Source organism: Nicotiana sylvestris, chromosome 11, assembly GCF_000393655.2.
Source record: "Nicotiana sylvestris chromosome 11, ASM39365v2, whole genome shotgun sequence".
Classification (NCBI taxonomy): domain Eukaryota; kingdom Viridiplantae; phylum Streptophyta; class Magnoliopsida; order Solanales; family Solanaceae; genus Nicotiana; species Nicotiana sylvestris.
Window position 1 is genome coordinate 22,014,023 of NC_091067.1, and position 72,089 is coordinate 22,086,111.

Sequence of the window (72,089 nt, forward strand, 5' to 3'; positions counted from 1 at the left end):
CTGAACTTGAATGTATTCCCTGCTCTCTAGGTGGGCTCCTGACTGCTGACTTGAAATGTATTCCCTGCTCTCCAGGCGGGCTCCTGACTTCAACTTGAAATGTATTCCTTGTTCTCCAGGCGGGCTCCTGACTTCAGAATAGACAAAACAAAGGATGTGAAAGCTAAATTTAAATTGTACTCCCTTGTTCTCCAGGCGTGCTCCTGACTGCTGCGCTTGAAAGTATTCCCTGATCTTCAGGCGGGCTCCTGACTTCAACTTGAAATGTATTCCCTGATCTCCAGGCGGGCTCCTGACTTCAACTTGAAATGTATTCCCTGCTCTCCAGGTGGGCTCCTGACTTCAATTTGAAATGTATTCCCTGCTCTCCAGGCGGGCTCCTGACTTTAACTTGAAATGTATTCCTTGTTCTCCAGGCGGGTTTCTGACTTCAAAATAGACAAAACAAAGAATTTGAAAGCTAAATTTAAATTGTACTCCCTTTTTCTCCAGGCGGGCTCCTGATTGCTGCGCTTGAAAGTATTCCCTGCTCTTCAGGCGGGCTCCTAACTTCAACTTGAAATGTATTCCCTGCTCTCCAGGCGGGCTCCTGACTTCAACTTGAAATGTATTCCCTTGTTCTCCAGGTGGGCTCCTGACTGCTGAACTTGAATGTCTTCTCCCTGTTCTCCAAGCGGGTACCTGATTTCAACAAAATAGACAAAAACAAAGAAAATTTTCCTGCACCGATTTGGCAGCTGGGGACAGATGTGATTGTAAAACTAAATCATATTACCAAGTATTACTAAGGATTTGAAAGCTAGGTTCCATTATTCAGGGGGTTTCTGACAACTCTTAACTAAACGACAATTTAAAACCTAAGTTATATCTTCTACCGGTGTGACTTCTGCTAACTCTTGCTATCTAAGAGGACCTTTAAACTACTCCCCATTATCCAGGAGGGTCCTGAAAATCAAAGGTCAGATTTTATCTTAAGGGTGACAGCTTTCATGTCTGAATTATACTACCCTACAACAGAGTTTATGCTAAATGTTGTTATCTAAAAGCTAAGTCCCATTATTCAGGGGGTCCTGGAAACTCCTAATTGAATCCGATCTCGAACATGCAAACTTCTAAGTTGACTTATATTCTTTTGGGAAAAATTTATGCTAGATTATGTTATTTCTAAACTTTAAACTAGGTCCCATTTTCCAGGAGGGTCCTGAAAATAAAAAATCAAACCTGTTTGGTGACTGCCTTTCTCCACGGAGAGTTCCTCTAAAACAAACGAACTTTTCTGCCCTTGTTTCAATCAAAGAAACTTTGTCAGTTTAAAATGGTGGTTAGCCGATGGCATTCTTGCTGAAGATCTTTCTGCTGCATTGTTTTGTTCTGATTGGCTTCCCCAAACTGGCCCTGAACCACTTTGACTTTTGACTGAATTTCAAACCCCATGACCTTTGACGAGCCGAGTGTTCTATATCCCCGCTGTTGTTTTACCTCTGACCTTTTTATCTGAGACTTTGCATCTCCCATGACATTACCAATCCATTCCACCGATGAAACTTTCGGTGATTCCTTGTACCCCTCTCTTACATCATGTTATCCTTAGTATTCTTTGGCCACTCCGTGCTTTGCAATTTTTGAAGTTGGTAGTGAGCTTTGAAATCCTTTCCTTTGATTTGAACAAGAGTGACATTGAAACATCTTTAGATAAATACCCAAAAGAAAATGAAATGCAATGACTTTGCGGGTTAAGGATAAGAAGAATCCAAAACCAGATGACTGCTACAAAAGGAAAAAGAAAAGGAAACTTATATGAGTGGAACAACTAGTAATAATGATCATGACATGCATTTCGGATTAATCGGCCCAATCTGTCCAACCAATCAACTTTCAGTTGCCGTACTTTGTTGCCTCATGATTTCCATAACCTGATTACTTTACCCAACCCTTGACCTTGTTCATCCTGCGGCGCCTTGAAAGGTTTTCACCAGCAGACCTCTTTCATTCGTTCATCTCTCAACTCACTTTCGCCTTACGGTGCCCGTGAGGGTTTTCACCAATAAGTCTCTCTCATTTTTCTCTCAACTCTCGTCGCCTTATGGTGCCTGTGAAAGTTTTCACCAATAAGACTCTATCATTTTTTATTTCTCTCAACTCTCGTCGCCTTATGGTGCCTGTGAAGGTTTTCACCAATAAGACTCTCTCATTTTTATTTTTCCTGCTTGAACCAGAGTGTTGCCCTTGACATGAATTACATTTACCTACTCGACTTGGCATTTCTCAAAGACTGATCAGAAGGTCTTTCTTTGGACCGTAATGCGGGCTTTTGGACAGGGTTAGAAGGAAAGGGATAAAAGGCTCAAAATAATTCAAATGGGTTAAAGTTACAACTTTCGGAATCGGGTTTCTCACAACAAACACAACTTCTGCCCCAGTTTCTTGCATGGGGGACTTTTGGATTTTTGTTTTGATGAGACCGAACTATGAGGTTGCCTACGTATCCATAAAAGGAATCAGGTCGAACGTAGTTCATGACATATGAATTACTTTGTTCTTGTGATTTTCTCTTTTCTCCTTCTTTTCTTTATCTTTTTTTTCTTCTTTTCTTCTTTTTTTTTCTTTTTTTCTTTTTTTCTCTTTTACTTTCCTCTTTTTCTTTCCTTTTCTTTCTCTTTTCCTTTCTTCCTTTTCTTATCTTTCATGCTTGTGTTTCTGATATTCACTCTGATTCCGAAAGAAGGGTAAGAAAGAAAATAAATAAGGCTCAAAAGGGGTGACGAGAGATCAAGTGTTTAGATAGCAGAACAAAACGCCTTCATCATTTCAATCTTCAAAATATGCCAAATACAACCAAGTACAATCAAACAAAGAAATCATACATAGTATCTCTTGACCGCATCAGAATTGATAGCCATTTCTATACATTTCCCTTCTACATTTGTCAAATATAGCGCGCCATTGGACAACACCCTAGTTACGACAAATGGCCCCTGCCAGTTTGGGGCAAACTTTCCTTTTGCTTCAGCTTGATGAGGCAAGATACGTCTCAACACTAACTAACCCACTTCGAACTTCCGTGGACGTACCTTCTTGTTATATGCTCTCGCCATTCTCTGTTGGTGTAGTTGACCATGACATACTGCTGCCAATCTCTTTTCATCAATCAGACTTAATTGCTCCAAGCGGGTTTTGACCCATTCAACGTCATCAATTTCTGCCTCAGCGACAATCCAAAGGGATGGGATTTCAATTTCTGCGGGTATTACTGCCTCCGTGCCATACACCAACAAATAAGGAGTTGCCCTTACTGAAGTGCGAACAGTAGTGCGATAACCCAATAATGCGAAAGGTAACTTCTCATGCCACTGTCTAGAACCTTCCACCATTTTTCGAAGTATCTTCTTTATATTCTTGTTGGCTGCCTCGACTGCTCCATTCGCCTTAGGGCGGTATGGGGTGGAATTGTGATGTATAATCTTAAACTGCTGACATGTCTCTGTCATCAGATGACTGTTGATATTAGCGCCATTGTCCGTGATGATTACCTTTGGAATCCCAAACCTACAGATGATATTTGAATGCACAAAATCAATCACTGCTTTCTTGGTCACAGATTTGAAAGTTTTCGCTTCAACCCACTTGGTGAAGTAATCAATGGCTACCAGAATAAACCTGTGTCCGTTTGACGCTGCTGGCTCGATTGGCCCAATGACATCCATGCCCCAAGCAACAAAAGACCATGGTGCAAACATTGTATGTAATTCAGATGGTGGAGAATGAATCAAATCTCCATGCACTTGGCACTGATGACATTTGCGCACAAAATTGATGCAATCCCGCTCCATAGTGAGCCAGTAATAACCTGCTCATGTGAACGATATCTGCACAAGCAACAGCCCAAACTTACATGATTTCAGAATAGCTCCTTTATAATCGAGGCGTGCCTTCTTAAATAGCATTAATAGTTTAAGACCTACATAGTGTCAAATAAAGAATTTATACGTTTGGAAGCGAGGCGTGCCATATTGAAACAGAATATAGTTTATGGCCCTCTGAAGTTTAGTTCGAATTCCCTTTCAAAATCGGAATTGAGGGGCTGTGTTAGATAAAATCTTGAGATGCATTGCCCTCGCTTAGTTAATATTTAAATACTTAGAATTCGAGGCGCGCCATATAGCAAGTTTCCATGGCCCTCGTAAAGCTAAAAATGTGTAGTTGCTCTAGGCGCGTTGTTTTAATAATTTTACCTTTTTAAACTCGGGTGCGCATTTCATGTGACCCAAATCCAAATCCTAAAACGTTGAATAAAATGTGTTCCGTATTGCGGGCGCATTTCATGTGGCACAATCCAAAGACATGTTTTAAACGACGTTCAATCTGCTTCAAATAGTATAAAAGCGGTTAACGGCTAAAATTGCATATAGGTTCATAATTGTTTAAAATCAGATAATTAAGCCGATTATAATAGTTGAATGACCGTGCTAGAACCACGGAACTCGGGAATGCCTAACACCTTCTCCCGGGTTAACAGAATTCCTTACTCAGATTTCTGGTTTGCGGACTGTTAAAACAGAGTCAACCTTTTCCTCGATTCGGAATTTCAATTGGTGACTTGGGACACCATAAATCTCCCAAGTGGCGACTCTGAATCTGTTAACAATAATATGATCCCGTTTCGATTGTCCTTTAATTAGAAAAACTCCCTTATACTATTGCCCTTTACGGGATGTAGGTAAAAAAGGGAGGTGTGACATACAGCTGCCCCTGTTTGACTAGAAATGCCAAGGATTTTCAAACAAAGAACGACTAGACAGTTTTTTTGACCCAACCCTTATTTGGAGAGACTAAAACTAAGAGGAAAAAGAAATGTGACCGAGCTCTGGTATCTGAGTTGCCTACATATCCTTGGATATAAAGGAATCAGGGCACGTGTAGTTCAGAAGTGAGTGAGATGATGGAGTATGCCGAGGAGGAGAGCCGGTCGAGGTGCCGTTCCGTCGAGGTTCCGGTCCGCGGTCCTGTTATTACATCAAAATCAAAAAATGAAAAAGACTAACTAAGCCTATCAACTATGAGTTACAAGATTCCTATCCATAAGTCTTCTGAAGCTTGATCTGGAGTCTTGAATGGTTCTTCATGCAAACTTTAGATTTGAACCTCGGCACTTGTTAGCTGCAGGTGCTAGCTCGTTCTTCTTTAGTTTTTTGGATCAAGATCGGACATGCAGTGCTTGTGACCTCAGTCATGTCTTGAGCAATCCGCCTCTTGTTTTAGCTTCTGCATTTTGGCTTCACTCCCTTTTTTCCTTTTTTTTTCTTTTCTTATTTTTTTTTAATTGTGGACTGAGATTACTTCCATTGATCATCTCGTCTGTTGACTCGCCTTCTTGCCGCGAGCTTCTGCTACTTCTAACTTGAACTGTTTTCCTTTGAGACTTGAACTGTTTTCCCTTGAAACTCAAACGATTTTCCCTTGTTCTCGAGGTGGGCGCCTGATTCTATAACAAAACAGACAAAACAAAAGAAATTTTTCTGTCCCAGTTTGCACTAGGAAGATTTGTGAGTTGTTAGCAAAACTATAAATCACCTACGCTGCTGATGGAGGATGCAATGATGAGAATAAAATTAATGACTCAACTAGGATGTGCGTCTCCTAAACGTGATTGAGCTTGCGAAAAACTATAAACTAAGCTTGACTAAAGTAAAAACTGACCCTATTCTCCAGGCGGCCCCCCCTGATTTCACGAAAACTAAACATTGATAATCTTAAGAAAATTAAGAAAATGACTCCCCTTTTTTTTCAAATTCAGACTTTTTTTTTTTTTTGGTATCTTAGGAGAAAGATTCATCAGACTAAGATTTTTATCCTAGGAAAAAGTTCATCAGACTAGGTCTTTTATATTAGGAGAAAAATTCATCAGACTAAGATTTTTTTTGTATCTTAGGAGAAAGATTCATCAGACTAAGATGTTTATCCTAGGAGAAAGTTCATCAGACTAGGTTTTCTATCTTAGGAGAAAGGTTCATTAGACTAAGACATTTATTTTTTGTATCTTAGGAGAAAGATTCATCAGACTAAGATGTTTATCCTAGGAGAAAGTTCATCAGACCAGGACACTTTTTTTTGTATCTTAGGAGAAAGATTCATCAGACTAAGATTTTGATCCTCGGAGAAGGTTCATCAGACTAGGTCTTCTATCTTAGGAGAAAAATTCATCAGACTAAGATTTTGATCCTAGAAGAAAGTTCATTAGACTAAGTCATTTTTTTTGGTATCTTAGGAGAAAGATTCATCAGACTAAGATTTTGATCCTAGAAGAAAGTTCATCAGACTAGGTCCCCTTTTTTTTGTTATCTCAGGAGAAAGATTCATCAGACTAAGATTTCTATCCTAGGAGAAAATTCATCAGACTAGGTCCATTTTTGTTATCTTAGGAGAAAGATTCATCAGACTAAGATTTTTATCCTAGGAAAAAGTTCATCAGACTAGGTCTTCTATCTTAGGAGAAAAATTCATCAGACTAAGATTTTTTTTTGTATCTTAGGAGAAAGATTCATCAGACTAAGATGTTTATCCTAGGAGAAAGTTCACCAGACTAGGTTTTCTATCTTAGGAGAAAGGTTCATTAGACTAAGACATTTATTTTTTGTATCTTAGGAGAAAGATTCATCAGACTAAGATGTTTATCCTAGGAGAAAGTTCATCAGACCAGGACACTTTTTTTTGTATCTTAGGAGAAAGATTCATCAGACTAAGATTTTGATCCTCGGATAAGGTTCATCAGACTAGGTCTTCTATCTTAGGAGAAAAATTCACAGACTAAGATTTTGATCCTAGAAGAAAGTTCATTAGACTAAGTCATTTTTTTTGGTATCTTAGGAGAAAGATTCATCAGACTAAGATTTTGATCCTAGAAGAAAGTTCATCAGACTAGGTCCCCTTTTTTTTTGTTATCTCAGGAGAAAGATTCATAAGACTAAGATTTCTATCCTAGGAGAAAATTCATCAGACTAGGTCCATTTTTGTTATCTTAGGAGAAAGATTTATCAGACTAAAATTTCTACCCTAGGAGAAAGTTCATCATACTAGGTCTTCTATCTTAGGAGAAAGATTCATCAGACTAAGATTTTGATCCTAGGAGAAAGATTCATCCGACTAGGTCTTCTATCTTAGGAGAAAGATTCATCAGACTAAGATTTTGATCCTAGGAGAATGTTCATCAGACTAGGTCTTCTATCTTAGGAGAAATTCATCAGACTAAGATTTATTGGGAGGAAAATCCATCAGACTAGGACTTTTTATCCTAGGAGGAAAAATGTGACGACAAAATGGCAAAATTTTATGCATATGAGCAAGATAAAAAAAGGCAAAAATTTGAGAAACTTTCCTTTCTCAACTCTTCTCTTCTTTTCTTTTTCTTCTATTTTTTAATTTATTTTTATTTTTTTGAACCACTATTCTTGCACTGCTTTGTTCCTGTTTTACACAAAGAAAAATTTGTCATTTTTTGAAAATGGTGGTCGGTTTGTGGCCTTGAGTCCTTGGGAAGCTTTGACTTTTGCTATATCAGCTTGAGTAGGTTTCAAGAGACTTTTACTCTGCATCAACCCTAATTGTTTCACACTCAGTACCATTTGTATTTGTGGCTCAATCAGCCTTATCCCAACTGGGGATCTTTTCTTAAGTGCCTTTTCTGATATCTTGGATGACTTCTTGCTTTTTGAGCAATTTTTCTGTCCAAGAGAATCACCAGTTATCTTTGCTTGCGCCAAGTAGGCTGACAAGAGTCTTTTGGGGAAGCCTTTGCATAAATTCTCAAGGCACGTTGACAGTAACAACTGAGTGTGCTGGCCAAATTTACTTTGTGCAATTGAAAAGCTGGTAGCAGATTTTGAAATCTTTTCTTGCTTGTTTTGAGAAGGACTGACTCAAAGTGAAGGACACAATGATGCAAAGAAACAAGTATTAACAAGAAATGCCCATGTCGGAAGGACAGAAGGAAGAGTTCTTTTTTCTTTTTTTTTTCTTTTTCAATAACTAGCTTTAATGATCATGACATGCATTTTGGACTTAACGACCGATCTACCAAACTAATTCAATCTTCCCTTTTACCATTCTTATGACCTTTGAAGTCAGACTTGTTTATGCCAATTCTTCACATCGGCTTCACGACTCACTTTCGACAAGTAGTGCCCGAGGGGTTTTCACCAACATTCTCTCTCATTTATTCATCTCTACTTACCGTCACCTTACAGTGCCCGTGAGGGTTTTCACTAGTAAGACTCTCTCATTTTTCATTTTCTTTTACTTTCTTGTGCGACCAACTTGACAGTGTTCTATGTCGCGTGACAGCCATTTCTCATTGCATGCTTCTCTTGGCATTCTTGAAGGCATACTAGGAGGTCTTTATTTGGACGGTTTTGGATAGGGTTGGACAGAAGGGTCGGCATGAAGCTCAAAACAGACTAAAGATGATGGGGTTGTATACTTACAACTTTTGGAATCGACTCTTTTAAAAATGAAATAAAATCTTTGCCCCAGTTTCAGCTATTGGGGAATTTTTTTTGAATTTTTTTTCTTTTAAATTCTTATTTGGTTGGACCGAACCGTGAGGCTGCCTACGTATCCTTTTTTTTAAGGAAACAGGTCGAACGTAGTTCAAACATCTGACCTAACTAATTTTTTTCATTTTTCTTTCTGGTGTTTTCTTTTCTTGTTTTTTTTCTTTCAAAACAGGTTACCTCAATTTCTATTTTCTGGGGGCATGGATCTCTGCCAATTCTTTTCTTCTTCATTTTTTTTCACTTGAAAATTGTCCCAGTTTGTACTCTTGGGACATGGAGTTTTCTCTTTTTTCATTTTTTTTGATTCTTGACTCTAAACTTGATTCCAAAAGAGGGTAGTCAAAGAAAATAACACAGGCTCAAAAGGGGTAGCGAAGGATATAAAGTGTTTGGATAACAGAAAGAGGGTCTTCCAGTCTCGAGAATGCCAAACATAGTATCTTTCGCGATCACAACATTGACGAACATGTCTGTCTTCTTGGTGTGCCATGGTCACAAGACATTTTTTCATCCCTTAGTGACAAACTTTTCAACAAACTTCAATTGATTAAACATCCTCAAGCCCGATCTTCACAATGATTTGAAGGTGAATTCTACTCGACCTTAGTTCCAAAGTATTCCATTTCTTTATTTATCCTCAAATGTATTTTTTTTAGTTATCCAATTTCAGATTAAATCAGTTCCTAAGATCTGGCCAAAATTTCCGCATGCATGTCATGTCATTAGAACTAGTGACAAAAGAACTAGGAACAGAATGACACAAAAGGACAAACTGTATTTTATTGAGTAAAGGATGAAAGAGTTTTACAACTAAACAAGCAACTCAAAATACGAGTTACAACCCTAAAATAACCCGAATAATGAAAATAGCAACAGAACAGACAGACAAGACTCACACAAATAGAATGGAGGGATAGAAGGGTTTGACTCAATAAAACAAATAAAATCTGGATCACAACCCTGAAATAACCCATATAATAGAAAAAAATATCAAAACAAGCTACCAAGATTCCTTCCTAATAAGGAGAGAATGACTTTTCAACTGCTAAGCTTGACATCTAGCCACAGACTTGCACATTAGCATTACTACAGTATTCGACCATTTTTTATTTCTATAGATTCAACACTCAAATTCTGACTATCATCCCAAGCAGCTTATGTTCTATTGCTCAAATCTGGTAAAGTTAACCACACATTTTCTATCTTAGGAGAAGGATTCATCAGACTAAGATTTTAATCCTAGGAGAATGTTCATCAGACTAGGTCTTCTATCTTAGGAGAAATTCATCAGACTGAGATTTATTGGGAGGAAAATCCATCAGACTAGGACTTTTTATCCTAGGAGGAAAAATATGACGACAAAATGGCAAAATTTTATGCATATGAGCAAGATAAAAAAAGGCAAAAAATTGAGAAACTTTCCTTTCTCAACTCTTCTCTTCTTTTCTTTTTCTTCTATTTTTTATTTTTTTTTTATTTTTTTTTGAACCACTATTCTTGCACTGCTTTGTTCCTGTTTTACACAAAGAAAAATTTGTCATTTTTTGAAAATGGTGGTCGGTTTGTGGCCTTGAGTCCTTGGGAAGCTTTGACTTTTGCTATATCAGCTTGAGTAGGTTTCAAGAGACTTTTACTCTGCATCAACCCTAATTGTTTCACACTCAGTACCATTTGTATTTGTGGCTCAATCAGCCTTATCCCAACTGGGGATCTTTTCTTAAGTGACCTTTTCTGATATCTTGGATGACTTCTTGCTTTTTGAGCAATTTTTCTGTCCAAGAGAATCACCAGTTATCTTTGCTTGCGCCAAGTAGGCTGACAAGAGTCTTTTGGGGAAGCCTTTGCATAAATTCTCAAGGCACGTTGACAGTAACAACTGAGTGTGCTGACCAAATTTACTTTGTGCAATTGAAAAGCTGGTAGCAGATTTTGAAATCTTTTCTTGCTTGTTTTGAGAAGGACTGACTCAAAGTGAAGGACACAATGATGCAAAGAAACAAGTATTAACAAGAAATGCCCCTGTCGGAAGGACAGAAGGAAGAGTTCTTTTTTCTTTTTTTTTTCTTTTTCAATAACTAGCCTTAATAATCATGACATGCATTTTGGACTTAACGACCGATCTACCAAACTAATCCAATCTTCCCTTTTACCATTCTTATGACCTTTGAAGTCAGGCTTGTTTATGCCAATTCTTCACATCGGCTTCACGACTCACTTTCGACAAGTAGTGCCCGAGGGGTTTTCACCAACATTCTCTCTCATTTATTCATCTCTGCTTACCGTCGCCTTACAGTGCCCGTGAGGGTTTTCACTGGTAAGACTCTCTCATTTTTCATTTTCTTTTACTTTCTTGTGCGACCAACTTGACAGTGTTCTATGTCGCGTGACAGCCATTTCTCATTGCATGCTTCTCTTGGCATTCTTGAAGGCATATTAGGAGGTCTTTATTTGGACGGTTTTGGATAGGGTTGGACAGAAGGGTCGGCATGAAGCTCAAAACAGACTAAAGATGATGGGGTTGTATACTTACAACTTTTGGAATCGACTCTTTTAAAAATGAAATAAAATCTTTGCCCCAGTTTCAGCTATTGGGGAATTTTTTTTGAATTTTTTTTCTTTTAAATTCTTATTTGGTTGGACCGAACCGTGAGGCTGCCTACGTATCCTTTTTTTAAGGAAAAAGGTCGAACGTAGTTCAAACATCTGACCTAACTAATTTTTTTCATTTTTCTTTCTGGTGTTTTCTTTTCTTTTTTTTTTCTCTCAAAACAGATTACCTCAATTTCTATTTTCTGGGGGCATGGATCTCTGCCAGTTCTTTTCTTCTTTATTTTTTTTTCACTTGAAAATTGTCCCAGTTTGTACTCTTGGGACATGGACTTTTCTCTTTTTTCATTTTTTTTGATTCTTGACTCTAAACTTGATTCCAAAAGAGGGTAGTCAAAGAAAATAACACAGGCTCAAAAGGGGTAGCGAAGGATATAAAGTGTTTGGATAACAGAAAGAGGGTCTTCCAGTCTCGAGAATGCCAAACATAGTGTCTTTCGCGATCACAACATTGACGAACATGTCTGTCTTCTTGGTGTGCCATGGTCACAAGACATTTTTTCATTCCTTAGTGACAAACTTTTCAACAAACTTCAATTGATTAAACATCCTCAAGCCCGGTCTTCACAATGATTTGAAGGTGAATTCTACTCGACCTTAGTTCCAAAGTATTCCAACTCTTTATTTATCCTCAAATGTATTTTTTTTAGTTATCCAATTTCAGATTAAATCAGTTCCTAAGATCTGGCCAAAATTTCCGCATGCATGTCATGTCATTAGAACTAGTGACAAAAGAACTAGGAACAGAATGACACAAAAGGACAAACTGTATTTTATTGAGTAAAGGATGAAAGAGTTTTACAACTAAACAAGCAACTCAAAATACGAGTTACAACCCTAAAATAACCCGAATAATGAAAATAGCAACAGAACAGACAGACAAGACTCACACAAATAGAATGGAGGGATAGAATGGTTTGACTCAATAAAACAAATAAAATCTGGATCACAACCCTGAAATAACCCATATAATAAAAAAAAACATCAAAACAAGCTACCAAGATTCCTTCCTAGTAAGGAGAGAATGACTTTTCAACTGCTAAGCTTGACATCTAGCCACAGACTTGCACATTAGCATTACTACAGTATTCGACCATTTTTTATTGCTATAGATTCAACACTCAAATTCTGACTATCATCCCGAACAACTTATGTTCTATTGCTCAAATCTGGTAAAGTCAACCACACATTTTCTATCTTAGGAGAAAGATTCATCAGACTAAGATTTTGATCCTAGGAGAATGTTCATCAGACTAGGTCTTCTATCTTAGGAGAAATTCATCAGACTAAGATTTATTGGGAGGAAAATCCATCAGACTAGGACTTTTTATCCTAGGAGGAAAAATGTGACGACAAAATGGCAAAATTTTATGCATATGAGCAAGATAAAAAAAGGCAAAAATTTGAGAAACTTTCCTTTCTCAACTCTTCTCTTCTTTTCTTTTTCTTCTATTTTTGAATTTATTTTTATTTTTTTGAACCACTATTCTTGCACTGCTTTGTTCCTGTTTTACACAAAGAAAAATTTGTCATTTTTTGAAAATGGTGGTCGGTTTGTGGCCTTGAGTCCTTGGGAAGCTTTGACTTTTGCTATATCAGCTTGAGTAGGTTTCAAGAGACTTTTACTCTGCATCAACCCTAATTGTTTCACACTCAGTACCATTTGTATTTGTGGCTCAATCAGCCTTATCCCAACTGGGGATCTTTTCTTAAGTGACCTTTTCTGATATCTTGGATGACTTCTTGCTTTTTGAGCAATTTTTCTGTCCAAGAGAATCACCAGTTATCTTTGCTTGCGCCAAGTAGGCTGACAAGAGTCTTTTGGGGAAGCCTTTGCATAAATTCTCAAGGCACGTTGACAGTAACAACTGAGTGTGCTGGCCAAATTTACTTTATGCAATTGAAAAGCTGGTAGCAGATTTTGAAATCTTTTCTTGCTTGTTTTGAGAAGGACTGACTCAAAGTGAAGGACACAATGATGCAAAGAAACAAGTATTAACAAAAAATGCCCCTGTCGGAAGGACAGAAGGAAGAGTTCTTTTTTCTTTTTTTTTTCTTTTTCAATAACTAGCCTTAATAATCATGACATGCATTTTGGACTTAACGACCGATCTACCAAACTAATCCAATCTTCCCTTTTACCATTCTTATGACCTTTGAAGTCAGGCTTGTTTATGCCAATTCTTCACATCGGCTTCACGACTCACTTTCGACAAGTAGTGCCCGAGGGGTTTTCACCAACATTCTCTCTCATTTATTCATCTCTGCTTACCGTCGCCTTACAGTGCCCGTGAGGGTTTTCACTAGTAAGACTCTCTCATTTTTCATTTTCTTTTACTTTCTTGTGCGACCAACTTGACAGTGTTCTATGTCGCGTGACAGTCATTTCTCATTGCATGATTCTCTTGGCATTCTTGAAGGCATATTAGGAGGTCTTTATTTGGACGGTTTTGGATAGGGTTGGACAGAAGGGTCGGCATGAAGCTCAAAACAGACTAAAGATGATGGGGTTGTATACTTACAACTTTTGGAATAGACTCTTTTAAAAATGAAATAAAATCTTTGCCCCAGTTTCAGCTATTGGGGAATTTTTTTTGAATTTTTTTTCTTTTAAATTCTTATTTGGTTGGACCGAACCGTGAGGCTGCCTACGTATCCTTTTTTTAAGGAAACAGGTCGAACGTAGTTCAAACATCTGACCTAACTAATTTTTTTCATTTTTCTTTCTGGTGTTTTCTTTTCTTTTCTTTTCTTTTCTTTTTTTTTCTTTCAAAACAGGTTACCTCAATTTCTATTTTCTGGGGGCATGGATCTCTGCCAGTTCTTTTCTTCTTCATTTTTCTTCACTTGAAAATTGTCCCAGTTTGTACTCTTGGGACATGGACTTTTCTCTTTTTTCATTTTTTTTCTTTTTTTTTATTCTTGACTCTAAACTTGATTCCAAAAGAGGATAGTCAAAGAAAATAACACAGGCTCAAAAGGGGTAGCGAAGGATATAAAGTGTTTGGATAACAGAAAGAGGGTCTTCCAGTCTCGAGAATGCCAAACATAGTATCTTTCGCGATCACAACATTGACGAACATGTCTGTCTTCTTGGTGTGCCATGGTCACAAGACATATTTTCATCCCTTAGTGACAAACTTTTCAACAAACTTCAATTGATTAAACATCCTCAAGCCCGATCTTCACAATGATTTGAAGGTGAATTCTACTCGACCTTAGTTCCAAAGTATTCCAACTCTTTATTTATCCTCAAATGTATTATTTTTAGTTATCCAATTTCAGATTAAATCAGTTCCTAAGATCTGGCCAAAATTTCCGCATGCATGTCATGTCATTAGAACTAGTGACAAAAGAACTAGGAACAGAATGACACAAAAGGACAAACTGTATTTTATTGAGTAAAGGATGAAAGAGTTTTACAACTAAACAAGCAACTTAAAATACGAGTTACAACCCTAAAATAACCCGAATAATGAAAATAGCAACAGAACAGACAGACAAGACTCACACAAATAGAATGGAGGGATAGAAGGGTTTGACTCAATAAAACAAATAAAATCTGGATCACAACCCTGAAATAACCCATATAATAGAAAAAAACATCAAAACAAGCTACCAAGATTCCTTCCTAGTAAGGAGAGAATGACTTTTCAACTGCTAAGCTTGACATCTAGCCACAGACTTGCACATTAGCATTACTACAGTATTCGACCATTTTTTATTGCTATAGATTCAACATTCAAATTCTGACTATCATCCCAAGCAGCTTATGTTCTATTGCTCAAATCTGGTAAAGTCAACCACACATTTTCTATCTTAGGAGAAAGATTCATCAGACTAAGATTTTGATCCTAGGAGAATGTTCATCAGACTAGGTCTTCTATCTTAGGAGAAATTCATCAGACTGAGATTTATTGGGAGGAAAATCCATCAGACTAGGACTTTTTATCCTAGGAGGAAAAATATGACGACAAAATGGCAAAATTTTATGCATATGAGCAAGATAAAAAAAGGCAAAAAATTGAGAAACTTTCCTTTCTCAACTCTTCTCTTCTTTTCTTTTTCTTCTATTTTTTATTTTTTTTTTATTTTTTTTTGAACCACTATTCTTGCACTGCTTTGTTCCTGTTTTACACAAAGAAAAATTTGTCAGTTTTTGAAAATGGTGGTCGGTTTGTGGCCTTGAGTCCTTGGGAACCTTTGACTTTTGCTATATCAGCTTGAGTAGGTTTCAAGAGACTTTTACTCTACATCAACCCTAATTGTTTCACACTCAGTACCATTTGTATTTGTGGCTCAATCAGCCTTATCCCAACTGGGGATCTTTTCTTAAGTGACCTTTTCTGATATCTTGGATGACTTCTTGCTTTTTGAGCAATTTTTCTGTCCAAGAGAATCACCAGTTATCTTTGCTTGCGCCAAGTAGGCTGACAAGAGTCTTTTGGGGAAGCCTTTGCATAAATTCTCAAGGCACGTTGACAGTAACAACTGAGTGTGCTGGCCAAATTTACTTTGTGCAATTGAAAAGCTGGTAGCAGATTTTGAAATCTTTTCTTGCTTGTTTTGAGAAGGACTGACTCAAAGTGAAGGACACAATGATGCAAAGAAACAAGTATTAACAAGAAATGCCCTTGTCGGAAGGACAGAAGGAAGAGTTCTTTTTTCTTTTTTTTTCTTTTTCAATAACTAGCCTTAATGATCATGACATGCATTTTGGACTTAACGACCGATCTACCAAACTAATCCAATCTTCCCTTTTACCATTCTTATAACCTTTAAAGTCAGGCTTGTTTATGCCAATTCTTCACATCGGCTTCACGACTCACTTTCGACAAGTAGTGCCCGAGGGGTTTTCACCAACATTCTCTCTCATTTATTCATCTCTGCTTACCGTCGCCTTACAGTGCCCGTGAGGGTTTTCACTAGTAAGACTCTCTCATTTTTCATTTTCTTTTACTTTCTTGTGCGACCAACTTGACAGTGTTCTATGTCGCGTGACAGCCATTTCTCATTGCATGCTTCTCTTGGCATTCTTGAAGGCATATTAGGAGGTCTTTATTTGGACGGTTTTGGATAGGGTTGGACAGAAGGGTCGGCATGAAGCCCAAAACAGACTAAAGATGATGGGGTTGTATACTTACAACTTTTGGAATCGACTCTTTTAAAAATGAAATAAAATCTTTGCCCCAGTTTCAGCTATTGAGGAATTTTTTTTGAATTTTTTTTCTTTTAAATTCTTATTTGGTTGGACCGAACCGTGAGGCTGCCTACGTATCCTTTTTTTAAGGAAACAGGTCGAACGTAGTTCAAACATCTGACCTAACTAATTTTTTTCATTTTTCTTTCTGGTGTTTTCTTTTCTTTTTTTTTCTTTCAAAACAGGTTACCTCAATTTCTATTTTCTGGGGGCATGGATCTCTGCCAGTTCTTTTCTTCTTCATTTTTTTTTCACTTGAAAATTGTCCCAGTTTGTACTCTTGGGACGTGGACTTTTCTCTTTTTTCATTTTTTTTGATTCTTGACTCTAAACTTGATTCCAAAAGAGGGTAGTCAAAGAAAATTACACAGGCTCAAAAGGGGTAGCGAAGGATATAAAGTGTTTGGATAACAGAAAGAGGGTCTTCCAGTCTCGAGAATGCCAAACATAGTATCTTTTGCGATCACAACATTGACGAACATGTCTGTCTTCTTGGTGTGCCATGGTCACAAGACATTTTTTCATCCCTTAGTGACAAACTTTTCAACAAACTTCAATTGATTAAACATCCTCAAGTCCGATCTTCACAATGATTTGAAGGTGAATTCTACTCGACCTTAGTTCCAAAGTATTCCAACTCTTTATTTATCCTCAAATGTATTTTTTTAGTTATCCAATTTCAGATTAAATCAGTTCCTAAGATCTGGCCAAAATTTCCGCATGCATGTCATGTCATTAGAACTAGTGACAAAAGAACTAGGAACAGAATGACACAAAAGGACAAACTGTATTTTATTGAGTAAAGGATGAAAGAGTTTTACAACTAAACAAGCAACCCAAAATACGAGTTACAACCCTAAAATAACCCGAATAATGAAAATAGCAACAGAACAGACAGACAAGACTCACACAAATAGAATGGAGGGATAGAAGGGTTTGACTCAATAAAACAAATAAAATCTGGATCACAACCCTGAAATAACCCATATAATAGAAAAAAATATCAAAACAAGCTACCAAGATTCCTTCCTAGTAAGGAGAGAATGACTTTTCAACTGCTAAGCTTGACATCTAGCCACAGACTTGCACATTAGCATTACTACAGTATTCGACCATTTTTTATTGCTATAGATTCAACACTCAAATTCTGACTATCATCCCAAGCAGCTTATGTTCTATTGCTCAAATCTGGTAAAGTCAACCACACATTTGCCTCCATTTTTTATTTTCCACTGCCAACTTGCTCACTTGCCTTTTCGTGACTTTCGATCAACAACAGTGGTGCTTGTTCCATTGGTTGAGAAGATGCTTTTATTTTTGAGGGTTCTTGGATTGTTTTTGTGACTCGCCATTGCAAACCAACAAACCGACCACCTTTGACTAGCTTTTATTTCAAAATAGTAAGCATGTTAGAATAAACACTCTCTTTCTTTTTTCCTTTTTCTCTTTTCTGTTTTTTCTTTTCTTTTCTCTCTTTTTTCCATGTTTTTTTAAACCATCCGATCGAACCTGATATGGGTTGTCACACCCCTTTTTTACTACCAAACTTCACTAAACCCTCTTAAATTAATAAAAATATTTTGTGAAGCTTGAAAAGAGTTTCTTATTAAAGAGTGACAAAATTGTGTTCAAAAGGAAATAACTCAGAGTCACCACCTGACATTTGCTTCGGTGTGCCTGGTCACCGTTTTTAAAAATGATTTTCCTTTTAAAACACTTTGGACTCCAAATTAAGTCCGTACCAGAGATTTGGGTAAGGGGATTCATTTGACTCGGGGAGAAGGTGTTAGGCACTCCCCAAGTCCCGTAACTAATACGGTTGCATACTTGATCAAGTCGGCTTTTAAAATATTCGAATTAAGGTAAAACAAACACAGAAAAATAAACAAACAAAAGGGCTCGAGGTCGTCCCCACCTAATAAAATAAAAATAAAATAAAATACTGCAAGCTCCACTTTTGGCCTCCAAATACAAGTACTACAGGGCATTCCCCGGAATAAAATATATACAAGTCCTTCGGGGCATTCCCCGGATAAATTTAACTAAGGGAACGACCTCTCGCCTCAAAATTAACAAAAATCCTAAGGCTTTCCTACTCAAGTGTGGTCGGCCTAAACGTGCTCCTAGCGATTTTAAACAAAATAAGTCAAAGCCACAAGAACTAGTCTAAGACTAAAGCAATTTTAATTATGTTTGCGAACCATCCAGTTAGTAATTAAACACATCACAAAGTTCCGGTGTTTCTAACAATTTATAACCCAATTTCCTTAAGAAGAGAAATGATTAAATTAAGTGATAAGCTAGTTTTCTTAAACCAAATAAAATCAATAGTCAAAAACATAACTGTAAAACAAAAAGCCAAACAGATACCTCAATTAAACATTAATAGGAACACAAGTTAGGAATTAAAGAATGAAGAAGAGTTTAGAATTAGACCTCAAATGGGCAAATTCTTCCTCAAACGCTAGAACAAAGTAATCTGACGGAACCTTCAGATCGTAAACTCGCGCAGTGACCTCGCTGACTCAACTCTCCTTGCTCAGATCGAAAAATTCACTGAAAAATCTGAGCTCGTCGACAACAAACTTTTGAGTTACTGAATGGGTGATGTTTTTGGTTCACATGGCCGTAAGATTTTTGGCAACAATGGAGAGGGATTATAAATGTTAGTTGGTGAAAAAGGATAGCTAAATCACTTTGAAGCTCGACAAGATTAAGATTAAATCTTTTGTTGGAAAAAGAACGATGGGGTCGAAGATAAGGCTAGGGTTCTATAATTTGGTATTTTATATGAAGGTGAGAAGGGATGATGACCATTGGATTAGAAGGAAATAGATGGCTAGGATTAAATCTTGCACATAAATGGGCTAATGGGTTGGAAAGAATGAGCTAAGAATAATTGGTTTAAGTTCAAAGAAATGGACTCACACCTTTGGGCCTACGAATTTTCTTATTGGACAAAGACAAGCTCAAAAATCCTACCAAAATATTAATTAAACTTAGTCAAGTAAATAAACAAAATTTTAAAATGAAACTACTTTTTTGTATTCTTAAATGTTATAATAATAAAGTAAAAAGTAAAGAAAATGAGCTAAAGTCATGATAAAATTAAGATACCATGAATAAAAATATACTAATTGATCTTAAACTAAAGATAAAAATATAAAAAAAGCAATAAACACGATAAATAAAACTATTTTATTATCTTTTTTATGACTAAACATAAAGATTAAAATTATATTAAAATAAAGTTAAGTAAATATTTTAAAAATATTAAAATACTAAAACTAACTTTAAAATTTGCGCAGGTCAAAAATTAAATTAAATTAAATCTCATTATCCAGGAGGGTCCTGAGAACTGAGAATGAACTTACCTGAGCCATGCTCTCATCTTTGAGGATTCTGAACATGATTTCTTGCTCCCTGAACCATGCTTTTTCATGGGAGGTCCCTGTGGATTTAAAAAATTTCTTGACCCTGTTTCCGACAAATAAAATCTTGTTAGTTTGAAAACGTGGTGGTTAGTTTGTGGCATCCTTGCTGAGTGTCTGCTTCCGCCACTGCCATGCTTCATTCTGATTAGCTGCTTCGAGCTAGCAAGAAGTTGTTTGACCTTTTGATTGTAACTAGACCACGAAACCTCTACATGACCTGAATCTCTCACACTCACTTGTTGCATTGTGTTTTCATTTTGAAAGCTGTTGAATCCTTGTATTTTCTCAAAATTCAAGATTCACTTGATTGCTTGAACCTCAGTTATCACCATACTGCTTATTCTAAATCAAGTCAATTGTGATGTGCCTGGCCGGAATCCGCTTTGTGCAATTTAGAAGCTGGTAGTAGGCTTTGAAATCCTTTCTTGCTTGTTCAACAAGGGCTAACTCAAAAGAGACCCATAAAGATAGACTCAAAGAGCATAGTGAAATGGTTTTTGACAAAAGGAACAAAGGAAAATTTTGAGCACAGATGACTATATGAAGAAGAATGAGAAAAGAAGACTTATCTGAGGGAAGCAACCAGCTCCAATGATCATGACATGCATTTCGGATTGATCAGCCTAATCCGTCCAACCAATCATATTTTCAGTTCATGTCCTATCTTCATACTTCAAAACCAGGCTTTCACTGATCCAAATTCTCTGTAAAGTCATGAGCCTCATTCGACTTGTAGTTCCCCAAAGGGTTTCACCAACAAGCCTCTCTTATTTGTTCATCTCTCAACTCACCATCGCCTTATGGTGCCCGCAAGGATTTTCACCAATAAGACTCTCTCATTTTAAATTTTCTCTCAGCTAACCATCGCCTTACGGTGCCCGTGAGAGTTTTCACCAATAAGACTCTCTCATTTATTCAATTTTCCTTTGTGCCCATGATCAAAGTGTTACCCATGATGTAAATCATACTTCTATCTCGCTTGACCTGGCATCCTCAAAGATTGATCGGAAGGTCTTTCTTTGGACCGTAATGTAGGCTTTTGGACAGGGTTAGAAAGAAAGGGTGGCATGAAGGCTCAAACTAATTTAAGATAAAAAGGGGTTAAAATTACAACTTTTGGAATCAGATCTTTTCAAAACCCAAACTTCTGCCCCAGTTTCTTTGGGTCTGAGGAACTTTATTTTTATTTTGACGGGACCGAATCGTAAGGCTGCCTACGTATCCTTAAAAGGAATCAGGTCAAACATAGTTCAAAAAGAAAGTTGTTTGTTTTTGTTTCCCTTTTTCTTTTCTTTTTCTTTTTCTTCCTTCTTTTTTCTTTTCTTTCTTTTTTTCTCTTTTTTTTCCTTTTTCCATTCTTTTCGTTTTTCTTATTTTCACTCATTCATCACCATTTTTTCATTTTCTACTTCTACTACTGATTCCAAAAGAGGGGTATGAAAGAAAATAAATAAGGCTCAAAAGGGATAACAATGGATAAAAGTATTTGGGTAGCGGAACAAAATGCCCTCGTCATTTCAACTTTGAACATGCCAAGTACAAGATACAACTAAAGGTAAGCAAAGAAATCATACATAGTACCTCTTAACTGCATCAGAATTGATAGCCATATCTACACATTTTCCTTCTATGTCTGTTAAATACAAAGCACCATTGGGCAACACTCTTGTCACAATGAATGCCCCCTGCCAGTTTGGGGAGAACTTGCCTTTAGCTTCAGCCTGATGAGGAAGGATGCGTTTCAATACCATCTGGCCCACTTCGAATTTCTGAGGACGCACCTTTTTGTTGTATGCTCTTGCCATTCTCTTCTGATACAATTGACCATGACATACTGCAGCTAACCTTTTCTCATCAATCAAACTCAACTGCTCTAGTCTGGTTTTGACCCACTCATCATCATCAATTTTAGCTTTTGCAACGATCCGAAGGGATGGAATCTCAACTTATCGCAGGTATAACTACCTCAGTTCCATATACCAGCAGATAAGGAGTTATACCTACTGAAGTGCGAACAGTAGTATGATAACCCAGTAAGTCAAAAGGCAACCTTTCATGCCACTACCTAGAACCCTGAACCATCTTACGAAGTATCTTCTTTATGTTCTTGTTAGCAGCCTCAACAACTCCATTTGCCTTGGGGCGATACGGAGTGGAGTTCCGATGCATGATCTTGAATTGTTAGCATACCTCTTTCATCAAATGACTGTTGAGATTAGCAGCGTTGTCTGTGATGATCACCTTGGGAATTCTGAACCGACAAATGATATTTGAATGAACAAAATCCACCACCGCCTTCTTGGTCACGGACTTGAAAGTTACAGCTTCGACCCACTTGGTAAAGTAATCAATGGCCACCAGAATAAACCTATGCATGTTTGATGCTGCTGGCTCAACTGGTCCAATGACATCCATGCCCCAAGCAACAAAGGGCCAAGGTGCAGACATTGTGTGTAACTCAGATGGGGGAGAATGAATCAAATCACCATGTACCTGGCATTGATGACACTTGCGAACAAAACTGATACAATCCCGTTCTATGGTGAGCCAATAATAACCTGTTTGAAGTATCTTCTTTGCCAAGGCATACCCGTTCATATGCGGCCCGCAAACTCCAGAATGCACTTCGGCCATGATAGTTGAAGCTTCTTTAGCATCTATGCACCTCAGCAGTCCTAAATCCGGAGTCCTCTTGTACAAGATTCCTCCACTCATGAAAAATCCACTAGCCAAACGTCGAATGGTTCTCTTTTGGTCACCTGTAGCATGTATTGGATATACCCCCGACCTGATGTATTCCTTGATATCGTGGAACCAAGGTTCGTCATCGATTTCCTCTTCCACCACATTACAATAAGCATGTTGATCATGAACTTGGATGTGCACGGGGTCAACATAAGCCTTGTTTGGATGATGTAACATTGACGCCAGAGTGGCCAAGGCATCAACAATCTCATTATGAATCCTGGGAATATGTCTAAATTCAACCGACCTAAACTGTTGACAAAGATCATGTAGACACTGTCAGTACGGTATGAGCTTTAAATCTCGAGTCTCCCATTCTCCTTGAATCTGATGAACCAACAAATCTGAATCTCCAAGAACAAGTATTTCCTGGACTCTCATGTCTACAGCTAACCTCAAACCTAGAATGCATGATTCATACTCAGCTATATTGTTGGTGCAATGAAATGAAGTTGGGCTGTTACAGGGTAGTGTTGCCTTGTTTCAGATATAAGTACAGCCCCTACTCCGACACCCTTCATATTAGCAGCTCTATCAAAGAAGAGTTTCCAACCTGTCTTTTCATCTCGGTCAACCTCGTCAACACACATGACCTCTTTATCATGAAAATAAGTCTTCAGTGGCTCATATTCATCATCCACCGGATTCTCGGCCAAGTGGTCTGCCAAGGCTTGGGCCTTCATCACGGTCCGAGTCACATAGATGATGTCAAACTCAACAAGTAAAATCTGCCACTTCGCCAGTCTTCCCGTGGGCATAGGCTTCTGAAAGATATACTTTAGAGGATCCATGTGGGAAATGAGGTAAGTAGTGTAGGACGACAAATAATGCTTCAACTTTTGTGCAATCCAAGTCAGGGCGCAACATGTCCTCTCAAGCAAAGTGTACTTAACCTCATAGGGAGTGAACTTCTTACTGAGATAATAGATTGCTTGTTCATTCTTTCTTGTGATGTCATGTTGATCCAATACACAGCCGAAGGAATTGTCCAAGACTGTCAAATAGAGAATTAAAGGTCTTTCAGGCTCTGGTGGGACCAACATAGGTGGATTCGATAGGTACCTCTTAATCTTATCAAATGCTTCTCGACATTCATCAGTCCACTTGACCGCAACATTCTTCTTTAGCAGCTTAAAGATGGGCTCACAGGTTGTCGTGAGCTGAGCAATGAACCTACTGATGTAATTTAACCTTCCAAGCAAACTCATCACCTCTGTTTTGTTCTTTAGCAGCGGTAACTCTTGAATGGATTTGATCTTCGACGAATCTAACTCAATGTCGCGTCTACTAACCACTAATCCCAGCAGCTTCCCCGACAGGATACCAAATGCACATTTCGCTGGATTGAGCTTGAGGTTATACCTGCGGAGTCTTTGGAAAAACTTCCTCAAATACTTAACATGGTCAGACTGCTTCTTTGACTTTATGATCACATCATTTACATAAACCCCGATCTCCTTGTGTATCATGTCATGAAATATGGTGGTCATCGCCCTCATGTAAGTTGCCCCAGCATTCTTCAAACCAAATGGCATTACCCGATAACAGTATGTGCCCTATGGCGTGATGAATGCTGTCTTTTCTGCGTCTTCCTCATCCATCAAGATCTGGTGATATCCTGCGTAACAGTCCACAAAAGACCCAATCTCATGCTTGGCACAATTATCGATCAGAATATGAATGTTCGGCAATGGAAAATCATCCTTCGGGCTTGCTTTGTTAAGATCACGGTAATCAACACAGACCCTGGTCTTACCATCCTTCTTTGGTACTGGCACAATATTGGCTAACCAAATGGGATATCGAGTGACTCGAATGACCTTTGCAGTTAGCTGCTTTGTGATTTCTTCTTTGATCTTCACACTCATATCAGTCTTGAACTTTCGCAACTTTTGCTTGACAGGGGGGGTGCTGGATCAGTTGGCAATTTATGAACTACCAGATCAGTGCTCAGGCCCGGCATATCATCATATGACCATGCAAAGACATCTTTGTACTCAAATAATATTTTAATTATTTCCTCCTTAACTTGCGGTTCTAAATGCACACTTATCTTGGTTTCCCTAGCATCATCCTGGTCCCCTAAATTGATTGCTTCAGTCTCACTCAAATTAGGCTTTGGTTTTTCTTCAAATTGTTTTAGCTCTTTACTAATTTCCTCAAATATTGCTTCTTCATCATATTCTATTTCATCATCATATTCTACTTCTTGGATTGTTATTTCAGAATTAGATTGGTTTTTAAGACTCGGCTGAAAACTCTTCATGCATGTCATGTCACTGCAACCAGCATAAAAAGAATTGTACAAAAGAAGAAAAAAGAACAAAATAAAACACTATTAAGAATAACGGAAAATGGAAAATTGCATTTCATTGAAAATAAAAGGATAGTAGGGTTTGAACATCAAAACAAGCAAAAACTAAAAATCTGGATTACAACCCTGGAATAACCCAGATAACAGAAAGGAAAACAAAGCAAACTACCAAAACTCCTTCCTGGTGGGGAGAGGAGTAGCTTCCCAATTGCTAAGCTTCAGGTTTGGGCCAACGAGTTGCACATCTGCTTTACTAAAGCCTTCACCAACTTCTACCATATTGACCTCTTCGAACAGACTTTGGAACCTCTTGATCAGTTCTTCATCAACATCAACCACAAGTTTTGGGATTGAGGAGGTTGGAGGTTTTTCGGTTCCTGGCTTGACAAAAGACTTAGAGATGTGCGGGACGGGCTTGGGGAGCGACCATACCTTCTGTTTCAGATTTTTAACCCTTTTCACGTCCTTCTCTGTGGGCATGAATCCCAAACCAAATGTACCAGGATTCCCACTGGGGTACACTGGATGCACAATACCCTACAAAGATGAGCCCAGACCCTTTCCCAGTACAAAACCATTCTTCAACATTTCATTCGCAACCATGATGGACACGGAGGATAGCTTAGGACCCGGAATGCATTTTCCTTCAGGAATTTTCTCAACAGACACTGTTTTGAATGTCTGATAGACCCAAGGTCCCTTATCATCTTTAGCTTCAATGAACGGAACAATTGTATCATTACAAGCTGACAAGTCCTCGTCACCGTGCACAACTATTTCCTGCCTGTCCCATTCAAACTTCACCATTTGGTGCAAAGAAGATGGGACCGCTTTAGCAGCATGTATCCAGGGCCTGCCCAACAATAGATTGTAGGAGACAGCCACATCTAACACTTGGAACTCCATGGTAAACTCAACAGGCCCTATCGACAATTCGAGCATTATATCTCCAACAAAATCTTTACCTCCCCCATCAAAGCCTCGAACACACACACTGTTCAAGTGGATTCTTTCGGTGCCAATCTTTAGATTTTGCAGAGTAGACAAGGGACAAATATTCGCACTAGAGCCATTATCAACCAAAACCCTTGAGACAACAGAATCTTCACACTTCACCGTGAGATAAAGAGCTCGGTTGTGTTCTGTACCCTCCATAGGAAGTTCATCGTCCGAGAAAGTGATCCTATTTGCTTCGAAGATCTTGCTAGCTATCTTTTCCAAGTGGTTCATTGTGATCTTATCAGGAACGTGTGCCTCATTTAAAATCTTCATCAAGACCTTGCGATGTTCATTTGAATGTATCAACAAAGACAAAAGACAAATCTGAGCTGGTGCTTTCCTTAACTGCTCCACAATGGAATAATCCTGCACTTTCATCAACTCCTCAGTGACCGATTTCTTTACTGGCATTTGGCTATCCTTGAATGGCTTGGCTTTCCTTAATTCTTCTGGGGTGAAACATCTCCCAGAACGAGTCAATCCTCCAGATTCATTAACTTCTTCCTCTATTTCTTTTCCTTTGTATGTCACTATCACTTATTTATAATTCCACGGAACAGCCTTGGCATCCACCACTGGCAGCTGGGTTACTGGTTTAATGATGATAGGGGTAATGGGAGCCCCTTTCATAACTATGACAGGCTTACTTGAAATCCATGGCACTACCACTTTTGAACTTCCCGGACTTACCCCAATATCTTTCGATAGCCCTTTCACGACCAACACTGGTGGTTTCGAGCTCGGCTTTTCTGTCACCCCTTCAACTATTAAGGGCTTCGCTTTGGTAGAGTCGGAAGCTTTAACCAAATTACATTCGCTGGCCCGAATCATCATGACGGACATAGAATACTTCTTGGGCTCCCTGTCCTTGTGAACTATTTCAATCATATGCATCTCTGCATGGGCTGTCAAAGGGTTTTGGTTGAGGTTTGGCGCATCTAGGCTTTGGACTACAATTTGGTTTGTATCAATGAGCTCCTGGATTGCCCGTTTCAAATGCCAACACTTCTCTATGTCATGCCCTGGAGCATAAGAACAATGGCGCATCTTAGGGAATAATCAAGGTTCTTTGGAGGGGGATTCGGTATCTTTGACTCAATCGGCCTCAAGACGTCCAACTGCCTTAACCTTTGAAACAGACTAGCATAGGACTCTCCAAGCGGGGTAAAAGTTTGTTTCCGCTGCTGCCTCTCTCTCCTACTCTGGCCTTGATCGAAAATTTGAACCAGTGGGGTTTTGATAGGGTTGTGGGGGTGGATAGGTATTTTGTGGAGCTAGGTAGATATTCTGCGGAGCCGGAGCACGCCATTGCGGGTAAGGAGGGGGTTGAGCATATGACTGTGCGTGGTGAACAAGGTATTGGGATGGCCTGGCTGAGTATTGGGGGTTTTGCGGGGAAAAGTAATGTTGAGGTGGATTATATGGAGCTTGGGCGTAGGCTTGAGGTCGGGGTCGAGGATGGGTGTATTGATGAGGTGAACCCCTCTGGCCATGCCATGATCTGGAAACAACCATAGCGACATCTTCCTTCTTCTTCTTGCCTAGCAAACTTCCGTTACCACTCTGGATTGCCTGGGTGGTTGCTTTTATAGTAGAATAACTCATGATCTTACTCGACTTGAGCCCCTCTTCCACCATTTCTTCCATCTTCACCACATCATTGAAAGACTTACCAATGGCTGAGATCAAGTGGCCATAGTAAGTGGGCTCCAGGCTTGAAGAAAGTATTTAACCATCTCGTCCTCTTCCATCGGAGGATTGACTCGTGCAGCTTGCTCCCTCCATCGGAACTCATATTCTCTAAAGATTTCACTGGGTTTCTTTTCCACCTTGGTCAGAGATAGGCAGTCTGGAACAATGTCTATATTGTACTGAAAGTGCCGGGCAAAGGCCTGAGCCATATCGTCTCAGGTATACCACCTGCTGGTGTCCTGGCGGGTGTACCATTCTAAAGCTTCCCCACTTAGACTTTGGCTGAAGTATGCCATCAGTAATTCATCTTTTCCCCCGGCGCCTCTCATTTTACTACAATAACCTCTCAGATGAGCTACAGGATCCCAATGTCCGTCATACAAGTCAAACTTGGGCATCTTGAACCCGACAGACAATTGGACATCGGGGAACAAACACAAATCCTTATAGGCCACACTCACTTGGTTTCTCAACCCTTGCATATTTCGCAATGATTGCTCCAGACTCTGTACCTTCCTAAACATCTCTTCTTGCTCCGCGTTCTTAGGTGGTTTGTCAGTTTCAACATAAGGTTCAAATTGGGGAGTGTAAGAGTAAGGATCTGGGACTTTGAAGGTGGGCTCCGGTGCATAGTAATGGGCATCTGTAGCGGGGAATGCAGGCTCACTAGAGGATCGGTGGAGGGTAGCTTGTGGAGGGGGTACAAAAATAGGAGCAGATGTCGGAGCAGGGTATGAGGTTGTTTTGGTTGGCGGAGCATGAACAGTTTGGGCTGAAGTGCCGGGGTAGTTGTGGTAAGGGGTAAAGCCAGGTGCGTGTTGTGGGGAAAGATCAATAGTATTGGGCATCTGGGATTGAGAGAGTGGTGGAATGGAAGCAGGGTTTTCTGTGTAGTTGGTGGGGAACGAGGGTAGAGGGTGTCCCTTAATCCAGGCTTGATACATTTCTGTCATCTGATGCCTCAACCTCCGGACCTCCTCTTGCAGTTCTGATTCCGACTCAACAATCTCCCTTGGTGGGTCTACAACTCCAATGTCTGTTTTCCTGCTAGCCATGACTGTTTGATTCTTTGACTGGGTATTGTATGGATGACTTGCCAGGATGCCAACAAACTAACCACCTTCCTGAAACTCAAATAGAGATAACAGAGGACAACAACACAAAACCATCATGTTAGTGTTAGAGCATTTATCAAATAGTAATATCACATTACATGCAATGCACCTAGCAACAATTAACGGTTCTAAAATGGCTTTGAGGGTCGCAGGGTCATATGACATCATCCCAAATTGCTCATTTCAATCATTTCTTCTCTTTCTTTTCCAACACCTCTTATCACTTTTTTCTTTTTCTTTCTCTTTTTATTTTGAACCAAAAATGATTTGATCGAACCCGATGTAGGTTGCCTTCATATCATGTCCCCATGAATCAGACCAAGCGTAGTTCTGGAGAAGTGGTGGAAAATAAACTGAAAACAAAATCTTTTTGCGATTTTTCATTTAAACTTTTTGATATTAAAATACAAAGGGAAATACGATAATGAAAGACATGATAGACTCAACTACACTACGACAAACTCTGACACTACCTAAAGGACTCAGTACTTCTAGACAAGACACGAAAGTAAAAGACAACATACGACAATCTCAAAACACCTAAATAGAATGACTCCTCAAGCTGCTCCTGAATGCGACGGTCCTAGTTGGGACGATCCTAGGCTGTCTGTCATGCTCAAACTCTATAACATGCCTCGTAAAGAAACACCGATGTTGGGAATAAAGGCCCTGGCGTGTGCCCCCGCATCCTGAAGGCCGACCCTAAACAAATACTGGCCATGCTGCTCCATGTTTGCTGCCAATCCCATTAACTGAGACTTTATCAACTCAAGCTTATCCTAGGGATCTTGGTCCGATGCCTCCTCAAAATCATCTGTCTGAAGAGCCCGACCCCTAAGTTGTGCTGGCAATGGGGTGCTGACCCCTGGAGGGACGGATTGTAACCAAATCAAGTACTCCTGAGTACACTCGGGCTTGCCGACGTCCTCTACTAATGTATTTTTCTTCATCCTCTTTGCATTGTTCCAGTATTGCACATACTTGATTTCATCAGCCGCCTTTTTGCTAAAATTTATGATGTGCCTCCGAAGATTCAAAGTTGGAGGCTCCTCTTGTCTTCTGCCCAATTGCCGCATTACCCTATCGGGAGTGTACAGTCTGACACACTTGAGTCCTATCAGCATCAGGAAAATCTGCATGAGGCACCCTACCAAGATATCATCCAAAGGTAGCCAAAGGTAAGCCCACAAAACATTCCCATTTGTCCTCAAACCGAGGAACTCAATCCAAGCTGTGACGCCTACTGGGTACGTAAACTTAGGAGATTTCATCCTACGTTCGATGCATACCATCCGATCCCTCAAGGCACAGTCGATGGGACAAAGTAAGGAAGCAGTGTGCAAATGCTGCATCATCCACAACTATAGCAAAAGGTTACTTCCCTCAAAATATCTGACACCTCCCCTAACCTCACTCAGGGCTCGGTACAACTCTGCTAAGATCATCGGCACAACGGTAACAGTTTTGCGTTGCTTCTCATGAAATAGTGCCATTACCACTGACTGCAGACGGGTGCTAATGTGCCTCTCATCTAATGGAAAAACCAATAATCCCAACAAAGCAAGGCTGAAAGCTTCGATGCGACGTCTTTGCCACTTTGCCTTGGTTGTGCAGAACTCATCCCAAAAGACGTCAAAACTATCTTGTGGTCCAAATCTAGCAAACACATAATCCAAGGATATCCAGGACTGCTCGAGACATTTTAAATGCTTATTATCTTTCAGGCCCAGGTCGCTGAGGAATCTTGTCCTAGAGTGGTCTCGGGGAAGTATCATGTCCTTGCATATATAGCTTAAACGAGTGAGACCAGACATTTCCGCCAAGGTAGGAGTCATCTCACTCTCCAAATCTGAAAATCAAATTTTGCAGATCCCAATAAGTCAACATTGCCTCCACTAAGTCTGGGCGGGGTGTGATATCAAGAAGGGAAGTTAGGGTGCCCAATTTCTGCATTAACTCATGCTGCTCTAACGATGAAAACATTTTCCACCACTTGATCAACTTCCTAGGAATCTTTACTACCATCAACACTTTGGATCGAATCAGCGGGTCCATACCTGAATGAAGCAAACATGGTTAGCGACTCGGGACACTACGTGACCCCACCATATTCCTAGTCGACAAATGCAGGACACAACTTGGCTATATTTGCAAAATGGCCTAAGTGGCTGAAAGTGGCTATTAGCGCAAACTTGACAAAGTTGACCCCTAATGCATGAGAAATACTCCATTTAAAGCTTACATGACTCTAATATCCCAACAATCATGGTCTTAAAAATTACTTTGCAGAAATGGACCCTTTTTGCAAAAATGGCCGATGTGGCCAAATGTGGCTAGGCACGCAAACCCGACATGGATGGACCTTAAAGTGATATGACATCGAGTTATAAACTCAAGATCCTAAGACATGGGTAATTGAGCCACTCTTGCGAAAATAACTCTATTTTGCAAGAATGACCGATGTGGCCAAAAGTGGCTAGACATGCAAATTTGACATGAATGAACCTTAGAATTAAGAGGACACTTTATTGTAGACTCAAGATCCTAAGACAAGAGATAACAAACTACTTTGAGAAAACACTTCTATTTTTGCAAAAACGGCCAATGTGGCCAAATATGGCTATACATGCAAGATTTGGCTACGACCCCAGCAGCCAAGAATCTAGGACCTAATAGGAAGACCGGACCCTAAGTGGGTTGCCTACGTATCCCACCCCAGAAGACGAGAATCAGGTTCGCGTAGTTCGGAAAGATTGGTCATGGGAGAAAGCCTTTTAAAAAAAATGCAACTAATTTGGAAAAACCATATTTTGTCTTTTTGAGAAATGATGGAAAATGTAAACTCTTTTTGGATCTTCTTTTCTCTTTTTTTTGAATTTTTGGAAAATGATCTTTTTTTTTCTCCTTTTTTTTTGAATTTTTGGAAAATAATGGGAAAATGTAAAATCTTTTTTGGATTTTTCATTTTCATTTTTTTTTAAAAAAAAGTAGTGAAAGAAAAATATAACTGGGTCCTACTTGCTTCGTCTTTCACCCTTCTTTCCTAAGCATTGGTCTGCCAAATAACTTTTTTACCCTCAAAGATGCAACATGTATCACATAGGGATGATTGAATGTCTTTTTGGGCCACGGGCCCATTTTGACAAAATTTGGATAGGCTTCCTACAAAGGAACACGGTACTTGGGACCGTGCCCTGTTAGGTCTAAATGACATGATGCAAATAAAAATGACCTAAAGGCTGACCTAAGTTTGGGGTTCACTAACAAGGCAATTCAAGGGAGCGTATGGTCGATGGTGGCTGCTCAAGCTTTCCACCCACTCCATACGTCCGGCGGCCCCCCCTCCTAAATTAAGGGTGACTCAACAAAGAGTTCGTGCACGCGACGCGTACTCCGAGACTTGTTACAGAAAGAAGACTCATGGTTATGCACATGATGACAGTTTATAAAACAGTAACACATTAAGAAAAGCGATAAACAAATAGCCAACAAAATAAGGAAATAAGACAAACAAAGTAAATAAAGAAAACAAACACCTCAACTGAATATCCTAAAAGCCAACAAGATCAAATACCAGCTCGAACCTGCAGCTCCCCAACAGAGTCGCCAGAGATGTCACACCCCTTTTTTACAACCAAACTTCACTAAACCCTCTTAAATTAATAAAAAGATTTTATGAAGCTTGAAAAGAGTTTCTCATTAAAGAGTGACAAAATTATGTTCAAAAGGAAATAACTCAGAGTCGCCACCTGACATTTGCTTCGGTGTGCCAGGTCACCGTTTTTAAAAATGATTTTCCTTTTAAAACACTTTGGACTCCAAATTAAGTCCGTACCAGAGATTTGGGTAAGGGGATTCATTTGACTCGGGGAGAAGGTGTTAGGCACTCCCCAAGTCCCATAACTAATACGGTTGTGTACTTGATCAAGTCGGTTTTTAAAATATTCGAATTAAGGTAAAACAAACACAGAAAAATAAACACACAAAAGGGCTCGAGGTCGTCCCCACCTAATAAAATAAAAATAAAATAAAATACTGCAAGCTCCACTTTTGGCCTCCAAATACAAGTACTACGGGGCATTCCCCGGAATAAAATATATACAAGTCCTTCGGGGCATTACCCGGATAAATTTAACTAAGGGAACGACCTCTCGCCTCAAAATTAACAAAAATCCTATTTCCTACTCAAGTGTGGTCGGCCTAAACGTGATCCTAGCGATTTTAAACAAAATAAGTCAAAGCCACAAGAACTAGTCTAAGACTAAAGCAATTTTAATTATGTTTGCGAACCATCCAGTTAGTAATTAAACACATCACAAAGTTCCGGTGTTTCTAACAATTTATAACCCAATTTCCTTAAGAAGAGAAATGATTAAATTAAGTGATAAGCTAGTTTTCTTAAACCAAATAAAATCAATAGTCGAAAACATAACTGTAAAACAAAAAGCCAAGCAGATACCTCAATTAAACATTAATAGGAACACAAGTTAGGAATTAAAGAATGAAGAAGAGTTTAGAATTAGACCTCAAATGGGCAAATTCTTCCTCAAACGCTAGAACAAAGTAATCTGACGGAACCTTCAGATCGAAAACTCGCGCAGTGACCTCGCTGACTCAACTCTCCTTGCTCAGATCGAAAAATTCACTGAAAAATCTGAGCTCGTCGACAACAAACTTTTGAGTTACTGAATGGGTGATGTTTTTGGTTCACATGGCCGTAAGATTTTTGGCAACAATGGAGAGGGATTATAAATGTTAGTTGGTGAAAAAGGATAGCTAAATCACTGTGAAGCTCGACAAGATTAAAAGAAAAGAAGATAAAAATTTGACTGTTAAATCCTCAGTGTCTAGCGAGATCGGCGGTGTTAGAATTTCTTCTGTCACCCCATGAATTATTTCGTGCTCTTTATCCTTATTCTGTCAATTTTTCTATGTGTTTGTGAATACTCAAATCTGATTGATTTGGTTAAAAAAAATTCAAGTGGCATATTCAAGTGGCTAAGCAATTCCACGTAGCAGATTCAAGAGAATTCATTAAAAATGATTTAACATTCAGATGAAAAGGCAGTTAAGAAGCTCCGATTGACAATATTTTCCGGTGGAATTAAAGATTTTCAGTGTCAGCTGACTTTTGTCAAAAAGGGGTCCTTGTTTTATTGTTGGAAAAAGAACGATGGGGTCGAAGATAAGGCTAGGGTTTCTATAATTTGGTATTTTATATGAAGGTGAGAAGGGATGATGGTCATTGGATTAGAAGGAAATAGATGGCTAGGATTAAATCTTGCACATAAATGGGCTAATGAGTAGGGAAGAATGGGCTAAGAATAATTGATTTAAGTTAAAAGAAATGGACTCATACCTTTGGGCCTACAAATTTTCTTATTGGACAAAGACAAGCTCAAAAATCCTAACAAAATATTAATTAAACTTAATTAAGTAAATAAACAAAATTTTAAAATGAAACTACTTTTTTGTATTCTTAAATGTTATAACAATAAAGTAAAAAGTAAAGAAAATGGGCTAAAGTCATGATAAAATTAAGATACCATGAATAAAAATATACTAATTGATCTTAAACTAAAGATAAAAATATAAAAAAAGCGATAAACACGATAAATAAAACTATTTTATTATCTTTTCTTAGGACTAAAAGTAAAAAGATTAAAATTATATTAAAATAAAGTCAAGTAAATATTTTAAAAATATTAAAATACTAAAACTAACTTTAAAATTTGCGCGGGTCAAAAATTACGTGCTTACATGGGTTACCTACGTATCATTTGGGAACATGAATCAGTTCTTGCGTAGTTGGGGAAGATTGAGAATAAAGTAAATAAACTAACTCTTTTTTTTATTTTAATTTTTTTTTTTCCGAAAGAAATACTTACAAAGAAGAAAGAAAATATTTTTGGATTTCAATTTTTTTTTAAGGATTTTTGAAAAGAAAGACTTCTAAAGAAGAGAATAAAAATATTTTCTTAAATTTTAACTTCTTTTTCTTTTCTTTTTTTTTCTGAAAAACTCGAAAGAAAAACTTCTAAAGAAGAAAGGAAATATTTTTTGACTTTCACTTTGAATTTATGAAAGAAATACTACAAAAGAAACGAGAATTTTTTTTTTTGAATTTGCAAACAAATATTTTTGGATTTTGAGAGAGATTAGAAGAAAATATTTTTGTATTTTTTTTTTAAAAAAAATTGGGGTCTAAAAGAAAGTATTTCTAAAGAAAGAAGTAAATGAAAATATTTTTTGGATTTTTTTTTAAAAATGGTGTCTCAAAAAAAAAAAGACTTTTCTAGAGAGGAAGTAAAGGAAAATATTTTTGGATTTTTTTGAAAATTATGGGCCGGAACCGATGAGGTTTGCCTACGTATCTCACATCCGGTGAGAATCAGACCCGCGTAGTTCACCCAATTTTGACGGAACAAAGGAAAATATGACTTATTTTGAAATGAATTTTCTTTTTTTTTTTCTTCAAAATTTCAACAAAATTTCAGGGTAATTCAAATACCTACCTCTCACTCTCTTTTCTTTTCTCTTTTTTTCGATTTTCATTTTCTTTCACTATTCTAGAAGCCAGTCAGTATGCAAGCTAAAGCAAATGAATGCGCAAGTAGCAAGTAGCATGCATCATGATGGTCTTTTCATTTCGGGTACACCTGTCCTAGACGGACTCAACCCCTATGTTGAGTCTCCAAAGTCAAATACACATGATGCAAACAAACGTTCCTACTAGGGATCCGACATGAGACTGAGTTATTCTAGGTTTAAAACCTGGGTGTATTGTTCTAGACCAGGCTTACCCGAGCGAACAACTCGAGCCGGAGGGGGGGGGGCAGCATACCGGTAATCAAAAGATCATCCGGCTTTGCAACTTGCCCAAACCTCGTTCTATTTAGGATATGACACTAACAGAAAGAAGTCACGCCAGCGTGCACTCCTCAGAAGAGAGAAGAGAGGGGTTTCGTAGCAGTTTATATACAGTTCAGGTAATATCAAAGCGGTAAAAGCAACATTTAGCACATTAGGCCCAAACATGTAATAAATTCAGATAATAAATATAACAATTATTCTAAGCTTGAATTCTTGAACCCTGAACCAGAGATTCTGGGTTCGGTCCCCAGCAAAGTCGCCAAAGCTGTCACACCTCCTTTTTCCTACACCTCCGGAAAAGAGTGTACATGAGGGAGTTTTTCCAATTAAAGTGACAATCGAAACGGGATTATTTATTTAAGAATCAAAGTCGCCACTTGGGATAATTTATGGTGTCCCAAGTCACCGGTTTAAATCCCGAATCGAGGAAAGATTGACTCTGTTTTACAGTCCGCGGATACAAAAATTCGGGTAAGGAATTCTGTTAACCTAAGAGAAAGTGTTAGGCATTCCCGAGTTCCGTGGTTCAAGCACGGTCGCTCAACTGTTATTATTGGCCTATTTATCTGATTTTAAAACATGTTTTAACCTATGGTTCAATTTTAACTTTATATCCGCTTTTATTTAGTTATTTTTTTAGGAAAGATTCAACATCATCCAAAACACGTCTTGAACCACGTCACATAAATGCACCCGTGGTCCACGACATATTTTATCAAACGTTGTTGAGATTTGGATTTGGGTCACATGAAATGCACACCCGAGTTTAAGGAAATTAATTTAAACTATGCGCCTAAAGCAACTAAGTACTTTCAAGTACTACTGACATCATAATTTCGCATTTTTCTTATATAAGAAATTAAACGAATATCATAGTCCCAAAAATAAGAGGAAAATGTTCGTACTGGATCTTGCCATTAATCTTTGCGACTGAAACATCTTGTTAGGTACTGATAACTAAATCTTTGAAATATATAAAGGAAAAGCTAGAAAGGGTATCTTACCCAAGTAAACCATGGAAAATACTACTAATCTAAAAATATGTTAAAATAGAAACACATTGGATCCAGACACTAAAATATCCTAATTATCGTGATACAAAAATACGAAAATAAGAAGATAACTGAAGTTAAACATCTATCTGATAGTATTAGAAAAACAATTAAATTTATTCATAACTAAGGGTTGCAATCAAATTAACAAGAGAACAAAGCTATTACGAGGCAAATTGGAAAGAAACACGGAAATCATTACTACATCAATGCATTTTTAATAGACATAGTGTAATATAAATATTTGCAAAAGACTTTGTTGGTAAGATGCCAAAACGTTCCATAACAATGGAATAACAGAGAACTAACTCGACATTTAAAGAACAGAGTAAACCAAAAATAATTGATGGATGAAAAAGAAAAAATGATGTTGAGCCATTCATGAACAGAGAATGAGTTTAAGAGGAAAAAAAAACCTTTAATGAGTAGAAACCTTCCTTTATTAAGAAATCAACTTGTGTACAAAGGCAACAAACTCGACGACCAAATGAGCACATGAACAAGACCAACTTGGGACTGAGTTACAGCCAGAGAACTCACTGGCGACCGAAATCGACGTCCCCAAATGGACTAATCTCTACTGGGTTTGGACGGTGATTTCAAGCTGATTTCCGCACTTGTTTGGGTCGTTTTTTTGGGTTGGTTCTTGGCTGGAATTTGGGGCTTTCGGGGGTTATTTATGGGGTGGTTTCAGCTGTGTTTTGGCTGAAAATTTCTGCAATTTTGGAGCTTTACTTAGCTAGTTTCAATGAAGTTTTGGAGCAAAGTTACATGGCTATGGATGTAAGATTTTGAGATGCATTTGGATGATTTTCATGGCTCAACAGTTGCTGGTTTTCATATTATTTACATGGGTAAAAATAAATAGAATTGGTTTTCTGATTTTAGTGTAAAAATGGAGGGAAAAAAATGGAGAGCCCTTCCTCTTGTTGTCGCCCTCTATTCAAGAAGAAAGGAGATAATCCCCCTAGCCTTTTTGTCTTCGTCTATATATCAGCCTGTGCATATATCTTCATTTGTTTGGAAAGAAAAATCATGGGCCCTCCCAATAAACTGAAATCTCCGAAAATTTTCTTTGTCGTGCCTGCGTGCATGTGAAATTTTTGGAATTGGGATAAGGTTTGTTGGAAGGAATCTCATGATGTGCCATGTTTTCATTGGCTTTTTTTTTTATTAGTTTTTTTTTTCCTTTTGAAAATAAGTCCACAAAATAAAATCTATTCCTAAAATAACAAGGTAAAATCACTACATACTCAATATTTATTTCTTGAAAGTCTCTAACTTGAAAATTGCACTAAACTAAATTATATATTTTGGAAACTTTTGTTTCTTTTTTTTTTTTTAAAAAGAAAAGAAATAAAACTAATACTCTAAAAATATGTAACTTTTTTTTGTAATTTCTATTTTTGTGACGAAGTAAAGTAAAAGAGCCAAAATTAGTTGAAATATCTATATTAGGCCTAAATTAAATATTTACATGCTAAAATATGAAAAAACTTGGGGAGAGTCAAAAATCACATGTCTACAATCCTTAGAAGGGATATATAAGGAAGCTAACTAGCTAACGAGCCCTAAATAGTATTTCCTTTCATGGATGAATTGACAGAGTGCTTTAATTTGGATAATTGAACGTAAACTTACTATTTAACTTTAATGATAATTTTATAGCCACACAAATATTATGGTTTATTTAAGATCAAAAGTTAAAAAAGTGTTAAAGCCACACTATATTATGACATATCCAAAATAACAAGTTTTAAAAGTTTTTATTTTTTCTTAAGCTTCGTGTGTCTAATTAAATAGGTTTATATAAATTTAAACGAAGGTTGAAGGGTACATGTGTTTCGAGTATCTAAATCTAAGAGAAGAGCATGACAAAATTGTCTTTGTAATCTAAGCAAGGCCTACCGAAAGTAGTTCTGTCTTTCCAAATCTTCCGAATTCTGAAATTTTCTTATCTAATAGGGTTCCTAGTTAATACCTTTCAACTAAGCCCGTTATGAATGAGTAAAAAGGCTACACAATATGCTTAGCGTAATATGCTCTGATTGGTATTGGATAAAAAAAGATTTTGCTTTCTTCTCACTCATGAAGAATAATAAAGTGAATGCGGGGCTTTCGTGGAAAAAGAGTAAGTTCGAAAAAGAGGGTGAACATTAAGCTAGCTTTTGGACATAGATTTAGTTGAAACTTGAAAAAAGAGTTTTTTGAAGTTGTGTTGAAAAATAATTTTTGGAATTTGAAGTTGGACATACATTTTATTTGAAAAAAATTGAAATTTTGTGAACGGAGAAATAATTTCACCCAAATTGCCCTAAACCAATTTTTGGGAAATTGAATTCTTTTTTACATTTTTTTAATAAAAACTAATCATATTCCATGAGCAAACGATATTTTCATTTTTTTTTTAAAGTAGTAAAAATTTATGGCCAAACGGGAGCTAAAAAAGTTGTCACCAAATCAAAAGAAAGTTGAGTATTTTTTTTTATGAAGGTGAGTTGATAAGAAAATTGTATAAAAGCTAATTAGGAAAAAAAAGGTTTCTAATCCAAGTATAATAGCATAGGAGAGTGCAAATTTGTTAAAAAATTGAAGGAAATATAGCTCTAGTGCAGAACTAGCTAGAGAATCTGTCACTGTTTACTTCCTTGAAACAATGTTGAAGTTGAGGCCTAGTATTAGTTGTTGTATCTGTTCTCTGTACTCTTAGATATATATGCAACAGGTTTCGTTAGTTTTCATGGACGTAGGAATGACAATGGGGCGGGACGGGTTTAAATTTATGCGGGTGCGATTGAGGTTGAAGCTTATGTGGGTGTAGGGCGGGACAGGTTGCGGGTTCTTTTACCCTCCATTGCCTTAATCCAGTTTTGGGCCTTTAGGCTAACAGTGAAAGTCCCTTGTTTAATCAAATTCTTCAAATACATATTGCAACATATTCTATGGGAAAATTTTATCGTTGTTTTTTTTTTTTGGTTACCAAAACACATTTACCTGGTTCTGTGTTTGATTCTAGTAATTTATTTTTTTTTAAAAATTAGGAGTAATAACATTCTTGAAAGTTGGCCAGCTTATAAATAACGTTAATCATTTATTACTATGGAGTAGTTCATATTTTATCAAAACAAAAAGTAATAATTTATTGAAATCATAATCAAATTTCAACAGTATAATACCTTATTTATAACTACAGTTGCCATTTATCTACACGGGATGTTATACATTTTTTCCATTTGCATTTGCTCATATTTTGTAGATCATGAAGTTTAATGGTCAAATATTAAAAGTTTTACCTTATAGATTAATCAATAAGTGAATTTTTATATATATCATAAAAAAAGTCTTAAACTATTTTACAAATAGCAAAACTTTTGGTGCAACATGTTCAATGCAAATAAGATAAGCGGATCTTAAAATATGTTACTAATCAATAGAAACGAAAAAGGATAAATAAAAAAAAAAATTAAAAAACTTATGCGGGGCAGGGCGGGTCTATGCGGGGCAGATTGAAAACAAAGAAATTCACTATACGGGGCAAGGCGGGCGGGTTGAGTCATTGCAGGTTTAGGCTGAACCCACCTCGCAACCATCCCGCCCCATTGCCATTCCTACTTGGATGGTATCTATATTTAGTGATAAAATCTAAGAATTTTATATAATAAAGGAATTTTAAAATATATTTAAGTGTTGTAAAATATAACCCAAAATAATAATATAGAACAAGCAAAACAAACTAAGATGATATAACCCAAAATAACAATATAGAACAAGCAAAACAAACTAAGAGATATAGATAGAAAGAGAGGAAGAGAGATTCTTATTTCTTCTTCAATTGTGTGTATTTTCCTATATATTACAAGGCCTTTATATAGGCATAAAAAGTGAAGAAAATATGTCATGGAATATGTCATTGAACATACAAAATATGTCATTGAATATGTCATTAAGCATTTGAGATGAAGATCATGGAAGAAGAGTAGACATCCACCATAATGTGATATTTATCATAACACTCCCCCTTGGATGTCCAAAGATAATGTGCCTCGTTAAAACCTTATTAGGAAAAAAAAACTCTATGAGAAAAAAAATTCTAGTGAAGGAAAAAGAGTACACATGTTTAGAAATACACCTTTTGGTTGCCTCATTAAAAACCTTGCAAGGAAAATCCAGTGGGACAAAACCTTGTAAGGGAAAAAGAGTACAACGCGTATTAACTCCCCCTGATGAGAGCATCAACTCACATCCTTGAGTCTTCGCATCCCAATTTTGTACACCAGTTTCTTGAAGGTTGATGTTGGTAGAGATTTGGTGAACAAATCAGCCATATTATCACTTGAACGAATTTGTTGCACATTGATATCACTATTCTTTTGAAGATCAGGTGTAAAAAATAACTTTGGGGAAATGTGCTTTGTCCTATCTCTTTTTATGAATCTTCCCTTCAATTGGGCTATGCATGCTGCATTGTCTTCATACAAAATTGTGGGTAGTTTTTCACACTTCAAACCACATTTGTCTCGGATAAGATGTATTATAGACCTCAACCAAATACATTCTTGACTTGCTTCATGAATAGCAATTATCTCAGCATGATTAGAAGAAGTAGCCACGATTGATTGCTTAGTCGATTGCCAAGATATGGCATGCCACCACATGTAAACACATAACCTGTTTGAGATCGAGCCTTATGCGGGTCAGATAAATACCCAGCATCGGCATAACCAACAAGATCGGGATTGCAATCATTGCCATAAAATAAGCCCATATCGGTAGTCCCTTTTAGATATCGCAATATGTGTTTGATCCCATTCCAGTGTCTCCTTGTAGGAGCAGAGCTATATCTTGCTAAGACATTAACCGAAAAAGTTATGTCAGGCCTTGTAGTGTTAGCAAGATACATTAGTGCACCAATTGCACTAAGATATGGTACTTCAGGACCAAGAAGCTCTTCATTCTTTTCTTGAGGTCGAAACGGGTCCTTATTCACATCAAGTGATCGAACAATCATCGGAGTACTTAATGGATGTGCTCCATCCATGTAAAACTGTTTCAATACCTTTTTAATGTAGGTAGATTGATGAACAAAAATCCCATTTGTCAAATGTTCAATTTACAAACCGAGACATAATTTTGTCTTTCCGAGATCTTTCATCTCGAATTCCTTCTTTAAATAATCAGTTGCCTTTTGGAGTTCTGTAGGAGTTCCAATAAGGTTTAGGTCATCAACATATACGGCAAGTACAACAAATTCCGATGTTGTTTTCTTTATAAAAACACATGGACAAATGGCATCATTTATATAACCCTCCTTTAATAAATACTCACTAAGACGGTTATACCACATTTTTCCTGATTGCTTTAAACTATACAAAGATCTTTGCAATTTGATTGAAAATGTTTCCCGGAAATTTGAATTCTGTGCGTTAGGCATTTTAAATCCCTCGGGAATTTTCATGTATATCTCATTATCAAGTGAGCCGTAAAGGTAGGCTGTAACTACATCCATTAAATGCATGTCAAGCTTTCCATGGACAACAAAACTAATGAGATAACGGAATGTTATAGCATCCATAACAGGAGAATATGTCTATTCATAATCGACACTAGGCCTTTGTGAAAATCCTTGTGCAACAAGGCGTGCCTTATATCTTTGTACCTCATTTTTCTCATTCCTTTTGCATACAAAGACCCATTTGTAGCCAACAGGCTTAACACCATTAGGTATTTGGACTACAGGCCCAAAAACTTCACGTTTTGCAAGTGAACTTAACTCTAATTGGATTGCTTCTTGCCATTTTGGCCAATCAAGTCTTTGTCGACATTCTCCAACAGATTGAGGTTCAAGATCCTCACTTTCTTGCATAATGCTAGATGCAACATTATATGCAAAGATGTAATCTGCCACTATATCCATTCGATTCAAATTTGTCTCAATATCGATTGGATTTATTGATAGTTCCTTATTTTCTTGAGTCTCAGGCTCATTGATTTCCTCATGAATCTCAGGATTGGTTAAATCATGAATTTCTTTATGAGACTCTTTCGTAGTGTCATCTTGATCATTTGTTTTTCTTTTTCTAGGATTTCGATCCTTAGAACCTAATGGTCTGCCACGTTTTAGGCGTGCTTTTGACTCATTAGCTATGACACTAGAAGATTGTCCAATAGGGACATCAATACGGATTGAAACATTCTCTACAGGGATATGTGATTTTGTTATCCTTTTCAAATCCGTAAATACATCTGGCATTTGATTTGCTATTTTCTACAAATGGATAATCTTTTGCACTTCTGTGTCACAAATAGATGCACGTGGATCAAGATGAGACAATGATGTATTTTTCCACAAAATTTCACGTTTTGTTTCACTAATTTCTCCCCCTAATTTTGGGAAAAATGCCTCATCGAATCGACAATCTGCAAAACGAGTAGTGAACAAATCTCCCGTTAATATTTCAAGGTAACGAATAATGGAGGGTGATTCAAACCCAACATATATTCCTAACCTTCTTTGGGGACCTATCTTAGTGCGATATGGGAGTGCTACAGGCACATATACAGCGCATCCAAAAATTCTTAGATGAGATATATTAGGTTCATGACCCAAAACTAATTGCAACGGGGAATATTTGTGATAATTTGTCGGTCTGAGACGAATTAGCATTGCTGCATGTAAAATGGCGTGACCCCAAACAGAAGTGGGCAACTTCGTTTTCATGAGTAACGGTCTTACTATCAATTGCACACATTTAATTAAAGACTCTGCAAGGCCATTTTGAGTGTGAACATGAGCTACAAGATGTTCCACTTTTATCCCAATTGATAAGCAATAATCATTAAATGCTTGGGATGAAAACTCAGCAGCATTATCAAGTCTAATAGACTTAATTGGATTATCGGGAAATTGTGCCCGTAATCGGATTATTTGTGCCATTAATTTTGCAAACGCGAGGTTGCGAGATTACAATAGGCATACATGAGACCATCTAGAGGATGCATCTATTAAGACCATAAAATATCTAAACGACCCACTAGGTGGGTGAATAGGTCCACAAATGTCCCCTTGTATACGTTCTAAAAATGCAGGGGACTCAATCCCAACCTTTGTTGGTGATGGTCTTATAATTAACTTGCCTTGATAACAAGAAGTGCAAGAAAAATCATTATTTAAAAGAATTTTCAAATTCTTTTATGGATGCCCATTTGAGTTTTCTATGATTCGTCTCATCATAATTGATCCAGGATGGCCCAATCGATCATGCCAAAGTACAAAAGTATTGTAAGCAGTAACCTTTTGGTTTAAGGTAGAATGTGCCTCAATTGCACTAATTTTTGTCCAATACAAGCCACAAGATAAAGATGGGAACTTCTCAATAATTCTTTTCTGGCTAGAGACATTTTTGGTAATGATGAGATATTCAAGATTATTCTCATCTATCGTCTCAATATGATATCCATTTCGGCGGATATCTTTAAAACTCAACAAGTTCCTCTTGGACTTGGAGAAGAACATTGCATCTGTATGATAAGTATTATTCCTTTAGGCAGAGTTATAGTAGCTCTTCCAGAGCCTTCAATTAATTTACTACTACTAGAAATTGTAGTAACATTTGCCTTACACATACTTAAATGAGAGAAATATTTCTTCTCTTTGAATATTGTATGTGTCGTACATGAATCAACTAAATAAATATTTTTTTTTACAATTGAACTTTGATCCAAGTTTGATTTGATAGATATCCATATTTTCTTAGTCTTCTCAATAATTAAACGATCAAATAATTCATAATTAAATCTCATGCATCATTAGTTTCATCGTGCCAAGGTTAAATTGTAGAAGATACTGATGTTAGAAAATAAATTTTTATATACACTGAAACTAGTACAATTTGTTTAGTTAAGTTCCATAACTTATTATTTATTAATATACAAGTTAGTACAAATGTAAAATTCCTTTAACATGAGGAATGAAGAGGCCACATTAGAATATCACACGATTCACCAATCACCATTAGTCAGAACAAGTAAGCATGTATGATTGGATTGTAAAACGAGTAAAGAAATTAATTGGCTGCTTATTGCCTTTTCTGGATTCCTAATATGGTAGTAGTACTTTTGAAAAATCTTCATTTGATACGGATTATTAAAACAATACTACAATTGTGAACTAGCAGAGTCTTAACCAAACATGAAAATACTACTCAAGGTTTGCTATGTGCAAATAGGTGAATCTCGTTAGTAGTTCAATATGCAGTCAACGTATGCACTTATACCTTTACTGAAAAATTATGATTTTGAACCACTAGACAATTACACGCTTTTGTCAATATATATTCAATACATAGGTATGGAGACTACATACCTTCAATTTTCTGGAGAAGAAAATTAAACTCCACTTACAAGTGATGATGGGATTGAAAAGAATTCAGTGCACAATCTTAAAAATATTCATTCCAAGTATGATATTGAATTTATAATGGCTTTCCATGGTTAGGTTATCAGTTAATGGAACCGTCCATAGTGACAGATTCATAACAAAATAAATCTCTAGACCAACTTTAAGTTGTCATACCTTTCTTTAAGCCATTCCACAAAACAAGTGGATCTTTGACTGTGAAATATTCTGTTTTCAACCCTTTATCATGGTGATGACGCAAGAAAATCAAGGCCTTAACACAGTCTTGGGTGGATGCTTTAGTTTTGTCTTTAATGGCGTCTCCAAGACCCATGCATCTAAATGGATTTCAGCATCCAACATCCATGTCATATAGTTCTTGCCCGAAATTTCAAGGGCAACGAACTTTCTTTTCATAATGTCAGTCATAATTAAAAAGAGGAGAAAAGTTACCTTAATCTTCTCAAAGAGCTTCTTGAGACGGTAGAGTCTCGTGCTGATAACGTGTTGTAAAATATAACCCAAAATAACAATATAGAACAAGCAAAACAAACTAAGATGATATAACCCAAAATAACAATATAGAACAAGCAAAACAAACTAAGAGATATAGATAGAAAGAGAGGAAGAGAGATTCTTATTTCTTCTTCAATTGTGTGTATTTTCCTATCTATTACAAGACCTTTATATAGGCATAAAAATTGAAGAAAATATGTCATGGAATATGTCATTGAATATACAAAATATGTCATTGAATGTGTCATTAAACATTTGAGATGAAGATCATGGAAGAAGAGTAGACATCCACCATAATGTGATATTTATCGTAACAATAAGAATGCACTACGACTCAAACCTACAATATAAACCAATTTGTGAATCACTGTTGCCACTATACTAAAAAGCTTCCCTTGTATCGAGAAGATTCAATAATTTATATATACACACACAAAAAAAGAAAGATTTATTTTTTGTATTATATATAATTAATATTCTGACAAAAAAGATAGGGTTTTTACCTAGTTATACTATATTAGAAACTTATTTACCTATGTTCTCTATGTTTTGATGTTTTTAATAAGTATCTAGATTTTTCTTACAAATTATATATATTGTTTCCTAAAAGACTCCCAAGCCATTATTAGTGCATTCAATTACGGGATTCAATTGTATCCTTTTTTTTCCTCGCCTCTTCTCTCTCCTTTTTCTTTACATCAAAATCCCTTAATCTACGCCCAGAATCTCCATCTTCTCTTTTTTCACCTCTACCGACAACTTTATATTATTAATAAATATTCTGAAATTTTATGATAATTGTATCATAATTGTATTTGAATTGTATCAGATACATCAATGCCTAAAATATAAATGTATCGATCATACTTTTATCACAATTATATCTAACTTGTATCCGGTATATTAATACCCAAAATAATACCTGATACAATACTAATAAATTAATATACAATTATCATACTTGTAATACAAACTGTGAAATTCATCACAAACGCACAACTGCTCGTAACAATATACAATGAATATACAATTATCATACATTTGTGATACAATTCCTACACAATTATGCTACATATACAATTATAATACAATTACGATACGTTCTGAAAAATTGTGACACGTATAATTATGATCTTCATCTTCTTCGAGTTTCAATCACAAACTTTACACTAAAATTTAATATAATGGTATAATAATTGTATTAATAAGTATTATTTTGGGTATTGATGTATCATATAAAAGTCACATACAATAAAGATTTTCGAAAGAAAGAAAACAAGATTTAAAACTTACTCACAACTTGATTCTAGAGCAATTTTTTGATTTGTCGTATTATATCAATAAGAAATAGAGATTTTGGGTGATTAGTAAGAAAGAGAGAAATTGAATTTCAAAAGCTTCGAAAAAGTAAAAGAATCTGCTTTTTTTTTGGGGGGGGGGGGAGGAAGGGGATAATTTTGGGTAAGCAAGATTTTGGTAAGCGAGATTTCTTACTATGAGTAAGAATAATGTTGAGTAATTGTTAAGAAAGAGAAAAAGTGTTTTTGTAATCCTTTTGGAAAAGGAAAGAATCTTAAATGTAGGAGAAATTATTGGAAACGGAGGTTTTGTATATAACTAGTAAATATAGATATACCAAGTAATTATAAGGAACCTAAATAAAGGTGATAAAATAGGTTTCTATTATAGTTTAGCTAGGTAAAAAATATTGAACACATGCCGCCATGCGTTACATGTAGCTTCGCCCGTTCTATATCTATTATGAGGTCCACTATTCCTTCTTGTTTATATGCATAGAGCTTAATCCAAAGAAAATGGCTTACTAAGTTCTGGGCCGGCTCAACGAAATTGGTGGCCTAAAGACGTACGTTAAGAAGAAGCCCAAAATTTATTTAATAAAATTATATATTTAATGATTTCTTTTCTTTTTTGTTATTAATAATAGTTTTATGGGATGTCTTGTACGTATTTTGGCCCTTCACTCGGTTACCTACTAACTTTCACCACCAAGGATATCTAGTAGCTCACTTACTCTACTCACCAAGGTTTTGATTTTTTTTACAAAAAATATATGCAGTTAAGAAAACGTTTTTATAAGTTTCTAGCATCTAATGATCGTAATTTTATACTATTAAAGTATATTTTAAAATAATTTTATACATTTGAAATAGTTCAAGTTTGTTTGGATTAAAAAAAATGATTTGATCTACTCTTTATGAAAAATAATTTACTTTAAAAGATATTACAAGAGATTTTGTTTTTATTTTTTTTATTATCAATGTCATCATCAAACTATTATTTTGCCATATTGTATGTTTATTATGAAAATCAAGTATTTATCTAAATAACCTCTATTTTTTCTAAATAACTTCTATATCCAAAAAGAAAAAACATAAATCTAATATCAATTTAGGGGCCTAAAGCAATTACTTTAGCGGCTAGAAAACGTATTTTAAGGTCACGAGCTTAATATATATCTTTCTTAAAGGAATGTGTAAAAATCTTATAACACATATGGAGGGGGCGAGGCAAAATTTTAAAACACATAAAATATGGACCGAAAATGATGTTTGGCTAAAAAGCGAGTTCTTTAAACTGCGTGTGCAGCTTGATGATATATACAAAAAACCTATACTACATGGTATAAAAATGGTAGTAAATTAATCAAACAGTTAGCACATACTACGACGGGTTTCTTGCTTTTGTAACAAATTAAAGAAAATAAAGAAAGCTGTTACTTGCCAATACTAATCAAGTTATGCACAAGAATCAGTTTAATTGCTGTAGCAAAAGCTACAATCTTTTGTGAATCTCTCAACATTCGTCATGGACATTCTTGAGGACTACTGCTGAAGTTGCTCCCTAATATGATAGCTCTTTATTTTCTCCATGCTTCCGTTCGGACATTGATCCATCTTTTCGACGTTTTTTCACTCCAAGGCACATAAGCTGTTGGGCTAAACTAGCCCAAAGATACTTTTAACGTGGTGTGATATTGTCCACTTTAAGCACGGTTTTCCCCGAAAGACCACACACAGTTAAGAGATTTCTACACATTATATGTAGGATCCCAATCTTTTCAGCTGTCAATATGAGACTTTAATTTATTCGTACACTCAACAGAAGAGAATGACACTAAAGACAACATATATACACACACTACGAATCCTGAAAAAGAATTTATCTCTAGAAAACAAATTTTAAGGTCATTTATTAGACATATTTCTTAAAGGGATGTGTAAGAATCTTAAAGTACAGATAAAATGGAAAGGCGTGTAAAAATCTTGAAAGCCAAATAATATGGAAGCTAAAGAGTTTAATTTGGCAAAAAATATAATATGGACCGAAAGTGATATTTGGCTAAAAGTTAAATGGTTTAATCAAACAGTTAGGACATACATACTACGAGTTTCTTTCTTTTGTAATAACTAATGAACAGAAACAAAGCTAATAATCGCCAGTAATCAATTTATGCACAAGTATCTGCTTAATTGATAAAAAGGAAGTGATATTGGCGCGGCTCAATCTGAGATCGTTCTTTACGAAAACAAAACGTAAACTCGTCTTCGGATTGAACCTCACCAACATCGCTTCTCTTAATATAATAACTACTCACCTTTACTATGCTCGTGCTCGTCTTGAATTTAGCCGTGCCCTTTGGGTCCGTCAGGCGAATAATGCATTTCAAGCTAAGGTACTATTAATGTATGCCATTTAGCTTCTCGCGATAGTGACTCTGTGGCCTTTGTACAAAAAATAGAAGAAGAATCTATACTTTAAATGGTCCCTTTTGTTGCATCACATGAAAATAACAATATGATAGTCATCTAAAGTTTGTGGGGTTGGACTTTGAAAGTGTAATAGGGTTTTATGGAATTGCTATTCTTGTAGTGGAATCATTAGTCATGATATTATCTACTTTGCTTTTTGAGTCAAATGAAACGTTTTGTAACTGCTGTTTGACCACCAATAACTGATGATGACTTTGAAAAAATACCACAAAGAAAAAAAAAGTCAATTTAAATAACTTGAGATTGAATAAGAAGAATATTGCGGATAGTTAGTATTCCTTCATTCTTATCAAAGATCACAGGTATACTTCTAGCGGACTACCCGATGCAAATCCAAATTAATCGAGTGTTGGGTTTCAGATACTGAATGTCTAGCTAAAGAAAAACAAATTGATATAGTGAATTACAGTAAAACAACATGTATTAAAGGCAGAAGAGGAGCTATTTTGGAAGGAATAGGGAGATGAAAATAGAACTTATTCCAACCTAATAGCTCTAGAGTTATGTAAATTCTTGATCCATATGAATAATGATAAGAAGATAGATCAAAATATACAAGATTTTTCTTCAAATCAAGATTTTTGTAGGAAAGATTTTTGAATAGAAGTTATCAATAAGAAACTACTGGTCCATGTAAAAAATAGAAGGAACGGATAGTGGGAGAAGCCGAAGAGATGGAGTGACTGAAGTGAAAGAGGATGTATAATTTATAAGAGTTTTAAGTTTCATGTTGTGACTTTTTCAAAAATATTTGTATAATCAGTTCATTTAAAGTATCCCTTTCTTATTTATGTTTATCGTTTAAGACTTTAAGGTATTGATACATCTATTAAGAAAATTATCCCTTTACCTTTATGTATTTAGAAATAATTTAACTTTAAAATTCTCATTTTTCCTTAAATAGATGATCTATAACCAAACAAATATTTTCAAAAGTCCTCCTTTCTTTCTTAAACTTTATACTTAGTTAAACGATAACACTTAAATGGGGGCGAAAAGAATAGCTAACTAGTTATAATAATTTAAATTACATTGACTGCGTAAAAATATTTATATCTGTGGTCAGAGGCGAACCTACCCTTTGGATAAGGGTTATTGGCCCCGGTTAACTTTAAAAAAAATGTATGTATATATTTTAAATAAAAGGTAGTACTATATATTTTAATTAGCACCCTAAGATTCAAATCTTAAGGCAACTGCTTTGGTCGATTTAGGGAGGAAGAGGCACAACTTGATATTTGATGCGCTACTCGAGTTATATTTTCACTCCAGCAATTACGGGTAAAGTTGTTGTCATGTGACTAGGAGGTCACGAGTTCGAGCTGTGAAAACAGTTTCTTGCAAAAATATAAGGTAAGACTGCGTACGATAAACCCTTGTAGTCTGACCCTTCCCCGGACCCCACACATAGCGGAAGCTTAGTGCACCGGATTACCCTTTTTAATAATGCCTCTGCCACTTTCAAATCTTGGGTCCGCAACTCCCTATGTATAACTTAGATCTCCAATTTAAACGGGAGTTGTTAGCGGTTGCCTCGGGATGGAAAGGAGAAGAATGTGAGTGGAATGATGTCAAATGAGAAGCAACTTGCTTTAGGGTTTTTTCAATGCTTAGTTTCTACTCCAATACACAAAATCACACACACACACTAATAAAGAGACTTTTCTCACTCTTTGGTTTCTCTTTTGCGCATGCACCTGAAATATTCTTCCACCAAAAAACAAACCCCCAAACCCCTCCTTTTTTTGTTCATTCCCCTCCTTTTCTCTCTTTTTGTCTATTAATTATTTTAATAAAAAATAACTTTTTCTAGATCATGCTTGCATTTGATTAATCTCGTTATCAGAGTATATGAGATAGTTATATTGGCTTATATGTAAGCTTTTACAAGCAAATGATGGATTGTATGTATACTTTCACATTAATTAAGTTAATCCTTGGCCTTGAATATACCCTTTAATATGTTAAAAGCCAGCACAAATGCTTAATTAACCACCCCTCACAAATAGATACGGATCCAGGATTTAAACGTTATGTGCTCAACCTTTAAATTAAAGTTTTAGCATTAAAGTCATTATATTTTAAAGTTATCGGTTCATGTCTACTAATTATTGCAATTTAGTAAAATTTTACATTAATTTATATTCAATGTAGGAAGTTATGAGTTCAATTAAATCCGTATCTATATAGTGGTACATCTGCCCCCTCTCTTTATCTTCTTTGTAAGTTTCTTAACTTCATTATTAGAAATACTCGTAAAATATTGAAAATTTTGTTTGATAAATATTTCAAGTGAAAATATTGAAATTCGTTAGTTGCAGCAGGTTGTTATTTTATTTCTCAGGTTATCATATAAGACTTACTATAAAAAGTTACATATTGTAGGGCATCTTTGTCTAATAGACACTGTTAGTGCATAGAATTTAACCTCAATTGACGACGGCATTAAAACTGGTTAATAAATAATTCAAGGAAGAATATAAGCAATTCCTTGATGAAAATGAGAACATATAAAATGGTAGTGTTTAAACAGAGATGGAGCTAGGATTTCAACTTTATGGGTTCTGAATTTTAAAACAACGACTTCAAGTGCTAATAATTAGATTCTAGATGTAAATATTTAGTACATATTCAATAAATTAGTTAATATAAATATAATGTTTGAGCAAAAACTATTGAGTTCGACCGAACACATATCGGACTTCTATCTCCGCCTCAACGTTTAGATACAAATATTTTTGTATATCAGAAGGCAGTTTAGAGTCAGTCCATACATAGAAGGAAACAAAAGTAAGCTATACAAAGTCAGGTGGGGTGTGTGTGTGTGTGTTAATGAAGAATCCTGGAAACAGGTGTGCAGAATGTCAGCAAAAAAAGGACTAATTGTCCAGTGAAAAAGAAGTTTCTAAAGGAGTGTGTGTGTTTTAGTGTGTACGTACAAACGTTTTTGCATTATTTCAATGTTTTATTCCTTACATAGTCACACGCACAAAAACGCACTAATTGCACGTAATTTCTCTGTCACAGACATGCACATTGCGCACAGGCTTTTATTGCAAGCAAGCCTAAGTTTATAAGTTAATTTTCATTTAACCCAATAGCGGAGACACCGGCGCCAAAGGAGCCTTGCCTTGGGCCTTTATTAGGAGACACTTCCCTTGGTTTTTGCTACCCCTTTTTTATTCATCTTTCAAAGAACCACTCATCAACTCTCCCCACTCCCCAATCAGTGGAGTGAGAATTTTCATTAAAAGAAGTCAAAATATAAAGAAATAAATTCACGGAGAAAATCAACGGGAGTTAATATATGGTTTATATACATAAAATTTTTTACCTATCTACACAATGTTATATGGAACGAGGGGGTGTCAATCGATACCACTTAAATATATGTGACTCCTCCATTGATAATGACCATTGACCCACCCACAATGGCGATGCAACTTTGGTGCTACGGGTTCAACCGAACTCAATATTTTTGGAACGAAACAACAAATTTTCGACAATAATTAAATTCTGAATGCATAATTTTTAAATTGTAATAGATTTAATACTAAAATCTTTAAAGGCGAATACATCCAGGGGCGGATGCAATGCATTATCTACGAGTTCAATTGAACCCATAACTTTTGATGCGGAGTAAAAATTTATATGTAAAAATTTATTAAAAACATAAATATAGTAGATATGAAACCATAACTTTAAAAATATAATGAGGTCAATGATAAAATCTTTAAAAGTTGAACCCATAAAATTTAAATCCTAGATCCGCCTCTGAATACATGTGGTTAAGTTTTTGGTTCTCCTCTGCTACTACCCATCGATCATGTGTATCCCTCTGTGTTCATCTTCATAGGAATGGTAATGGGGAAGAGATAGATAGAGCAAAATCACGATAAAATACTAAACAGATCCAGGATATGAAGAGTTTAAACTTTAGCTTATTAAAGTTTGCGTCGTTCTGCCCTGACTCATTTACATTCCTAAACTTCAAGCTAGAGCCTTTCCCTCCCTCTAAAACTTGAACGAGTACATGAATATGAATACATCATTTTGAATTCTTTAAAATACATAAAATTTTAGTGTAAAAATAAACATGTTGTGATCAAAATAGGGAAAATGACATTGTATAGCCGCTCTGGAAATAATACCAAAAAATTATATATATATATATATATATATATATATATATATATATATATAGAGAGAGAGAGAGAGAGAGAGAGAGTGTTTTGCTAACATACTACATGAAGGTAGTATGTTAGCATTGTCCCCAACTTTCTTTCCTTTTAAATACCCTTAACAGTGGTTCAATAACACACTTAGTAGAGGGGTATTTTTGTCTTTTTCTCCAAAAAAATAAAAAACAATTTGTACTCCCCCATTGCTAACAATTTCTCTTTAAATTTTTGCTAACTTTCTCGATCTGTTTTTTTGGCTGCAAAGGTGTCGCTAGACTCGCTAGCTTCTTTTTTCTTTTTGTGATAATTTTGGGTTATCATTCTTCTTTGAGTTATTTGTGAATATTTCCTGAGGCTGGGATTTAAATAAGTACTTGATTGAGCCAAAATTTTCAGAAAAAAACATGAAAAGAAAATGGGGAACACCAAATCTAAAATGCATTTCATAAATGGATGTTACTCAACTCGATAACCAAACTATCTGAGAGGATTACATCATAGAAAGGATTTGTGATGCAATTTCTTTTGATAAACGAAATTTTAAATCTTATTGATCTGATATGATAGAGAAGGAAAATGCTTATAGGCAGAAAATAGTGAAGATAGCGTAAAAACTATTTGAAAAGAAAAATAATTGCAGAACAGATTGCCAGTGCCGAAATGTTTTGCCATTGAAAGAGAGAAATATTCGTTGAGGAGAATGACAATGAAAACTATATGGCTCAAATTATAATTATAGCCTTCAATTAATAAAAAACACAAGGGTACTTTAAAGGGCAATTTTGAAAATTAGAAAATGGGCACAATGCTAACATACTACCTTAGGTAGTATGTTAGCAATATATATATACAAAAAAATATACAAATTAAAGTTTATACACCTAAAAGTGATCGTTGCCCATACTTCATATCATATAATGAGTCCACGTAACATATAGTTACCTCTTTAATTTTTTCCATCATCAATGAAACCCTCAAGCGCCACCCACACATGCACTTTTAATTTCTTTTATTTACAAATATATGGGGCATACCCTTCTCTTTTTCTTTTCTTCTTTTATACTACCTTTCTTTGATGATTTTTGAAATTCTCAAAAGAGCCAAAACCAACATCCCCACCCTCCACCTTCTTGCTTCTCTTTCATAATTTTGAGCTATAAAAAGTACGCGTGACACTAGGAAAACAGAAACACCCTCCCCCCTCAACTTATTAAAACCATATTTATATAATTTTTTTGTTATATTTACTTGGTTTTCCTCTTTAATCACCAGATCCTAGGACACTCACTTTGTTTATCAGGCATACTATTACTTTATTGAGGAGAGGGACTAGTGAGGAAAAAAGAAAGAAAGGTCAAAAGTTTGCTCTGCTGCTAATGTGCTTTTATTATAGTACGATATTTTTTTTATTTTAATGATTTTTATACGGCAATGTAAATCCAAGAAGCTAAAGGGATTCATTTTCCAAGTTGGTATTTTTGATTTTGAATAAATTAAAATTTATAGTTTTAATAAGTTTGGTAGGACGATAAGCTTGCTTTTGAATTGTAGTATTCCCTCCATTTAATTTTATATGGTGATATTTGTCAAGATATGAATTTAAGAAAGAATTTTTCCTTTATCACACACACATGTATGTATGTATGTATGTCTTAAACATCTTGTTTTAGACATGACATAATATTTCTATAGTTAAAAGAACATGTTATTACAAGTAAGCGAAAAGTTTAAAGTTTAAGATTTTTTAAATACAAATATTTGTCATTTTTAAGTAGGTGAATGGAAATAATGCCATATAAAATAAAATAGTAAAAGTAGTAGATATGTTTTAGGCTTAAAAAACACTTAGCAAGCGATCGACTTGATGGAGTCAATAAAGCAAAATTTAATAAAAGAAATATGCATGCAAAATAAAAGCATTTCTTGAATCGTTTGCAAGAACTTTCATGTCAATTACATAAAGATTGTCAATATAGTTATTTGTGCTTTTCTGTCACTTGATTAAAGGGAGTTGGAAAAGGGTCCATTGTGTTTTTCTCACATCATATGATTTTATTTTCTTCCTTTACGACCAATGGGCCATGTTAGTTGTTATCCTTTTTCATATTTCCATGTCTTTGGTTTTGGAATGAAGAAGATGATATCTGTCTATTAAAATACAAACAAAAGCAAACATACTTTCTTAACTTGTAAAGCTCCACTCCAAGGAATAAATTTGATTACTTGACCAAAACTTCAATAATTTGGTTCACAATACATAGCTCCCTTTAGGCTCATGCTTTGTCATTCTCTTGCTTCTAATTCTTGATATATACTCCTTTTGGGTCTAAGAAAGAATCTTTGATTACCCTATTGGATTTGCAATGAGATTTGACAAGAAAACTTTACCACTTTGAATGTGAAGTTGGTATTTATACTCCCTATCTACTTAAAGGCGTACCCCACTTAATTAATACTTCACTAATATGAACAATTAAAGTAGATTTGAAAAGAAGAATTAACTCAAATAGTCATCCATCTAATATCTTAAATTAAAAATAGCCAGCAGATATAACATACACATATATAATTCATGTATAATATACATATAACTATATATAATCAATGTTTAATCTATGTATTAAAAAAAGGCAGTCTGGTGCACTAAGCTCCCATTATGTGCGGGGTCCGACCGAGAAGGGTTGGACCATAAGGGTCTATAGTATACAGTCTTACCCCGTATTTCTACAAGAGACTGTCAATGTTTAATCTGTGTATACTGGCTAGAAAATATAAACATTGAATGTGGCCGCCTATTTGTGTAATAATCTCATTTGAAAAAGAGTAATAGATGACTAACTTCTTGTTTTTTCTGAAATGTCAAATATTTTAAAATAAATTCAATTTGTCAAAACCACGAATATTTGAATCGGACCTAGTAATATATTCTTGAATTAAATGAGTAAGTCAACATCCTCTATCCCTAGGAATATTTCATGGTATATTGAAGCATGGAATAAGGGTCAAAAGAGTGGAAATTGAAGTAAATATGGAGGATTTGGTGATGTGATTTTGATGAGTGTGTTTCAATCATACATAGCAATAAGGTTAAGTCAATTGTCAGCTTCTGAAGACAAGAAACACTTCTTTCCCCACAAACTCGAGTTGCTGCCACCACTCTCTCTTCTCTTGAGTTTCTCCCTAAATGCAGGCATGTTGAACTCCTTGAAAAGCACAAAAGCACTAGTGTCTAAGTGGTTTTAACAAGCCTTTTTCTTTCTAAAAAGACACCAACAAGAGTTGCATAGAAATGAATTTAAGTTTTTTTGGTCGGAAAGATAACATATATTACTAGTGAATACGTACAGAGAGTTGGGACCTAACTGGCTCCCTATTACAAGCCGTAGTTCTAGATTCAAACCATAAGTTACTACTACTATTTACAGTTGTCATGGGCATCCTATTGGAATTATCATCATGACAACTAATTACATCATAGGATAATTGAGCCATGTTGCCACTATCATTATGCCAAGAATTTTGCTGGCCTGATTGACTCTGATCCATACAGGCCTTGTCTCTTTCAAAAACTGGTGCAACAAAAATGGAAACAGCTTCAAACACTCTTGGCAACCATGCATCTCCAAAATTGTGGCCTACTTTAGCTAGTTGGTCTGCTACCATATTTTGCTCTCTGTACGCATGTTTAACTGCTGGGTTACCTAGTAGGCCCAGATAGTACCTGCAATCAGCAATTAAGTTAGAGAGGGCAAAATTTTCAGTATGAAGTAATAATATAATATCCTTTGCATCCACCTCCACCTCAAGAGGTATGATATTTCTTTCATATGCATATCTCAAACCCTACATCAAAGCATAAAGTTCTGAAAAAATGGCAGATTTACATGGAGTAGCTCCTGCAAAGCCCAAAATCCATTCAGCTTTAGAATTCCTAATGACCCCTCCTATACCTGCCTTAGTAAGTGAATAAGCCCCATCTGTATTTAGCTTGTAGAAATGTGCATTAAGAGGATTCCACTTAATATCCTTGTGCAGTTTGGTTGTGTAATTAGGCTTATGTGAATAGGCTGTTAAAAAATAATATTCAGTTGCTTGTTGAGTAACTGTTTTTATATGGATACTATCCCTAATCTTATTGTGAATGTTTTTATTACGAGTAATCCAAATGTTCCATAAGCTAAGTGGTAAGTATGTGTTAGGGTTAATATTAAAAGGAAGGTGAAAGTTCCTATAATTAATAAGATTACGAACCCAGGTATGTCTGCATGTGGAGTTCGTAATGTGATGAATAATTTGCACAGCTCCTAAGTCATTCCAGAATCTGCTAGCATTCTCACACTCCAGGAAGATGTGTTTAATTGATTCATCTTTCTTTTGACAATAAAAACAAGTAGCATCCGGAATGATGGTAGTTTTTTTTAAATAAAGCCCCGTTGCTAACCGGTGATGGCATAAGAGCCAAATAAAACTCTTTATTTTTGGATGGATAGGGAGCTTCCAAATCCATGAAAAGTTTGTTGACTCATTTGTAGGTTGTTGAGCTCCCAACTCAAGAATATTATACATAGAATGCACAGTGAAATTTTCCTTTTGCGTTAAACCCCAGTAAATGCAATCCCCATATTTTTTCATTTGTGAAACATACGTAGCATTTATCATGCGAGTAATACTTTATCCCAAATCAAAATTAATTAGTCCCGTATTCCAACCTGTGGTTCTAAGTAGTTGAGAAACTGTTAAATTGTTTTGGTCCAAAGTTAACGGTCCGTGAATCATCGAACGTAGTGTTGTGCCTGGCCGTAGCCAAGGATCATTCCAAACACTAATATGCTTACCATCTCCTATCCTCCATTGAAGTCCTAATCGACAATGCTGCCAGCCTTTCAAAATGTTATCCCATGTATGTGAATTATTAGTAACATTGCGTTTATGGAGGTATTTGTTAATGAGAATCCTTAACCACATAGCTTGTGGAGATTGAAAAATTCGCCAAGCAAGGCCTGCTAATAAAGCTTTATTCTTTTGCTCTAATTTTTGAATTCCCAGTGTGAGCACGTGATTTATGCCCTATGAGAACTACTCCCAAAAAATTCAAAATAAAATGGTTTGGTGTTGTTTATGATTTATTTGTATTTTTGTCTGTGCATGTTTATATCTTCTTTAATTAAGAAAAATACAAAAAATATGTGTTGCATGTGCATTTAGGATTTAATTTTACAATTTAGGAATTAACAAGTTTGTTTTACAAAATGGGAAAATCACAAAAATATGTACTTTGCATCTGTTGCATTTAATGTCTGAATTGTGTGATTTTTATCGTTATTAATGTTTAATCTCGTGTGATAGTTATTATTAAGTGTCAATATTTTTGGTTAATTGCCAATTTTATAATTTAATTAGGATTTTTAGTTTTATTGTTGAAAAGAAAAATTGAAAAAAAAATAATAAGAAGAGGAAAATTCAGTTGGGCCAATTTGGCCAAGCCCAAATCCTTACAGCCAAACCTGGCCAAAAACCAGCCCATACCCGCCCCAAATCCAGCCCACCTGCAACTAATCCGAACGACGTCGTTTTTTCACTCTCAATCTGGGTCGTTGATCTCACTTGATCAACGGTTCAGATCAACTCCTCCGTCACCCGACCCGTTCCTATCCAAGACCGATCCAGTCTCAAGGGTAAACGAAACGACGTCGTTCCACTTAAATGATCAATCCAGGCCGTTGATCTCATCAGATCGAACGGCTTGGATCCAATCCCCACGTACATATATAAGGGGTCCAAACGAACCCCGCCCCCAAACCAAGCCCCCCTCTCATTCTCCCCCAAACGTCGTCTCTTTCAGAGACGAGGAACCCTAATAGCCGCCACCCCACCCCTTCACCGTAAACCCGGCGGCGCCGGCTCCGGTGGCCGGGAAAATAACACCCCTGAACCTCCTAACTACCCTCAACACGATTCCATACTCCATTAACCTCGAATCATACTCCAGCTTCTCGAATCTTCGATCGAAGACCCCGTCCCAAACCCTAGCTTGTCCACTTAACCCCAAAATCACACCCAACAATCCCCTTGACCTCCTCGTCGCTAATCCCTAACCAGATTGGTTCGAATTCGAGTAAAAAACTCATCGAATGGCGGATCTAGGGCTCGACAGTTCGAGATTGTTTCGAAGATGTCAGGGTCGAACGGTTTCTGGTTAGTATTATAAGTCTATTTCTGATGAAATAGACGTATAATACTAACTGGAACTCAAGTTCGAAAAGGCATATGGTTGAAATCCGAGAAAAGAACAGTGAGTTCTACTTAACTTCTTCTTTATCTTTTTTCTATATGTTTGTTTGTCTATGTGATTAGTCGCTTCTTTAGGGTTTTCAGTTTAAGTTAATCCAGTATATATATTCTGTTTCTTTTTCTGATTCTGGTTAGATTAAATATTCCACTGTTGTTTGAGTAGTTCAATCAATTCTTTGTTTACCTAAATTAGGTTCATTGTAATTCGTCTTTTGTCCGTTTATTTTCCCTCTTCTACAGTTTATGTTCTGTCGATTAATAACATAGGTTATAAATAGTTTCGTCGATTAGTTCGTTCTTGTTTGTAGACCAGTAAGTCCATCAAATGGTTTAATGTCGTGTTATGTATGCTGATCTGTAGACACTTAGCTCAGGGCATTGTCAATATGATGACATTGTGCATTCTTGTATAGGTTTGACTTAGAATCCCTGCATTTATGATTGATTTTGATCTAGTTTCAATTTCAGTTTTAATGATTCTGTTGAGTTCTGTGCTGTGATTTAAACTCAGTTCATTTTGTTTCAATTAGAATTCAACTTTAGTCATTTAGTTGTCAGTAAGTTGGTTATAGCTGTTAATTAGAATTAGTTTTAGATAATTGTTAGTTTGAACAAGATTTTAGAGTTAAAGGTTTTAATGCAGATGAACGGATTGTATTGGGGCAGTAATATTAAGGGGTTTCAGGGGTGATTTGGGAATGGAACAGTTGGGATAATATTTTAATGTTAGTGTTTTGTTAGTGGGATATTAGTGTCTTTAAATTAATGTGGTAATGGGGAACAAGAGGGAATGGGGGGGGGGAGGGCTGAAAATAAGGAAAAAGCTTTCCTTAGTGGGTTTTAAGTGAAAAAATTCAGATTTTTAGCGGGGAGGGGGTCGGGCAGTAAGTCGGAAAGAGAGGGCAGGTCTGTATAAGAAGGAAGAATTAGGACTGAAAAAAAAAGATTGAATTTTGAGAGCTGGTGAGGTTGAAAAAGAATAGCTACTGTTTTTCATTGCCTGGTTTAGGATCTGAAATAGCTAGAACTTTCTTCCTTTTACTTCTGCTCTATACTTGGGGAAGTTTATAGCTGCTGGTTATTTGTTGCTGCACTGCTGTTGCAACTTTTGTTTGCTACTACTGTTGCTGCTGATCCTCTTCTTCTTCTTCTTGTATTGTCAATACCAGGTACATGCTTCGAACTCCCTTGATATAGTTCCTTGAAGTTCACAAATGGAAATATTCACAGATTTGCGTTCCTTTGTAGGCTGCCTGTTGTTTACAATTGGATGAATTGTTAGTTAATTATACCTAGTCGATATTAGTTATGTGTTTTGTATTATGTGAACAGTGGAGACATACAAATTGTAATTAAGAGCTAACTGAACTACTACGCTCATGTTGACATGCTGTTAGTTTACAAATTTGAACTGCTATGCTCATGTTGACATGCTGTTAGTTTACAAATTTGAGCTGCTAGGTTGTCAGTTCGCTTTACCTAAACATGATTTGAGCTAGAGTTTGTGGTTATAACTGCTGCGCCGGTATTTTAGGAGTGAGCTTACTTAAAGGATGATTTTGTGATTGTTGGCACTAGAATGTATTCAGCCATTGGTTAGCGTATCTGTTTATTGGTGATCTTAAGGTAGAACTCAATTGTTATAAGGTTTTGTTGGCCTTCCTGATTAGTTGGAAGTTTGATTCCTATTATGGCTCCACCTTGGTGACTAATTGAAATGTGTTTGTGACTTATTGCTTACTGCTAATTGACAAAGGGTATACTCTATTGTTTCTATTTCTATACCATGTTCTTTCCAGGAGTCCATGCAACAAAATCCACTAAAAAATGAAATACAACAACCCATCTCTTTATGATTGAATACTAGTTTATTATTGTTACAAAAGCTTATGTCTAATAAGCGACGAAAACAGAGGCGAACGAACTTGAGATTTTGAATGATGTCATATAATATTTGTTTGGTTGTGCCGATTTTGGTTCTGAATTATTCTGTTAATGAGCCGTTTCGATAAATGTTTAAGCCATAAGGCCATTCTGAAATAAGGAATGCATGGCCTTGCAACTCATTTGGGCCAGCTGCCAGCCCAATGCCATTTCAGCTGAACGCTTAGCTTCAATTTAACACAAGCCCAATAGTTATTAAGTTAGCTTGAACATTAGCCTAAAATAATTAGAATTCCTTTAAGCTCTCATTAATTAATTAGACTCTTACGATTGGTTTGAGACGTGCCATATTAGCCAAGCCAACAATTATGGCCCTCACTTAATTAACTTTAATCCTTTAGAAATCGAGGTGTGCCATTTAGTGAATTTTCCATGGCCTCGCAAAGTTAAAAACGCGTAGTGTCTTTTAAGGGCGATATTTTAATAAAGTTATTTTCATAAATTCGGGTGCACATTTATGTGACCCAAATCCAAATCGCCAACGAAAGTCGAAATGTGTCGCTAACCACGGGTACATTGATTGTGACGTGGTTCAAGGTGCATTTCCATGACGTTGCAAATTCCTTTTTAAAAATAATTAATGAGACGAGCCTCGACAAACAAAAATATACAAGCTGCGGGGCCCTCTGTACGTGTTGGTAAAATTACTTAGACTTCGTGATGGGCCGTTTAGCAAAATTTCACGTCCCTACCCAAAATAATGATACGCTAGTCGCTTTATGCGCGTATTTAATAATGTTATCTTCTTAAACTCGGGTGCACATTTATGTGACCCAAATCCAAATCTCAACAGAGTTGAAATGTGTCAATAACCACGGGTGCATCGATGTGACGTGGTTCGAGATGTATTTTCACGATGTTGCAATTCTCGGTAAAGATAATAATAATAAAAGCAGTACACAGTTAAAATCTGCACATAGATTCTCCATATTAAAAATCAGATAAATGAGCCGAATATGACAGTTGAGCGACCGTGCTAGAACCACGGAACTCGGGAATGCCTAACACCTTCTCCCGGGTTAACAGAATTCCTTATCCGGATTTCTGGTGCGCAGACTGTTAAACAGAGTCATTCTTTTCCTCGATTCGGGATTCAACCGGTGACTTGGGACACCACAAATCTCCCAAGTGGCGACTCTGAATCTTTAAATAAAATCCCGTTTCGATTGTCCTTTAATTGGAAAAACTCCCTTTTACGTCCCTTTGCGGGGTAGCTGAAAAAGGAGGTGTGACAGCTCTGGCGACTCTGCTGGGGTAAAGGAACCCAGAATCTCTGGTTCAGGGTTCGAGAATTTGAGCTTGGAATAATTGTTATAATTGGCTTTGTTTATTATCTCATTTATACATGTTTGGGCCTAATTTGCTAAATGCTTCTTTTACCGCTTTGATATTATCTGAACTGTATATAAACTGTGCCGAAACCCTTCTCTTCTTACCTCCGGGGATGTGCTTGCTGGTCGAGACTCCCTATTCTGTTAGTGTCAATACCTGAAATAAGAAAGAGGTCGGACAAGTTACAAAGCCGGACGATCCCGCGGGTCCCCGGTACGTAGCCCCCTCCTCGACTCGAGTTGTCCGCTCGGGTACACAGTCTAGAACAAATACTCAGGTTACGAACCTAGAATAACTCAGCTTTATGCCGGATCCCTAGTAGGAACGTTTGTTTGCATCACGTGCATTTGACTTTGGAGGCTCAACACAGGGGTTGGGTCTGTCTAGGACATGTGTACCAAAAATGAAAACGACCATCCTGATGCATCTTACTTGCTTCTACTTTTGCATCTATTTGTTTCGGACTTGCATGCTGACCGGCTTTTGAGGAAAGAGGGTTAAAGAGAATTATTCGCCTGTTTTGGAAAAAATCATAAATGTCCGAATAGCGTCGAAACTCTGTCAAATTTTTGAGAAAACGGAAAAAAGAAGGAAAAAAGGGTTGTGTTTATGAAAAAGGGTTTTATTTGCCATTGAAAAAGTCATGTTTTCAAAAGAAGTTTGTTTTATATGTTCGAACTACGCCGGTTTGATTCTCACAGGGTGCGGGATACGTAGGCAACCCTCATCGGGTCCAACCTCCCTTTTTACAAAAATAGCCAAAAATTGTCAAAATTTTAATTGTCAACATAAAAAAATCAGGTGATGCCGTTTTGGCAGGAATAACCGAATGTTCCCGAAAGGGACGCCGGAAGGCTGACTTTGCATAAACGGCCACTTTTAGTCATTTTTTGATTTTTGACCGGCTGACTCCCCCAGCTTTAAAATCTTCGTTCCCGAAGTGCTGAAAAGCCGCGTGCGGAACCGGATCTGCCTTTCAGTCAGTTTGTTGAGTCAAATAAATTTTATTTCTTAATCACCTAAATAAATGTGCAGGATGAACACGATGCAAAATGAACCTTTTTCAATAATGACCAAAATCCCTTTCAAGTTGCGGTTATGGTGGGATGATTTAGGTGGTGAAGGGCAAGATGAGGTCAAGAAATATCTGAAAGGTCTTACGAGTTTATTGAAAATCCAGCCTCGGGGGGATATCATAAGAGCTTTGGTCACCTGCTGGGACCCGGCACACAATGTCTTCCACTTCTCCGATTTTGAACTCACCCCGACTTTGGAGGAAATAGCCGGGTACATCGGAAATGCTGAAGTTCCGTTGAGGCAAAAATACCTGGTTGCTCCAAGAGCTATCATTGTGCATCGGTTCTTAGATTCGTTAAAGATACCTAGGACGGTCCACAACCCAGATTTGACCGCAGGTTTTTGTAATCCGCGCTTCATATACGACAGATGCGGTCATGTCGGAGGATTCAACAACCCGGATAACAAGTTATGCAGCAAGAGTAACTGTCGGAAGTGGGACAAGCATAGACGAGTGGCTTTTATGATTACCTTTTTGGGCCTTTTGGTATTCCCAAGGAAAGACAGAAACATTGATCTGAAAATAGCCGGGGTCGTCAGTACTTTGCTCATTCAATACAAAAGCACTCTTACGCCTATGATAGTATCTGATGTCTTCAGAGCACTCACAGCCTGCAAAGCCAGAAGGAGCTTCTTCGAGGGGTGTAACTTGTTGCTACAAATATGAATGACTGAGCATCTCTGCCACTGTTCCCAGCTCTTGAGTTATGGTTCCTCGAAGAAAACTTGCATAGGAGAGTTCTACACAAGAATCAAGGGGGCCAGTCTACCCGAGGGAGTTACATCATGGACATCATTCTTTCGGACCCTCACCGCCAGCCAAATACAGTGGACACTAGGATGGTTGCCCGTGGACGAGGTCATCCATATGCCGGCAGCTAGGGCCCACTTTCTATTGATGGGGCTCAAGAGCATTCAGCCTTACGTGCCATATCGGGTTTTGAGACAACTCAGGATATGCCAAACAGTGCCTTAGGAGGAAGATCTCAGTGCTCAAGTAATTGAGATTAGCCCTGACGGACAATTCTCTGAAGCAAGAGTCCGTCAGATCTGGAGTGAAACCCAATATTTAAAAGTAGATACTTGCGTGCAGGATCAGGCCAAAGGCGAAGTGGCGCCAGGATACCTTGCTTGGTACATGAGAGAACTTGAGCACGAAAGGCCGGCTAAAAGGCCCCATCTCCAGGAGTTCGTCCAGGCGTCACAAGAACAGTAGGGTTGGTTGGCTAAAGAAGAGAGCTACAGGGCAGAAATAGGCAAGCTGAGGCAACAGATTGGAGACCTAGAATTTGAAAATAGCCTACAAGTTGATGCTGATCAGGGAGAAAAGAACAAATTGACCCAAGAAAACGAAGCGCTGAAAGCCCAAATCCGACAGATGAGGAGAAAGGCTGACAAACAACAAAGGAGTCGGTCGGATGAACGGCTAATAAAAGGGTTAAAAAGGGAAATCGGTGAGTACCGGGATAATTTGAAGCAGTCTGAGGATACCATAGCACAACTCCGGGCACAATGGGCAAAGAAAGCAACTAAAGATCATGAAAAGACTGTGGTCGATCTAAAAAGGAAGGTGACCACCCTAGAGAGCAAGGCGGCTAAACAAGCCAAGGCTTTTGAAACCGAGAGTAAACACTGTTGTAATATGATGGCCTCAATGGAAGGTGAAATACAACAGTTGCAGAAACAACATCTGCATGATTCTCGGGTTTTGAAGGCAATAGGGGATCAGATAGAACGCCTACTCCTAGAGAAAGACTGAACCAGGAACAAGATCCTGACTATTGCTCGTGATATCACCAGGAAATGTCGGGAGTGTGAAAACATGACCCGTACTACCTTCTTCTCGGCAGTGATGATATTTGTGAAGCAAATCATGTATGAATTGGAACAACTGGAAGGGAACCTTACACCTAAACCCGCAGCGAGGCCGAATGACGCCCCGCGGGCACCCAAGCTTAAAACTTTAATGTGTTCATAGTTTGAATTTGCATTTTTAGAGTCTGTTGTCTGTTAGAGTCTGTCTTTATTTCGCATCAGAGTATGTCAGTAGTTATTGAGTTCGTACTTGGTTTGGTTTCGAGTCTGTTATTTTCCTTTCCAAAAAGCGTCTGGTTTGTAATAGAATGTTTATTAATGAAGAATCGAAAATTTCCAAAAAATTATCTTTTTCTTTTCGCACTTATGTGGTAGAACTACGCTCGGTCTGATTCATGCGGGCACATGATACGTAGGAAATCCACATAAGATTCGACCACCACTAAAAAGAAAAAGAAAAGGCAAAGTGAATAAAATAAAGGAAAAGAAGGACATAAAAAGAGAGTAAGCCGAAATGACGCATGCAGTCGAAGCAAAGCCATATTAGAAATGGTTAAACTACCTAGGAACATTGCATTCCCCAACGTGAAATTGCAATATGTGTTAAACTCTAACGCTAACAAGTTTGTTGTTTATCCAGAGAAAGATTTCTAAACAGTTAGCTCGTTAGAACGTTCTGGCAGATTACCATTACCACACAAGATCTAAAGGGCCCATTCCGAAAAGTAAGTCTGGTTCGGACAAAAGTGTCGAGGAGGAAAAGACGGAGATGCAAATGATGAATGAGGAAGTAGACAGGTTGAGACAAAAGATAGCTGGGATGCACCTAGCCTGGGCTAGGGGACAAACATTACCAATACCTCCCCCTACTCCTACCCTCTCACCGGCTCGGACTCCGGAACACCCTCCCACTGGTCCATCAACAAGCTTCCCCATTTCCCAATACTATCAGGGGGAAACTTCTTATAATCCCCAAGCTCCACCACCCAAACAAAACCCTCCTCCACCAACTGTTCCTGTTTTCGTGGCACCTCCACCCGCCACATTGCAAAAATCATCCGATGAACCAGTGTTTCAGGTTCACGACAACCAATACTATCCTCCCGAACTCACCTTCAAAGCACCCGAGCCATACACTTACACCCCTCACCTTCAACTCCCGGCAGAAACTAAGAGGCCGACTAAGAATCCAGAGCAGGACGAAGTGCTTCGTAAAGTGAAAAGCCTGGAGCAATCCTTCAGGAATATGCATGGATTGGGCAGCCAGGTTAGTGTGGCCTACAAAGATTTGTGTCCCTTCCCTGATGTTCAATTGCCGGCAAGTTTTAAGATGCCAAGGTTTGATCTATACGAAGGGCATGATAATCCCATGGCACATCTACAAGGTTTCTGTAGTAAGATGAGAGGGGCAGGTGGAAAGGATGAGCTGCTGATAGCTTATTTTGGTCAAAGTTTAAGCGGGTCCGTACTAGAATGGTACACGAGGCAGGATCCTAGCAGGTGGTATACCTGGGACGATCTAGTACAAGCATTTGCAGGTCACTTCTAGTATAACCTTGAGATCGTCCCTGACTGTCTCACACTGTTGAAACTTGAGAAGAAGCCCGGAGAGAGCTTCAGGGAATTCGGATTCCGTTGGAGACAACAAGCAGCAAAAGTCGATCCACCAATGAGGGAAGGTGAAATGGTGGACTACTTTTTACAAACTTTGGAGCCAACTTACTTTGGTCACCTGGTGACGTCAGTTGGTAAATCTTTCAACGAAGTAGTAAAAATGGGCGGTATGGTTGAAGAGTGGTTCAGGTCCAACAAGATAATGAGCTATTCGGCAATCAAGGCCACAACTCAGGCTATACAAAGTGGCATGGGAGGCGCGCTCGGGAAAAAGAAGAGAGAGGAGGTCGCAACAGTCAAAACAGGTATTTGGTCCAAATCCAGAGGTCCTTCCCCTCGCTACCAACCCAGACCCCATTACCCAAATTATCCACACACTCCATACAACCCTCCACAACCCTATTATCCACCACAAGAGCCACATTTCTCTGTCCATCATGCCCAAAATTACACCCAGCCTCCGGCTCGCCTTCAATGGCGTGCGTTGGCTCCCCAAAATACATATCCCCCTCCAAAAAACACATATCCACCTCCACAAACAACATATTCACCACCAAGGGCCTACATGAATCCTTTAGGACCAGGCTTCCGTGGGAATCAGACTTTCAGGAACGAAAGGGTGCAGAGGCCGAGAACATTCACTTTGTTTGGAGAAACCTATACTACTCTGTTCCACAAATTGAGGCAATTAGGCCTATTGAGTCCTGTTGAGCCCATATTGCCAAATCCCCTTCCCAAAAATTTGGACCACTCGGTAAGCTGTGAATATTGTTCGAGGGCGCCCGGGCATGATACTGAGAAGTGTTGGAAGTTGAAGACTGGCGTACAAGATCTTATTGACACAAATAAGATCGAGGTTCAGGCACCAGAGGCACCCAACATCAATGAGAACCCGTTGCCGGTGCACCATGAGGCCCACATGATCAAACTAGTGCACGAAGGAGGGGAGCCCAAGAAACCCTCACAAACAGTAATGATGATTCGTGCCAGTCCAAACGAAAAGCCGACCAGTGGAAAGGCAATGGTACATTTGGGAAGGGTAGATGACAAGCCAGTTGTGGTAATGGGGAAAGGTTCGTCTGTTGTTGCGAAGAAGCCAGAGCCGGTCAAGATAGTGTTGCAGGGGGTACCAAGTACACCAGTGTTGGTTGTGAAGGGGGCCCGCGTAAAACCAGTTGTTATCATGCCAGTAATGCAGTTGCCGATAACAAGTGAGAAAGCTGTGCCCTGGAGCTACAGTCAAGTAACGGTGATGCATAAGGGGAAAGAGGTTGTGGAAGAAGTATGCGAGGCCCAGGGGTTAACTCGTTCGGGAAGGTGTTTTGTTCCCGCAGAATTGAGAAGGGCCAATCCTATAACAATCAAAAAGCCAGTGACGGAGGAAGAAGCAGAGCAGTTGAGGAAGACCCCGGCCCAGATTTTGTTACTATCCTTGTTGATCCATTCAAGCGATCATTGTCGGGTATTAATGAAGATTCTGAACGAAGTCCATGTTCCGGACAAGATCTCTATGAACCATCTGGAGAAAATAGCAAACAAGATTTTCGAGGTCAATAAGGTCACTTTTTCAGACGATGAGTTGCCCGTGGAGGGTACAGAACACAATAGAGCCCTTTATTTGACTGTGAAATGTGAAGACTCGGTAGTCACTCGAGTGCTGATTGATAATGGTTCCAGTGCCAATATCTGTCCTTTGGCCACATTGAACAAACTGAAGGTTGATGGTGATAGGATTCACAAGAACAACATCTATGTTCGAGGGTTTGATGGTGGTGGTACAGACACAGTGGGGGACATCATACTTGAATTAACAATTGGTCTAGTCGAGTTCACCATGGAGTTTCAAGTATTAGATGTGGAAGTGTCATATAATCTTCTATTGGGGCGACCCTGGATCCACGCCGCCAAAGCAGTGCCTTCTACATTACATCAGATGGTCAAATTCGAGTGGGATAGGCAAGAAATCATAGTACATGGGGAAGACAATGCGAGCACCGTAAGTGATGCCATCGTGCCCTTCATAGAGACTGATGATGATAAGGGACCGTGGGTCTACCAGGTTTTCGATACAGTTTCAGTGGATAGGATTTTTGAAGGCGAGGACCTTCCACTTCCCAGGATCGCAGCTGTAATTGTCATGGTAGCCTCGGAGATGTTGAAGAACGGGTGTATACCAGGCAAAGGTTTAGGGGTTGATCTCCAGGGTATTGTCCAGCTAGTTTCCTTGCCCAAGAACCTGGATACTTTTGGGCTAGGATTCAAGCCTACCGCAGCGGATGTAAAGCGGGCCCGCAAGTTGAAGAAAAGAGTTTGGGTCCTTCCTAAGCCAATCCCGCGACTATCCAGGTCATTTGTCAAAGCAGGTATCAGAAAGTTGTCGGTCCCAAAAGTTCTCGGACCACTGATTGGGCCAGATGGAGATTTGAATGAGGGCTTTGAAAGGCTGTTCGCCGATGTCAACATGATAGAAGCTGGAGAAGGGTCCAGTAGGTTAGATGTACAGCTTGTGGGGCCTAGGGCAAATATCAACAATTGGACGGTTACTCCTCTTCCTACCCGGAGGGAGTCTTGGTAGTAGGCTCTGGATTTTTCTTTCTTGTTTTCTGGATTATTCCAGAGTTGTAATCTAGTTTTTGTTTTATTTTTTGTATTCGGCAAAAGTGTGAAACTCTGTTATCCCGCAGTTTAATAAAGTGAAAGTTTTCTCTCTTTATTTTGTTTTAATTCTATTTTCTTCTTTTCTCTTTCTGAACAGTTCTCTTTATACTGGTTCTAATGACATGGCATGCACAACAGATCTTCAACCTAGTCTAAAAAATCAATCTGATTCCGAACTAATTGTACAAGAGGTCGATTATGATGATGAATCAGAATACAATGAGGATGAAGCCTTTGAAGAGATAAATAGAGAATTAAGCCAGTTCGAATAAAAGCCCAAGCCCAACTTAAATGACACAGAAGCCATCAATTTAGGGGATGCAGACGATATCAGGGAAACTAAAATAAGCATCCACATTGCACCAAATATTAGGGAAGAACTAATCAAAGCACTTATTAAGTTCAAAGACGTTTTTGCATGGTCATATGATGACATGCCGGGGTTAAACACGGATTTAGTGGTTCAAAAATTGCCCACTGACCCGGCGTGCCCTCCCGTCAAACAGAAATTGAGGAAGTTCAAGACAGATATGAGTGTGAAGATTAAAGAAGAAGTAACCAAGCAGCTACAAGCAAAGGTTATTTGGGTCACCCGGTATCCTGATTGGTTGGCTAATGTGGTGCAATGCTGAAGAAAGATGGGAAGATCAGAGTGTGTGTCGATTACCGCAATTTGAATAGGGCAAGTTCTAAGGGCAACTTCCCATTACCCAACATCCATATCTTGATCGATAATTATGCCGGACGTGATATCGGGTCTTTTGTAGATTGCTATGCTGGGTATCATCAGATTCTGATGGATGAAGAAGATGCGGAAAAAACGACATTCATTACGCCATGGATGACTTATTGCTACCGGATAATGCCATTTGGTTTGAAGAACGCGGGGGCAATGTACGTGAGAGCAATGACTACTGTGTTTCATGACATGATACACAAAGAGATTGAGGTATACGTGGATGATGTGATCATAAAATCCAAGCATCAGGAAGACCACGTAGCAGACCTAAGGAAGTTTTTCCAAAGACTTCGAAGGTACGATATTAAGCTCAACCCGGCCAAATGTGCAGTTGGTGTTCCATCTGGAAAGTTGTTAGGATTCATCGTCAGTCGGCGAGGTATTGAGTTGGATCCGTCAAAGATCAAATCCATCCAAGATTTGCCACCGCCGAAGAATAAGACAAAAGTAATGAGTCTGTTGGGAAGGTTGAATTATATCAGCAGGTTTATTGCACAACTCACATCAACCTGTGAACCCATTTTTCGGCTACTGAAGAAAGATGCTGCGGTAGAATGGACGGCAGAATGTCAGGAGGCATTTGACCAAATCAAAGGATATTTATCAAATCCACCTGTGTTGGTTCCACCTGAGCCGGGGAGACCGTTAATTCTTTATCTAACGGTCCTGGAGAATTCATTTGGTTGTGTACTGGGGCAACACGACATTACAGGAAGGAAGGAGCAAGCCATCTATTATCTCAGCAAGAAGTTTACAGGCTATGAGGTTAAGTACACTCAACTCGAGAAGACATGTTGCGCCCTAACTTGGGTGGCCCAGAAATTGAAGCATTATCTGTCATCATATACTACTTATCTCATTTCACGCTTGGATCCACTGAAGTATATTTTCCAGAAGCCTATGCCCACAGGGAGGTTAGCGAAATGGCAAATATTACTCATGGAGTTCGACATCGTCTATGTGACGAGGACGGCCATGAAAGCCCAAGCACTGGCCGATCACTTGGCTGAGAATCCTATTGATGAAGAATACGAGCCATTGAGGACATATTTTCCTGACGAAGAAGTGATACATATAGATGAGTTGGAATTACCTGAGGAACCAGGTTGGAAGCTCTTCTTTGATGGAGCTGCAAATGCGAAAGGAGTTGGAATAG

At 37.4% G+C, this 72,089-nt stretch overlaps 3 protein-coding genes and 2 long non-coding RNA genes across 5 annotated transcripts; all 5 read right to left on the minus strand.

The window, feature by feature from the left end:
* Positions 1 to 17,124: 17,124 nt before the first annotated feature.
* Positions 17,125 to 19,086, minus strand: LOC138882241 (uncharacterized). The gene is made up of 2 exons (XR_011403717.1): positions 18,793 to 19,086; positions 17,125 to 17,740 (listed from the first exon to the last, which is right to left on the minus strand). It is a non-coding gene; the product is annotated as an uncharacterized lncRNA (long non-coding RNA).
* Positions 19,087 to 21,358: 2,272 nt separating this feature from the next.
* On the minus strand, positions 21,359 to 24,025 carry LOC138880809 (uncharacterized). The gene is made up of 4 exons (XM_070160988.1): positions 23,747 to 24,025; positions 23,429 to 23,665; positions 22,456 to 22,787; positions 21,359 to 21,668 (listed from the first exon to the last, which is right to left on the minus strand). Exons 1-4 carry the CDS (start codon positions 24,023 to 24,025, stop codon positions 21,359 to 21,361), a joined length of 1,158 nt encoding a protein of 385 aa, XP_070017089.1.
* Positions 24,026 to 25,014: 989 nt separating this feature from the next.
* LOC138880810 (uncharacterized) lies at positions 25,015 to 27,749 on the minus strand. The gene is made up of 6 exons (XM_070160989.1): positions 27,582 to 27,749; positions 27,330 to 27,495; positions 26,496 to 26,870; positions 26,128 to 26,366; positions 25,407 to 25,872; positions 25,015 to 25,319 (listed from the first exon to the last, which is right to left on the minus strand). Exons 1-6 carry the CDS (start codon positions 27,747 to 27,749, stop codon positions 25,015 to 25,017), a joined length of 1,719 nt encoding a protein of 572 aa, XP_070017090.1.
* Positions 27,750 to 27,755: 6 nt separating this feature from the next.
* On the minus strand, positions 27,756 to 28,595 carry LOC138880811 (uncharacterized). Its single transcript, XM_070160990.1, has one exon. The coding sequence runs from the start codon at positions 28,593 to 28,595 to the stop codon at positions 27,756 to 27,758; it is 840 nt and encodes a 279-aa protein (XP_070017091.1).
* A 414-nt stretch (positions 28,596 to 29,009) lies between these two features.
* LOC104222918 (uncharacterized) lies at positions 29,010 to 34,106 on the minus strand. Its single transcript, XR_710017.2, has 2 exons — positions 33,181 to 34,106; positions 29,010 to 30,712 (listed from the first exon to the last, which is right to left on the minus strand). It is a non-coding gene; the product is annotated as an uncharacterized lncRNA (long non-coding RNA).
* Between the last annotated feature and the right edge of the window lie 37,983 nt (positions 34,107 to 72,089).

Excerpts from the sequence above, each read along its gene's own strand:
- LOC138880809 (XM_070160988.1), bottom strand. The coding sequence starts at position 24,025 with ATGACCACCATATTTCATGACATGATACACAAGGAGATCGGGGTTTAT. Across the intron at positions 23,666-23,746 it reads TGCTAAAGAACAAAACAGAG|CTGCTAAAGAAGAATGTTGC; the intron begins GTGATGAGTTTG and ends CCCATCTTTAAG. Across the intron at positions 21,669-22,455 it reads CCGGATTTAGGACTGCTGAG|ACTAGAGCAGTTGAGTTTGA; the intron begins GTGCATAGATGC and ends GGTCAAAACCAG.
- LOC138880810 (XM_070160989.1), bottom strand. The coding sequence starts at position 27,749 with ATGGCTCAGGCCTTTGCCCGGCACTTTCAGTACAATATAGACATTGTT. Across the intron at positions 26,367-26,495 it reads GGTAGTGCCATGGATTTCAA|GAAAAGAAATAGAGGAAGAA; the intron begins GTAAGCCTGTCA and ends TGACATACAAAG. Across the intron at positions 25,320-25,406 it reads TGGTTTTGTACTGGGAAAGG|AGAAGGACGTGAAAAGGGTT; the intron begins GTCTGGGCTCAT and ends TCATGCCCACAG.
- LOC138880811 (XM_070160990.1), bottom strand. The coding sequence starts at position 28,595 with ATGGCTAGCAGGAAAACAGACATTGGAGTTGTAGACCCACCAAGGGAG.